Below are 71702 nucleotides of genomic sequence, written 5' to 3'. Positions count from 1 at the left end.
CATCTATAAAATGAGGCTACTGAGAACTCCTGTCTCATAGGGTTTCAGTGAGACTGAAATGCATTAACTTATGTAAAGTGCTTAGAAGAGCTCCTGGCGCATAGTAGGCACTAAAATGTTAGCTGTTATGTTATCATTATTGCTCTTATATATAAGCAATACTCTGGTTTTGAAAAGATGCTTTCATAGTATAGTTGATCCTCATTATTTGTGGATTCCGTGTTTGCACACTTGCACACTAGCTAAAATGTACTGACAGCCTCCAAATAAACACTCACAGGGCTTTCATGTCCATTTGCAGATATGCACAAAGTGGTGAAAAACTTGAGTCACTCGACATGCACGTTCCCAGCTGAGGGGAACAAGGTGACGCTCTGCCCTCTTGTTTCAGCCCATGCTGTAAACAAGTGTCCTTCTTGCAGTCTATTTAGTGCCTCATTTCTCATCTTTTTGTGCCTTGTGTTGGTGACTTTGCTGTTCAATATGTCCCCCATGTGTAGCGCTGCAATGCTGCCTGGTGTTCCTCAGGGCAAGAGATTGTGACATGCCTTTACAGAGAAAGTATGTGTGTTCGACAAGCTTCTTTCAGACATGAGGTACAGTGCTGTTGGTGTGAGTTCAATGTTAATATATCAACAATATATTTTAAATAAGGTGACTTTAAAGAGAAACACACAGAGAATAAGGCTACGTATTGATCAGTTGAAGAAAATGTGACTAAGGCTTGCAGCAACCTAACCCTGCATTTCTCGTAGGAGCAGTGGGTCATATTCACTGACTCAAGAATGTCACACTGTGCATAACAACCATCATTGTGCATATCTTATGTAATCCTCACATACTCCTTTATAGTAGGCAGGGTAGGGGAATAGGGTTGTCCACATTCTACAGGCTATTCCAGACCTTATGAGCCAAGTAGAGAATTTAAAATGTCTTGTGCTCAGCATAAGAGCCATGAGATTTTGAGCAAGGAAGATCTATGATGAACTGATTGTTTAAGGAAGAATTACCTAGCAAGAGAATGTAGTATCAAGAGGAAGAGGGAGAATTGAGCCAGAAAGGGAGGACCAGTTGTTAAACTCTCCAAGTATTGCCAATGCTAGATGAGGAGATTCGGAGCTAAGGTGCTGATGTGATAAAAGAAAAGTAGCAGACAAATGATGAAATAATGGATTTGGTAACCATATATAGGGTGTAAGTTAGGCTGTGGTTCTCAAAGTGGGGGTCCCTGGACCAGCAGGCATCAGCATAACCTGGGAACCGGGTAGAAATGCAAATTCTCAGGTGCTGCTGCACACCTGCTGAACTGGAAACTCTGGGGTGGGGCCTGGCAATCTGGGTTTCAACAAGGCCTCCAGGTGCTTCTGCTGCCCATCAAGTTTAAGAGCCAATGAATTAGAAAAATGATTCAAACACGTCACCAATGCCCAGGTAAGCGACAAGGCAGAGAGGTGGTATTTGTTTGGAAGATAAGATGCATTTTAAACTTTAAGAAAAAGTAGTTCAACGTCTGTTTCATCATAAGGATTCCAGCATTTAAGATCTTTTAGCTCTCTGCATTTAAGATCTTTTTTCCACAATATGTTTTTCCTTTAGAGAGCCCCTGGTAAGGTATTTACCATTTACCACATGTTCTGAGAATCCCTTCTTTCTTGAAATACCCTTTCAGACGTGAAAATGTACTTTATTTTTGTACACAATCTCCTCTATTTAAAATTCGGGATTTCTCTTCTTATAGGAATCATGTACGGGCACATGCAGCCTTACTGTAAATTTGGAATGTCATTGGTTTGTTCCAAAACCTTAGAATGTTTTAGAATTTAGAACAAGATGAAGAGAGAATTTATATGTTTCTCTGTAGGACTCATATTTTTCAGATGTCTAGAGGTATCCCAACTTGCCAGTAATGTGGCCTTAGATTTAGCAGAACTTGAAAATCCTAATATAGTAGGAAGTGAATTACTTCTTTTTTTTTTTAAGATTTTATTTATTTATTTTTTCCCCTCAAAGCCCCAGTAGATATTTGGTATGTCATAAGCTGCACATCCTTCTGGTTTGCTGTATGTCGGGGACACAGGCCTCAGCATGGCCAGAGGAAGCGGTGCGTCAGTGCGCTCCGGGGATCCGAACCCTGGCCACCAGCAGCAGAGCGCGTGCACTTAACTGCTAAGCCACGGGGCCGGCCCAAAAGTGAATTACTTCTCTCGTATTAACATTTACAAAATAAATGATCACAATGTTAACTTACCAATAAGCACTTTCCATATTCCAGTCTCTGAAAGTATCTTGCTTACATAATAAACAAGATAAAGTTTCAAAGATGAGCCAAATAACTTTTCAGCAAAAGCTTGACTTGAGTCTATCTTGGCTTCCTTTTTGACAGTTTTAGCCTTAATGTTACAGTATTGTTTTCTTTTTCTAGGAATCAGATAACCTTGTATTTGGTGAATATTTTAATTTTTAATGGCCACTTGTATTTTGTGATACGCACGTGTTTAAACAATCTATAATAACCCACCATTACCACCCATATATAAGATTATACAGGAATGGAAGAATTTTGGCTGACACTGTATATAATTGTTCAGCCAAGGCAGATGGCAGACTCTACCACTTACAATGATTTAGGGGTTTGAAGCAGTATTTTTAAATACAAATAATCTCAAAATTGGTAATATATAAAATATAATACTGTGTTAACTAACCAAAAGAGTTAAATTTGTTACCTTTCCTCCATTTATAAGGATGCACCCATTATATAGATTCTGTACAAAATTGCAAAGATCACTTTTTTCCTTTTCAAAGTTTATTTATTTTAATTTTTAATAGTGAGAAGCTTAGTATTGGGTAAACTGCTGCACAATTACTGGAAATGCTGAGAGTCTTTTTGAAAAGTGTAAAAGTCTAAAGACAATGAAAAGTACATTTCTCCAATGTCAAGTCCTTTGAGCCTCTGTCTAGTAGTACACTGAAGAGATGGAAGATTAAGTACCAGCACAGGACACAAGAGAACAGGCTCCCAACTTGAGTCCTTCCCACTGACCACAGTGTGCCTGGCAGACGCTTGGAGATTAAATCTGGTCTTTGTCCATGGGTGGGCCCTGAGAGGAGGATTTTGCTTAAATGACCAAAGAATAGACAACATTTTTTCTTGATAATAAGTAATACTTACCATATAAATTTCTTTATAAATCTCTGAATAAAATAAAAAAATATAACCCGTACAGAAATCAACTCTTACTGACAAGCCCCACAGCCTTCTCTAGAAAGCTCAACAGAAAATGTCACAGCTGACTGTGAATTGGTCTTCTCTGAAAGCCAGCCAGCCCTTCACTGATAGCTTTGGATGAGGAAGGCCAGATACAATTCTTTGAAGATGTTTAGCTGAATTCAGAACCAAAAATCCTACCTCCAGTTGGCTCCTCTGTGAGAATGGATGGCCGGCCTTATTTCACAGGCTGGGCAGATGAGGTTTCAGATGAGCTCTGTTCCCCAGGGATGGAAAAGCTGGATTGTGACATTGATTCAGAGCTGACATTTTGCAGATAAAGATAGGGTCATAGAGGGAAACAAATATTTCAGCAAATTGGATTTTTGTTCTCTACAGTGGGAGTAATTTAACAAGCAGATAGTCTCTCACTCCAACTTCTCTTCCCTCTTCTCGATCTGTAATATCGCTGTAAAAATTCTCTCTATAAAAATTTCAGTCTTTTTTCTTTGCAGTCTATTTATTATCATCTTTACGAATTCTTTGACTTCACCACCTTCTTGGCACCACAACGCTAGCCATTGAGATATTAGTATAGATTCGGTTTTGCAATTTCATCCTCTTATCTCTATTTCCTCTGCCATTTCTTGGCTTTAGTTCTTATTGTATTTTATGCTTGAAAACATTTGAAGCTTACAAAGTATATCAGTTCCTTATTTTCTCAACTTTTTATTATCTAAGTGCCCTCAACTATCACTTTTTTAAAAAAAGAAGTGAAATACATAACAGAACAATACACTGTAATAAACTGACCACTTGTAAAATTAAGTTCAACCTGAAATCCTTCCCCACTTAACAGAGACCATCTTTTATAATTCACCATGCTTTAGTTTGGGCAGGGTCAGTTTATCAATGATTTTTGGATGTTTTAGACCACATGAGAGAAATACAGTGTAAGGTAAAATTGTTAATCTTGCAGAAGTTGTAGAATTTCCTGATGGTTAGGGAAATCAATGGCGGAGAACCTGAATCATAGGAAAAGTAGTTAATTAATTAGCACCTGACAGAGTTTGTTAATTTGGTAAGGATGATGATAAGACATATATGTTGAAAAGATAACTTTGCATATCAGAGTATTGTCAGAGGCTACTGGGAAAATTCGTAATGTTCTCAAATACTACAAAAAATGACCATTTTTTGATAAAAGATGTCATACATGATGGTATCATATACTTCTGTCAGAAAATTTGTAATGAAGAAAATGAACACTTGAGTCATTTTAATTCTAACAATTTTTTCATGCCTATTATTAGGTTAAAAAAATTTTAAGTAGTAAAGTGGTAAGTAATGTACTTGCTTCATTTTTAATTTCTTTTAGGAAAACAACTTTTTCACATTTTTAAAAAATATTTGTATTTATTTTATGCTGAATTTATTCCTGGGCACAAAGCCTTTTTTTTAAATTAAATAACACCAATTCTTTTCAAACTCTTTCAAAAAGTTGAAGAGGAGAGACTATTTCTAAAGTCCTCCTGTGGGGTTAGCAGTATGCTGATATCAGAGCCAAAGACACTAAGAGAAAATAAAATGACAGGTGTTTGAAACTACAGAAATAGAAAACTATAATAGAATACAATAGAAGAGAAAAGTACAATTTCTATTGTAGAAAAGTACAATATCTTTGATGAATATTGATACAAAAATCCTCAATAAAATAGTAACAAACCAAATTCAGCAGCATATTAAAAGGATTATACATCATTTTTAGGTGGGATTTATTCCTGGAATGCAAGGATGTTTCAATATATGAAAATAAATCAATGTAATAAACTACATTAACAAAATGAAGGAAAAAATAAAAAGATCATCTTAATGGATGCAGAAAAAGCATTTGACAAAACTGAACATGCTTTCATGTTAAAAACCCTCAGATATAAGGAAGCTACTTCAACATAATAAAAGCCGTATATAGAAATTCACACAGAACACCATATTCATGGGTGAAAGACTGAAAACTTTTCCTCGAAGATCAGGAACACGGCAAGAAGGCCCACATTCACCACTTCTATTCAACATGGTATTAGAAGTTCTAGACAAAGCAATTAGGCAAGAAAAAGAAAGAAATAGCATCCAAATTGGAAAGGAAGAAGTAATATTATATTTGTTTACAAATATTATCTTATATGTTGAAACCCCTAAAAATTCCAGAAAAAAATTTTTAGAACTAATAAATTCTGCAGAGTAGTGGGACACAAAATCAACATGCAAAAATTAGTTGTTCTTCTATACATTAATAATAAGTAATCTGAAAAAGAAATCTAGAGACATTACATTTTTATTTACAATATCATCAAAAAGAATAAAATACTTAAGACTCAACTTATTCAAAGAGGTAAAAGTTCCAATGATGTTTTTTGCAAAAATATAAAAATATGTCCTAAAATGCATATGGACCCTCAAGGGACCCTGAATAGCCAAAACAATCTAGAAGAAGAAGAACAAAGTTAGAGAACTCATACTTCCTGATTTCAAAACTTACTACAAAGTAATCAAAACAGTGTGGTACTGGCATAAATACACACAATATACTAATGAAATAGTATAGAGAGCCCAGAAATAAACCTTTGCTTATACAGTCAAATGATTTTTGACAAGGGTGCAAAGACCATTCATTGGAGAAAGGATAAGTTTTTCAACAAATGGTGCTGGGAAAACTGGATACCCACATGCAAAAGAATGAGGTTGGATGCTTACCTTACACCATATACAAAAATTAAGTCAAAATAGATCAAAGATGTAAATGTTAGAGTTGAAGCTATAAAATCCTTAGAAGAAAACACAGGGTAAAAGCTGTGTGTCATTGAGTCCAAATGCCATTGCCAACAATGATTTCTTTAATATGACACTAAAGACATAAGCAACAAAAAAATAACAAATTGGACTTCATCAAAATGCAAAAGTTTTCTGTATCACAAGATACTATCAACAAAGTAAAAAGGCCACCCACAGAATGGTTGAGAATATTGGCAAATCACATATCGGATAAGGGCTTAATATCTAGAATATATAAAGAACTCTCACAACTCAACAATTAAAAAAACACCCAATTTAAACATGCACAAAGGACTCGAATAGACATTTCTCCAAACAAGATAAAAAATGGCCAGTACACACATGAAAAGATGCTCAACATCACTAAGAATCAGGAAAATGCAAAATAAAACCACAATGAGATACATCTTCATACCCATTAGGATAGTTACTATCACAAAATCAGAAAATAACATGTTGGCAAGAATGTTGAGAAATTGGAACCCTTGTGCTCTGATGGTGAGAATATAAAACTGTGGAAAACAGTATGGTAGTTCCTTCAAAAATTAAAAATAGAATTACCATATCATCTAGCATTTCCACTTATGGGTTCTGAAATAATAGAAAATATATTTATTGGTCTCTGCCTCTAGTTCCTGGCACAGAGCTCCTAAAACCCTTGTAATTTCCTAAATGATAAGAGCACTAGGAGCATCTCTTGTTCTAATATTTGTCTTTGACTCCATCCCTGACACAGAGCTCCTAAAACCCTTGTAATTTCCTAAGTGATAAGAACACTAGGAGAATCTTTTGTTCTATTGAGGCAACTCTGGGTGGGCTCCTGGATGGCTCCTGGATGGGGGCTGGTCACCAGACAGACCAAGCCCTGATTAGAAGCTTGGAATATTTAGCCCTACTCCTTATCCTCCAGACAGGGGAGAGGGGCTGGAAACTGAGTTAATAATTGATCATGCCTACATGAGGGAGCCTCAGTAAAAATCCCAATAGAAGGAGGTTCAGAGAGCTTCCAGGTTGCCAATGACAAGGAGTGACTGGAGAGTGGTGCACCTGGAGATGGCATAAAAGCTCTGTGCTCTTTCTCACATACCTTTCCCTATGCGCCACTTCCATCAGGCTGTTCTTGAGTTATATCCTTGTATAATAAACTGGTGATCTAGTAAATGTTTCTCTGAGTTTTGTGAGCCACTCTAGCAAATTAATCAAACCCAAGGAGGAGGTTGTGGGAAGCTCTGGTTTACAGCCAGTCAGTCAGAAGTACAGGAAACAACCTGGGCTTCTAACTAGCATATGAAGTTGAAGTGAGGTTGGGTGGGTGTGCAGTCTTATAGGACTGAGCCCTCAACCTGTGGAATCGGATGTATCTCTGTGTTGACAGCATCAAATTGAGTTGAATTATCTGACGACCAGCTGACATTCCAAGAATTGCTTGTTGGAGGTCTGGGGAACCCTCCCACATGGGAGAAAATGAATCTCAGAACACCATTTATGGGTATACACCCTAAAGAACTGAATGCAGAGGTAAAAAGACATATACATACACCCCTGTCATTAACAGTGTTATTCAAAATAGCCAGAAGCTGGAAGCAAGCCAAGTGTCCATCAACGGATGAATTGACAAAAAAAATGTGCTGGATACACACAGTGGAATACCATTCACCCTTAAAAAGGAAGGAATTCTGACACATGCTATGGCATGGATCAACCTTAAAGACTTTATGCTAAGTGAAATAAAGCCAGCCACAAAAGTAAAATAGTGTATGATTCTACTCATATAAGGTACTTAGAGTAGTCAAATTCATAGGAATAGAAAGGAAAATGGTGGTTCCCAGGGGCAAGAGGGAGAGACAACAGGGAGTTGTTGCTTAATGTGCACAGAGTTTCACTGCAAGGTAAAAATAGTTCTGTGGATGGTTGGAGGTTATAGCTACACAATAATGTGAATGTACTGAATGTCACTGAACTGTACACTTAAAAATGGTTAAAATGGTCAATTTTATGTTATGCATATTTTATGACCATTTAAAAAAATTAATTATTTCCAACAAATAAACAAACACTAGCTACATGCAATAGCATAGATAACTATCACAATCATAATGCGGCATAAAAGAAATTATATTCAAAAGGCAATATATTTTATAATTCAATTTATATAAAATCCAAAAAAGACAAGGTCTGGCTTCCAGTAATGGTGGAGTAGCTTGTTGAACTAACACTCTCACAGATAACAATGATAAAATCTGCATAAAATATTATATATATTTATAGAGAATCATTTATCTATATGTAATATACATATAATAAATGTGTATGTGTGTGTATGTATAAATCTCTTCCAAAGCAAGCAGAACTGAGACAGCGTCTTCCCTTAAGTGATGGGAATTGCACCAGGAGATATTTGCAAGCTTGAGTCTTTTGCCTCAAAGCATTCCAAAATCTGTACATGGCCCAGACAGGGGAAAAACTACAGTCTTACTTGTAATGCTACAGGACATATTTTGGGGCTGGCAGAGTAGCTGGAAAGTTAGGGGAGAAATTCTGGAAGGGAGGGACACACAAAGAGGAAAATCTCAAAATATGTATGAATGTCTCCCCCCAACACACACCAAATTGGCAGATCTTTGAACAACACACATGCACGGTAGGCCCCAGAGGGCCTTGTGTAAACAACAGTTGGAAGATGAAAGACCTGAATGAGGATTTCAGCTATGCTCACTGTAAAGGAGACAGGATTGGAGTTTCAGTCCAGCCAAGTTAACTCTCTGCTAGAAAAACAACAACACTCTTCAAAGGAATACAATAGAATCCAGAGTCTCTATAACTATCATTCATGGTTTCCAGTACACAATTTTGAAAAATCATGAGATTTGAAGAAATAGGAAAATGTAATCCATATATGAGCAAAAGCAGGCAGTAGAAGCTATCCTCAAGGTGTTGCAATTAGCAAACAAGGATAAGAGAGTAACTATTATAAAGATGATCATGGTGGTAAAGAAAAATATTCTCATAATGAATGAACAGATGTTGAAACTCAGCAGAGAAATGGAAATTACAAAAAAGTACCAAATAAGAAGATGAAATAAAAAAATACTTTTGAGTTTACCGGTAGATGAGAAACAGTAGAAGAAACATGAAGATAGAGCAATAGAAATTATCTAGCCTGAAGAAAAGAATGTAAAAATTTTGAAGAAAAATGAAGAGAGCCTTACAACCTGTGAGATGATTGAGTCTCCAGCAGAGGGGAGAGACAGAAAAATTAAATGAGGCAGAAAGGTAAATCAATAAGTAATAGCATAACTTTCAAAATTTGGTGGAAAATCTAAAATTTTAGATCCAAGAAAGTCAGGAAACCCACAAAATAAAGCACAAATTAAAACCATACCTAGGCACGTGATAGTCAAGCTGCTAAAATCCAAAGATAAAGGAAAATCTTGAAAGCAGTCAAGGAACTACATATATACATGGGAAGACATTACATACAGGGAGAAATAATGTGAATGATGGATGATACATTATCAAACACAAAAGAGACAAATCAATAACAAAATGACATCCTTCAAGTGCAAAATGAAAACCCAAAAGTCAACACAGGATTCTATATTTAGCAGAACTCACTTTCATAAAGGAAGCAGAAGCCACAATAAGAGACCGCACACATATTAGATAGCTAGAATAAAAAATCAAATTGCAAATACCAAGTGCTGGTGCGGACTAGGAGCAACTAGAACTAGGAATGCAACATGATAGTTGCATTTGGAAAACAGTTTAGCAGGTTCTTATAAAGTTAAACATACATTTATTATATGACTCAGATATCCCCCTCCTAGGTATTTACTGAAACAAATTAAAAACTAATGTTTAAACAAAAACCTTTGTGTGAATCTTTATAGCCATTTTATTCATAATTGCCAAAAGCTGGAAATAAACTAAGTGTCCTTCATCAGGTGAGTCGAGAAAGAAGCTGTGGTGCATCGGGACATTAGAATAGTACTTGGCAATAAAAAGGATAAACTCTTGATTCACACAACAACATGGATGAATCTTGGAGGCATTTCTCTAAGTGAAGGAAGCCAGATGCAAAAGGCTATATGGTATATGATTCCATTTACATGACTTTCTAGAAAAGGCAGAATTACAGAGATGGAAAGTGATCAGTGGTTGCCAAGGGATGGAGTGGGGGAAGCGGTTGACTACAAAGAGACAGTATGAGAGAATTTGGGGGGTGAAAAAAACAGCTCTGTATGGTACTGTAGAGATGGATACACGACCATAAAGTTGTCAAAACCCGTAGAACTGTACACCGCAAAGAGTGAATTTTACTCTGCAAATTTTAAAAATCAATCAGGATGCTGGGGAACTCAGATGGAATGCAGCAACAAATGAATCTCACTGTATTACAAGCACCTGACATAACCACACAGAAGGGGTGGGGGTGAAAGGTCCTGACCTAAGTAACTTTGGAAGACAGTGCTTTGACGGGATACTGTAAATCTAAAGTACTGGACAAAAACACTGTACACTAGGTGATAAATGTGTTTCTCATAAGGGTATGGATTAGCAATTCTGAAACTAGTTGACACATTAGTAAATATATTGTAGATAACTGGAGTTAAGTTTCTCACTGTTGGTAAAAGAAGTTACATATAAACAAAAGGAGAATGCTAGAATAAAATCTGTGGTGCTGGATTGGAGTTGGAAGTATCAGTATAAATCCATGTCTCTTTTAATATCTCTATCCAGATAGATAGTTAGATTGATAGATAGATGGATAGATCAACAGATAGATGTGTATACCTGAGTTTATATTCATACATACATTTCCAAGCTCTGCTGAGTGGGTCTAGAAGCAGTTACACTCTAGTATCAATGAGCACACCTAGCTCCCAGATCTGCATTTATATCATTCTCCAATAAAAAGAAGCAGGTTTTCTTGGAGAAGTGGCTAATTCTAGGGCTGGAGATGGAAAATACAAGATGAACCTGGAACACCTTGTAATGCCAGAAAGTAGGAAAGTGCTTTAAAAAAAACACAGAAAATGATGAGATGTGTCAAAAGGAATCAATCTGAAAGACTTCCCAATGGCTCAAGCTGGAAAATTGTGAGCAACAAAATAAATAATGGTAGCATTGGATTATTACCCAGAGAACAAAATAAATATCCATGAGTCTATACTGATATGAAATAGATTAAATAAGAAAGGAAGAAAGAAAGAGAAAAAAAAAAAGAATGAGAGAAAGAGAGGAAGAGAGGAAGAAGGAAGGGAGAAGTAGGGGGGGAATCTTCCTCACAGAATTCCAAATAAAAACGTGGCTGGATAGCATGAAATAGAAAATTGCCACTAGAACACCACAGTAATAATTACTGTGAGCAAGACTGACTGAAGAATGCAAAAACTGTGGGTGAAACTTAAAGAAGAAACAGTACATTTGCAGAGCCTCAAAGCATCTCCCTCCAAATACTTAAATTTTTTCTCTTAATTTCTTTAAAAGACCTATGACTATTTAAAGCAAAAATTATAACATTGTATTGTGGGATTTACAACATGGGTAGATGTAAAATTTATGACAACAATAACATAATGGACAGACATAGGTAAATGGAACTGTTCTGTAGCAAGGCTTCCATATTTTACATTGATTAAACTGGTGCACTATTAAGTCTAGGTAGGCAGTGATATGTTAAAGATGCATATTGTAATCTGGACCAACCACTAAAAAATGCAAAGGTGTGTCACTTAAATGCTAATAAAGGAATTAAGAAGCAAAAAAAAGGGTTTGTACAAGAATGTTCACAGGAGATGACCTGCAAGACGAGCGCACTGTAGGGCAACCACAGAGCAGAACGCCCTCAGCCATGCCAAGGAGCAAACGCTGACACACACATGCTGGGTGAGTCTCATCAACCTCGTGTTGAGGGAGGCAAGCTGGACAGAAAACAAAACACTTGGGATGATTTCAGCCAAGATGAACCTATGATGAAAAAACCAGAGCAGTGGTTGCCTCGGGGGAAAGAAAAAATTGCCTGGGAAGGAACAGGAAGGAGTTTTCTGGGGGTGATGGAACTATTCTATTCTTAAAGGGGTGAAGGTTATATGGGCATGTTTATTTGCCAAAACTGTACAGTTGAGAGTTGTGTCTTTCAGTGTGCGTACATCTTACACCCCCCACACACAAAGGACTAAAAGAATAATAAAGTGAGGTGGGAATGAGATGGAATGTGGATGAAACAAAATTGGCTGACAGTTAGTAGTTGTTGAAGCTGGGTGACGGGCCTACTATGCTATTTTGTTTATTTTGTATATTGTTTAAATTGTTCTGTAATAAAAAACTCGTATAAGAAGACAAACTCGATATACAGTGTTTGCTGGTAAGATATCGCTTACCTTTTGGGAGGAAGGAGGGAGAAATGGATTGTTGGCGCTGGAATGAAGCTGGTGCTAGTTCTTGGTCACACAAGTGTGCTCGCTTTGTAATAATTCTTTGAGGTTTACATGGATGATTTCTGCATATATTTCTGTACTCATGTTATACATCAATAAACATTTTAAATCCTTCATATTTGCACAAAGATCCTAACTCAATATCTCAGAATAACAGCAATGTTTTGTTTTAAAGTGGAACACGTTCACTCATGACATCATCAGATGGATCTATTAATGCCCTCATCCTTGCGTGTCCCCCTGGGTCTTTCCATTTTTGCCTCAATTTGGCAAGTGGCATGGCTTTGAGTTTTTATGATGGGTATGGGCCCTTCAGGTGGGCGAGGTCCAAGGGAAAGATCTCTGCAGCGACCTTGACCACGGGAACCAGAGGGAGGATCATGGCAACCTGGAGGGATGGAGGGGATGATAGGACAGGTGGCCTTGTAAAGGCAAATTCCAGAATCCCAGGCACCCAATATTTCCATTTTAGATATAGAATTTACCCTTCAAATACTGGCCAGGAAGTTTCCAGGAGGGCTGCAAGCATCCTCAGCAATAGCCAGGCTGGTGAGCCCCACCCCTACCTGAGTGCTGGCCTCAAGGGATGTAGCCCAACCACACTGCGCATACTCTGGGGGGTGGGCAGGGCATAGAGAGTGGTCATGGTATAGAGAAGAGGCGGAATAGAGAGTGGGGTGGAGAAGCAGAGGGATGGGGACCAGGGGCGGGGGGACAAGGTAGGAGTTGGGGCCCCTAGCTGTGTATGCTGGGAGCTTTTGTCTCTTAAACGCTCCCAGCTGGGAGCTTGCAGGACCGCAGGACTACAAATCCCAGGAGGCTGTGAGCATGGGGCGGTGCCTAACCCTGGGGGGAGGAACAGGGCTGTGTGCGCTTGGCCGAGGGACACACCGCCCTTGACTCAGGACTCTGGTCCTGCACCCGCTGCACGTGGACTGAATCCCAGAGGGATGCGACGGGACTAGCGGGACCAGGGAGTTAGGAGGATGTGGCGGCTGCATGGGCAGCCGAGGGCCTGCAGCGTGCAACTGGTTTTGTCCAAAATAGAAGTCGGACTCGTGCCTCTTCCACACCGCCTTCCTCCGTTGTTTGATTCCTCCTCCCACCTGCGTGCCTGTGGGTCTTTCCACAGCCCCCTACCAAGTCCAGGGCCAGGTGCTTCTCTAAAATGCTTATGGGAACTGGTTTGACATCCCAGAAACTTTCCACTTTGCCTGCTGCCCTCTGCCTTCTCCAGCCAAAGTGCCATCCTTTCATCAGCTTTTGAGAGAGATTCCCCCTTGTGGCTGGTCTTGCAAGTACAACTTAAGAGCTTTGCTGGGTGGTAACACTGGCTCTTTCTTGCCTTTTTCACAGGTGTGGAAGTTAAGGCATCTGTGAGGTTAATCACTGGTTTCCCCAGGCTCCGCTAAGAGCAGAGGAGAACAACCCAATTCCCAGGCAAGTATCTAGTAGGCCATTTTCACCAACGCATTCCAGGGCAGTGGCCACCAAAGCAGCAACCTTAAGACGAGAATAGCTTAATCATTTTGCCCTTTAGATTGATCACCTAATCTCAGCTCAGGCCTGAGTGGCCAGTCTCTCAGGGACACGAATGGCGACTCTGATCACTCAGGAAGAGACTAGTCATCCAGCTTTGGGAGAGGGATGTTCAAGGTAGACAGCACTTGGGCAGCATTTGAAACCCGTCACCTTTAACATCTCTGCTTTGGATTCTGGCAAGGTTCCCACATAAACATGCCTAGGGATAGTCAGAGGTACCATATTCTTTAAAAATTGATTAGAGTTGTGAAAGGAACAGAGCATAAAATATCTTGCTTATTTGCAAAAGATAAAATGCAAGCAAGACCTTCCTGTTAATTTTTTTCTGCTCATTCTCTTAGCTGTACTGTATGTTTGAATGCAGAAACAAAAAACTTGAATTGCCAAATTCTCTTTTCCTGAGATTGGTAAATTAACTTAAATGTCTTATTGAAACCTGTGGAGGAATGGTTAGCAGCTTTCATGATTTATGTCGTCCCTAAAAATCTGGGCGTTGATCTACATGAAAAAAACTCCCTGTTTATATTACACATCCCAATAGGTTACATTTCCGATTCCTGAATGTGGGATATTATCAAAACAACTGAAAAACCTGGTCATGGAAACTGGACCCTGTCACTTTGTCAAGAATTTGCCTCTTTATGAATTAATGACACATGAATTCTTTAACAGTTTTGTAAAGAAAGAATGAGAGTGTGTAGTGTCTCTGAATGTGGTAAGATAGGGAAGTCTTGTTAGACCACATCCTCGGGTTCTTCTCTCGTGTTCAATAGGCCCAGGTGATAGTCCGTGTAGTCAGGTGCAGCGCCGCTCCCCCAGCCCCCAGTGTTCCATCCTACTCTGGCCTGTGTCCTCTTCAGGGGGTTCTGATGACACTGGTCCACAAGTGTTGGAAGGAGACATTGTAACATGAGAATATTCATCATCTTAAAACAAGGATTAATGGAGAGGAAAGTCTCAGGGTGTGTGTGCTCTGATGCACTGCTGTTGGGGTATGGCCGCAGTGACCACTGTGCTCCCAGCAGTCCCCACAATAGCAGTCTCAGGCGTTTGATCTCCTGGCGCAACCACAGCAGCTGTTGACAGAGCTGGGAACTCATCGTGGTTCAGTGTCTTCCATCAGATTTTGTCGCTCTGACCCTCCTCTGCTTGCCCCATTCCCACGCCTATCCGCTGTGTTGATTGCTTTGTAGTTGTTTCCTAGGAGCCACTGTGTGTAACTCTATTTCACAGTGTCTTTAGGGACCCACTCTCACTACACAAGTCACTGTACAACAGCCCCTTATCCTGGTGTAGCCCATGTTTATCCTCTCCAGTGGAGCTGTGAAGAACCCTGCTTAGTCGGAGCTCCTCTCATTCTCATGCTGCTGGGGCTGCTTACGAAGCTGGGCATCTCATCTTTGGTCATCAACATTATTCTTTTCATCGATTTTCTGAAGTCAGAGACGACTTTGTTAATAATGTGACACTGATTCTAACAGACACTTTTATGTATCTTCCCCAACAGCTCTGTGAAGTAGGCCTGTGATCCCCATTTTACAGGGGGGGGACACTGAGGCTCAGAGAGGTTGAGTAGCTTCCTTCACTTCACACAGTTTCTTGGTACATTTTGAGTCTCCACCTGGAACTCCGCCTCTCAGGTGTGTGCACTTAGCTGGTGTTCCACTTTGTGCCTCTCTGCCAGCCTCTCCAAAGGCACACGCCCCATCCTGAGTCCATTTTCTGCTTGATGGCAGTCACCCTGCACAAACCGGCCCCATGCAGGGAGTGGATTAGTCGGGCATGGTCCTCCAGCTTACCCTGGGGAGGTTCTAGGTTTCTTGGGAGAGCTGGAGCAGTGGAAGATACTGACCATCACTCACCTGGAAGGTTTGTTATGTAGAAATACTCCACTGACTTTTTGCAGGTGTCATGTCTTCTTTGTCTTCATTGCTTCTCTGGGCTTTCTCTTACAGTCCGTGCTGTGCAGTAACATACAGTACAGAGACTGGGGAACATAATGTTGTTGCCCTGCACCAAACGGTCACATTACTCATTTTTCTAATTATGAAAGAGTTACATACTGTAAAAAAAGTGAAATTACCCAGATCTGTGTAGAGCAAAGTGAAACCTCCCCCATCCATCCCTTTCCCTGCAAACTCACTCCCCTACTCAGAAGGAACTATTGTTAAGAGTTTGCAGCTTATTCTTCTGGGCATTTCCTATGAATTTATAAATACACATAAAGTTTTTTTAACATAAATGACATAACTACATCATTTTGCAATTTGTTGTTTCCCAAACCATATATCATAGATGTCTCTCCTTATCAGTGCTCGCCACTCTAACTTAGTTTTTTAGAAGTTTTAGAGGTACTCCAAAGAACAGGAATAGCATGATCTGTTTATCTCTTCTTTGATAGAGATGGGATTATGTCCAGTTTCACTATTATACATAATGCTACAGTAAGATCCTTGCATGGAGTTTATTACACTGCTATTCAACTGCTCAATTTTCCTTGTTTCCTCTTGGTCAGAGACTATGATATATTTTTAACAATTTTATGGGAATTATTATTGTTATTATTATTATTATTTTTTGTGTGTGAGGAAGATCAGCCCTGAGGTAACATCCATGCCAATCCTCCTCTTTTTGCTGAGAAAGACTGGCTCTGAGTTAACATCTGTTGCCAATCCTTCTCCTTTTTTTCCCCCGAAGCCCCAGTAAATAGTTGTACGTCATAGATGCACATCCTTCTAGTTGCTGTATGTGGGATGTGGCTTCAGCATGGCCGGAGAAGCGACGTGTTAGTGCATGCCGGATCTGAACCCGGGCCACCAGTAGCAGAACACTTAACCACTAAGCCACGGAGCCAGCCCTATGGGAATTATTTTATAGGGAATTTAATTTTATCACTGAATAAAGACATTTATGGGGAAACTGGACTTTAAGGTCATCCATCTCAGTATTCTGGAGAAAAATCATGAAACTTAGAAGGTATGAGGCTTGCTCCATCACAATCTAACAAGTCATGTTAACAATTTAAAGTTGAATGTTTGAATAGCCACTACTCTCTCTGTTCAGAGGAAGAATGACTTTTTCTTGTCTAGAAAACATCTGACTCCAGGGGCTCTCAGTTGTGCTTCAGAGAGGGTAAGATATTGGTGTTGTATCTGTTTCTCTTCAGCTGTAGGCTGCATCTTCTAAAGATCATAGAATTGAACATGGTCCAATAAATGTATATGATTTGGGTCAAAAATTCAAAGTAATGAACCCAAGATAGGAATCCATAACTTTGGTTCTTAATAAAGAATTTCCTTTGATATCCTCAAGTCTCTGTGATTACTGTGTATACATGAATGAAGTATCCCTCTGTCCATTTCTTAAGTTGTTTCCATTGACTTTATGGATTTATCCTCTAATCCAGATTCTAAGTGTGAAAGAACATCTTGGTCCTTCAAAGAAAAGAAGCCATTGAAATTTGATTTTCTTTTAGCTCGCCATCCTACAAGTTTGAGGAATAAATTATCATGTAATGGTACAATGATTCTGAAATCTAATTTTTAATTAGAGGGGTGTAAGGTATGAATGAATGGTGGTTCATCCCCATGGTCAAGGGTATTGTACACGTGGACGTGTAAACAAGATTCAGGAAGCTGCTTCAGCCCTGTGACATCCCTGAGAACCACAGTGCAGGAGGATCTAGGCACACAGCCATCTGCCTAGATCTCCTGGGTTACATGTAGATCCAGGGGTCTTGAGAGTGGTGTCAGAGCAGCTAGCTTTTATCTATTTCTCCCCTTCCTTCTCTCCAGCTTATCTCAAACAGTCCTGACTATCATATTTTAAAGACCAATTATAGTTATTTACATGAGCTGCTTGTTCATTACTGCAGAGTAATAATCAGGCATACCATTAAATATCATTTAATCTACCTAATTAAATTTGTTGTACCTTTTGATTGATTAGAACACTAAAGTTAATTCAGAGTTTGATATTCACCAAATGTGTTAATCTGCTTACAACTGCCATGTGCCTCATTCCTCTTAGAAGTGTATCTTTGGCCCATCACAAGATTTTAATGAATCAAATCATCATAAATTAAGATAATGTACTGTCTTTTGGATGATCGGGAGGCATATGGGTCCATTTTGGAAATATGCCCATCTGTCTTTGCTCCCCATGGGAAGTTTCTGGTCACTAGGTCTCCAGGTGGCTTGCACAAGCCCTAGGTCTATAAAGCTTGGTGCCTCTCCTTCTAATTGAGGTAGAAATAAAAGAGGTCAGAGAGACTTATTAAAGTTTTGGTTGTATGAAGTCTTCAATGAAGACCATCCATGCATATTGTTCTGGATAGCTCTCTGTTCCTAAGACTACTAGCTACTTTAAGGGCTTGTCTGGAACTGTCAATGGTCTGATATTTTACCTTACCTGCAAACGAATAAGTTAGCTACCATGGTCTTACAGATGCTGGCAAAAGATACGAGACCCATGGGTCAGAGACACAGGACTTAATGACACAGCAATGGCAGTGGTCAGAGTATCAACATTTGCACTGGTTCACTAAATCCCACTTCCTGCAGGATGATACACAGTGGGTCAGGAGACATGCAGAGGGTTGCAAGAACTCAGAGCTTAAGGAACTCAAATCTTCAATAAGAGGCAGGAAATCTGCTGACCTTTGGTTTGGGGAAGGGTGTTATTTTTATTATACTGGGGAGTAAGCAAGCCTGCCTTTTGCTCCAGAGGAGGCCACTATTTCTATCTTCCAAGGTTGTCAGCTCTACACACATTCTTGAAAAGATAACCTGGTTTTACTGGCTTTCAAAGGTAAGCTTGAATGAGACTTCATCATCATTCTGTTCTTCTGTTACCTTTATTGAGATTGTCCAAATATGCTTTTTTCTCTGTAAAGTTCACTAACTTTATTCATACATAAGGGTTGCTTTTGGTTTTATTTATTAAGTTAAAATTTTCTTATTAGAGCAAATGAGGAAACTATTATGGGTTGGATCTGAAGGTATGCTTTTCCAGGAAAAATGTGAAAGAAGATCGGTGCTCACAGAACTTTGCCACAAGGAGTTGATATCAACTTAAATGATTTTGATTTGAATAGTGTTTTGTACAACTTTCTTCCATCTTACTTCATCCTCTCTGCTTCCTGTAACTCTCATATGGGAATGAGGCAGTTTCAGGGATTCCCTGAACTCATTTACAATATTAAAATGGTTTTTTCTGTTGTTTTTTTTTTTTATTGAGGTAAAGTTAACATACAACATTAAATTAGTTTCAGCGGTACAACACAATAATTCAGTGTTTGTATAAATGTTGAAATGATCACCACAATAAGTCCAGTTAACATATGTCCCCATACATAGTTACAAATTTTTTTCTCTTGTGATGAGGACACGGCGTACTTCAAGGTGCAGAAGAATCAATGATGATGTCATACTTTTCCATATACAACTTGATGAATTTGGACATAAGTATACACCCTTGAGACTGTCACCACCATCAAGGCCACAAACATATCCATCACCTCCCAAAGTTTTCTCTCACCTCCTTTATTACTATTATTGTGTAGTAAGAACTCTTAGTATCTACACTATTAGCAAATGTGATGTACGCAATACAGTCTCGTTAGCTGTAAGCACTATGCCATATCCTAGATCTCCAGAACTTATTTATCTTGATTACTGAAACTCTGTATCCTTTGATCATCAGCTCCCCATTTCTCCATCCCCTTAACCCCTGGCAACCACCATTCTAACCTCTGCTTGTATAAGTTTGACTATTTAAGATTCCACATATAAATGAGTATTTGCCTTTGTCTGTCTGCCTTATTTCACTTAGCATAACGTCTTCTAGGTCCATCCATGTTGTCAAAAATGGCAGGAACTCCTTCTTTTTTCAAGGTTGACTAATATTCCATTTCTTTATCCATTCATCCGTCAGTGACATTTAGGTTACTTCCATATCTTGGCTATCGTGAATTAGCTACAATGAACATTAGAGTGCAGGTATTTCTTTGAGACCCTGAGTTCAATCCTGTGGGCATATACCAGAAGTGGGATTGCTGGATCATATGCTAGTTTTCATTTTTGGAGTAAGCTCCATACTGTTTTCCATAATGGTTTTACTAGTTTACATTCCCACAAGGGTTCCTTTTCTCCACATTCTCAAAAACATTTGCCATCTTTAGTTTTTTTGATAATCGCAGTCTTAACAGGTGTGAAGTGATAGCTCATTGTGGTTTTGATTTGCATTCCCTGATGATTAGTGATGCTGAACACCTTTTCATACACCTGTTGGCCACTTGTATGTCTTCATTAGGAAAAGTCTACTCTGGTCCTTTGCCCATTTTTTAAATTGATTTATCGTCTTGTTATTGAGCCAACACGAAAAAAGAGAACAAGATTTCCAGGCATTATGGATGCTTCCCAGTTGATACAGATGGTTTTGTATTTACAGTGGTACCAAAAGATCATGTTTCATGCTTTTTCTTCAGCTTGTTATAAGACCAGCAGTAGCTGCGGCATGGCAGATAATTGGGATCTTCTGGGTTTGGAGGTTTACAACATAAATGAGTGGTAAGGAATTTTTTATTATTCCAAGGAAATTATTGAGATCATAGTCCGTGGAATTCAGGATTGATAGGTGTAGGAGGAAATTAAGGTGAGGATCGGTGATCTGGCACTACTTCTGATCATGAGGCACAGGTATCTACTGTATGAGTGTTTGAATAAAAATATTAGAGATCAGGAATTTGTGGTGGGTGAATATGTTTTCTGAATTATTTACTTTTGAACATAACCATTTGGATTATGTGAACATCTGGGATATGGGAGTAAGTCGTTAACAGGGGGTGGTTGATAATATCACTATTGATTTAACTTCTATGAACACCAAGTGGTCAATGGATTAAGCAAATGAGTAATCAGAAAACACAGAAATGGTAGGATTTGGGATTTAGTAAAGGACTGGGGACCGACTGTCCTGAGAGAGAGTGCCAGGACTTATGAGGTTGAGAGTGACAAGGACAAGAAAAGAATAGAAACACACTCAAACAAGGAGGGGGTGTTAACAGGATGGGGGAGGAGAAATGATCTGGAGTAGCCTTGAGTTTTGACCTTGAGCTTTCTGTTCTTGATGCAAATCTGCCTGATGACATCCCGGGACACAGGTCAGATCTATTCCCAGAGGATAGAGGGAGGGTGGAAGTACAAAACAGCCAGGATAATTGTCCTAAAAAGGCAGGCTTCCTTTATCATTTGTCTCAATTTCATGATTTACTTTTGTAGGGTAAGAGGAAAAGAAGGATGATAGCCACGTCTTCACAGAGGAAGCAGCATAACTGTGGGATCCAGTCCAAACCAAAGCCTGGTTTAAACATCTCCATCCCTATAAGGATGTCCAGTGACATATTCAAGAGGCTGGGTACTAGAATTCCATCCCATCCTGGCAATGAAGGGTCTCTGGGAGGACACCTTGGACCAGCCCCACCAGGTCTGCTGGCCAGAGAGACTGCAAGGACTCCAGGCCTGCAGCAATGCAGGACAACTGGTAACTCCTTTCAAGCTTGCCAAAGGGTTGCAAAACCTAGCACCTAGTCACACAGGTGAATCCCTGCCAGGTGTGCTCGCAGGTGGTCTGCACTCCAGGTCCCATGCCCACTCCTGCCGGTCTTCAGATTTGGCAAGGATGATTCCAGGAGCTGATCTGGGCATTCCACAGCTCCACTGCCAACAATTTCTGGCGACTGAGGAAGGTATCAGGAAGGAGGAAAGGGCAGTGAAGAGCACAGGAGAGAGACTGGTGATAGCACTGATGGCGGACAGACTTGCTAGTGAGGCAGAGAAAGTGAGGGGCCAAGAAGGCCGTCTTGACAGCAGATGAAATGGAGCAGGCACCTCAGTGAGGTCTCTTGGTAGCATCCCAAATGTTTTTGTGCTTTGAGCTCTTGAAACTTTGAAATATAACAATACGTTTCTTTTATTAAACTCTGCTGCGTGAAATAGAAAATATAGACAGTGGTTTCTTTCTGAGGTGAGAGGTTGAGTTGCAGGTGAGGAGAGAAAGATCTTCCTTTTTCATGCTGTTCTCTCATTTTCCTTTACTATGTACTTTATTTATTTGTACTTTCAAGTCAGCAGCGAGTTATCAACGTCACAGGATGATTCAGTTTTTCCCCATACAGTCACAGTAAAACCTACTTAAAGTGGATTATTCTTTTTGTGTAATATTCCAATAGATTCCAAAATATTATTTCCAAAGCACTTCGATGTCTATGTTCTCAAATTAGATATTTACTTCTAGGTCTCCATTTTTGTGTTCCTTCTTGCATGCTACTTCAGAGTTGCATCTAAGGAAATACCAGATTTCCCTCAGTTTTTTAGATCCATATGTGTTGGAAATTTGATTCATGAAGATGGACATGGCAGCTGGGGGATTATGCTATTATCAAGAGACCATTTTTCGGCATCAGTAATCTGACAAGAACTCACTGCTTGTTGAGATTTAATTGACTATTTGAGGAATCAAGCTTTCACTATTGGTACTTCTCTTTCTCTTTGGAGGGGAAGTATTGCCTTCATAGTCTTTCCATTACCAAACCACTTTCCTGGGTGGCTGTGCCCTGTCAGGAAGGGCCTGGGATGCCGGGAACCAGGATTCATCCTCAGCTTCTGCCTGTCCTGAGAAGGCTTCCCTGGCAGAGTCCAGCCTGTGTGTCTGGGTGACACTTGCAGCCATCAGAAAGGAGGCGATAACTCACAAGTGCCAAGCGATTCATCTGGCTCTTGTCTTACAGGGTGTTTCCAAGGGATGAGGTTCAAAATGCCACTTGGTAACCCCTTGAAAGCTCCTGGTCACGGGGTGGGTTCTCGGTGTGAGGTCAGAGCAGTGTCTATTCACCACCAGATGGGAAGCATTTCAGTATTTTAATTGCTAAGTCTGTGTTCATGCACGACCATGGATCATCTGTTCCGTGGCATTTCCTGCTGGACCACCCCACACCCCTGTCATGCCTCATCTTTCAAAGCTCCAAACAGGGTTCACAACCCATCAGGTGGTTGTAATGTAACCACAGCGCAAGACAGGGGAAAAAAACACAACCACCCAAGGGTGACACACTTTAATGGTTCGGGCCAAATTGCCCCATTTGGACAAGTTGGCAACATCAACACTGAGTATGTAAACTGGAGGACTGTCTAAGACCATGGACCTCAGAATGACACGGCCTCAGATGTCACCTGGACAGCAAGGGACAGTGTGGGGTCACTCACTGGCCAGGATTATGGTCCTTATCCTGGTAAAGCAGAGCTCACCCGGGATCCATCAGACCAAGCCAGGGAGGAGGCTGGGGGCCTTCTAGGGAATTTCTGCCCTAAAGTGAATGGCATAAGGAAGGCAGTTGTGCTGGAAATCCTGGTTCACAGAGAGCGGTCGGTCGTGTTTATGGAATGAGGCCCAGTGGTAGACTTAAAGCTGCGTCACAGATCTTTCCCATTGGATACAAAACAGCAGGAAACAGATTTCACAGTCCTGGACATGGACCCCAGCAGGATTCAATTCTAGGTCAGTGGTGAACATGGAGGCACTAGAGGGGTCTCAGGAGGGAAAGTCCTGTCTGCCTTTAGTCCATTTGCAAATCACCTTTGCGGGCCTTGTCCTCTCCACATGCATGTTTTGATCTTTTTACATTGTTTTCCCCACTTACAGCTGATGCAATTCCAGAGATTGAACTAGAAAACTACAAGTTCCTAAAATTTGGTCAAAAGAAACCTCAACAGGAGAAGCAGAAAACATTCCTTCTTCCTCCAGAATGTAGAAAGGCACCCCCTGCCTATGGCACGACCTGGTCCTGGGTAGTGCTGTTTTAAAGACATCCACATTTCAGTGGTTGTTGCTTTGCCTGTGAAAGTACCATTAACCTTTAAATCCCAGGAGAACGGGCCGGGGACCGTGTCCGCCCCTGGAGCGGCTGAATGATACTGAAATGAACTTGTTCTCGGAGTTAGGGGGAATTGGGAGTGATGTCACTAGCCAAAAAGGGGGCTGGCCTTTCTCCCTTCTCCAACATACAATAAGTTGATGACTCAGAAGAGTTCTTTTTTTTTTTTATAATTTTATTTATTTATTTTTTTCCCCCAAAGCCCCAGTAGATAGTTGTATGTCATAGTTGCATATCCTTCTAGTTGCTGTATGTGGGACGTGGCCTCAGCATGGCCGGAGAAGCGGTGCATCGGTGTGCGCCCGGGATCCGAACCCAGGCCGGCAGCAGCGGAGCGTGCGCACTTAAACACTAAGCCACGGGGCCGGCCCAGAAGAGTTCTTGATTCAAGGAGAAATGTGAGATTCTGTGTCTCACTCACATGCCTACAGAAAGCGACAGAACCACACCACAACTCCCAAGCTGTAAAGGGAACAGGACTTTAATATAATATTCAAATATGTCATTTATTATTTACAACAAATAACCACTGTCTCTCCCCAATGGGTGAGTAGGTGCTGAGGTAGAGATGTCAGGGAGCTGGGATGGGGTCATCCCTTCTCTCTTGGGCTTCAGGGGACCCCAGGAATCAGCTTACAATGCTCCCCTTCCCATCAAATGGGAGGAGCTGACCCTGTGCATCGCAAGCATCCCAGCTGTGTCCCCGCTGCTGAGGATGGGGCTGTGATCGGCCACTGGTATGGGGTTCGGGGTTGGGGCCTGGGGGCTGAGTAGAAGAGTCGGGTTATCTTGCGTGGCCTCCCTCAGAATCATGGCCCCCCACCATGTCCCCACTGCACTGGGTGCTCCAGACCCTGTGCTCAGTGCTGTCAGCCACCAGTACCCCATTTGTCCCTGCCACGTGAGAGATCATTTAGTATTACCTATTTCACAGAGGGGGAAACGGAGTCTCAGGAAGCTGAAGAGAGTCACCCCAGTCACAGGACTGGTCAATAGTGGAGCTGGGATCCCAGTGCCAGCTATCCGACTCCCCAAGGCCACGCTTAGCCCAAAGCCTTACTGAACCCCTAGGAGTCAGTCACCCCGGCCCAGACACTCACTCACCCCTGACCTTGATGATGGCCGGTTCTTCTTGGCCTTGCGTACTCTGCAGGCCAACTAGGTCTAGCGCTCTGGCTGGCAGGACAAGGTGTAGCTACAGGACAGAGAGGCACCTGTGAGCCTACCAGGAACCACACCTCAGGGGTCCCCCCACTGCCTGCCCAGCAGCTGGAGTCTGGGTGTCCCAGAGATCACCATGTAATCAGGCCGGGGGATGAGTGGGGCACCATGGAGACAGGCTCTCTGGACTGGCCAACAGGGAGAGTCCACCCCTGCCCTCACCCAACTCCTGCCCGGCCTCACCTCTCATTCTCGTTGAGCAACTCCATGTCCTGGAACGAGGCCCCAAATGGCTCCCTCGGGCTCTAGCTTGTAATTCTTTGCAGCCTCCTGGAGCAGCAGGATCTCCCTCATGACTCGGTATTCCTGGGACCAGAGGGAAGGAGAGGATGCAGACAGGGCCTGGGTGGGGGATGCTGCAGGGGTCTTGTTGGAGGTGAGGAGTGGGGCAGGGGACCAGTCCTGGAAACCATCCTTCCCTCCAGTTCCATCCAGGATCTACCAGTTCTCAGAATGGGAATAATCAGCCCCTCCTCCAGGAAGATTTCCTTGATGCCATCCTCCCCTCAACCCACCCGCCAATTGGATGGGTCTCCCACTTCTCTGGTATCAAACTCTTCCACTCAATGTAAGATACAGCGGGTGAAGCCAAGGACTGTTCTGCCCAGAAGGTCTCTGATTTCCACCTCCTTCCTCTCCCCTGCAGGGAGTGCCACAGCTGCTCCTCAGTACTCTTCTCAAGGTTGATCCCATTCCCCTGGAAGGTAGACAGCCAGAGTACATCAGACAAAGACCCCTAGCCTGACTAGCTCCCTATGCCCACCCCTTCTCATGTTGCACTACTGCCAGATCCCCAGAGGGGGCCAGGCATGCAGAGAAAACAGGACTTGGACCTAGGCTTGCCTCTGGGCTCCAGAGGAGGAGGACATGGGGGTGTAACTGAGGGACCTGGCAGCACAACTCTCTCTGATGACAGACTTGGAGGCTGAGGCTTCAGGCAGAGGGGACTGCTCAGGCACTTATGTGCTTCCTGACTTGGGGGGGTCCGACTTCTTTCTCCCTTCATGGGCAACATGGGAGTTACAGGCTGAGTCCAGCTCAGATAAAACCTCACGCAGCTCTGCCATCAGGCAACTCTGAGCTTCCCCAGCCTGGGTAACTGGAATGGGTTTCTCTGGCAGAAACTCTGTTCACTCATCGCTAAAATAGGCCTGATGCCCCAGCTGCCAGCGGTGGCTGCAAGGCTTTCATGAGAGGAGATGTGCCAAGTGCTGAGAACTCAGAGCTCAGTTCGGGGGCTCCCGCATCCCAAGGCTCAGAATCCTGGTCCTTCCTGCCTAGACCTCAGGTGCACCCACCTCGAAATAGTCACCCATCACCAGGTGCAGCATCAGCAGGTCACTGAGCAGAGTTCCAAGATAGGGGACAACACCTTGTGACATCGGGGTGTGGGTGGGATGAACCTTTGCTCTCAAGTCGACCCCATGTAGACCCTCTCCTGAAAAGTCCCCACACTCAGCCACCTGGCCCACCCCAGGGTTCCCACGAGGAGCAGCCTAGGACCCTCAGCAGCCTCCCGTCAATTCCTACTCCCTTCACACCCCAAGAACACCACACTCCTCCTCCTCACCTCCCAGGGCCGGCTTCTGGCAAATCACAGGGTGTGCAGTCCCTTGCCCTCCCCAAAACACACTCATCCTGCACCAGCTCTTCCAGGCCCTCCTCTTGGTCACTTCTACTGGGGGATTCAGACACTGTGGCACCAAGATGAAGGGCCCTCATCTTTTGATTTCAGGCCTCCAGCTGGGAGCACAGAGCCCCTCCCCCACAGGCACACTAACCTGCCGCTGCTGCTGCTTCTCCTGCACTCTCTGGGGGTTGCTCTCTGGGGGAGCAAACGTGGAGGGCCCCTCCTGCCAGGGTCGAGGACAGTGTCAGTGAGGCCATACTCCCCTCACCCCATTTCTCTCCAGCACCACTGGCCTCCGACACTGGACATCTGACTTGAGTCAACTGGTACCAATGTCATTCCATCCTCCAAGGTCTTGTGATTCCAGAACAAGCCCAGCTCCAACTCTCACTCTGGGTGTGAGCTTGGGCTTGTGGCCTGGCCTCCTTGAGCCTGTTTCCTCATCTGGAAAGTGTGAGAACTCCGGCTACCACACAGGTTCTCATGAGGACTCAGTGTCACAAGACTGTCATCATTGTTCTGGCCCTCACCCCTCCAGGTGGAGTAGGCAGAAAGCTCCCACATTCCTTTCCTCCCTCTTACCTCAACACCACCCTGTGAGGCCTGCACCACACAATCACCATCCCTCCATTTCCCTGATGAGGAGACAGAGACCCAAACATAGGCAGTGTGTTGCTCAGGGGCCCACAGAAGAGAGGCCGCTTGCCCCTCTCAGTCAGAGGCCCTGTTCCAACATCCTTGCCTAACCCCCAGCCCCACCACTGACAAGAGTCCTGTCCCTTGAGCTCTCAAAGCTTGGTCCTGGGCTGAGTCATGGATGGAGAGGACGGGGTGTCTTGGGAGTCTGGTTGAGTGGCTCCTGCCTGCCCCAGTCCCGTGGAGTGTCTGGGCCCCAGGCTGGGCCAGAGGCCAAGCCAAAGCCTTCTCCTCCCCAAGGAACGCCTCAGGACATTCCCCTGCACTGAATCCTTTTTTTTTTTTTTGTGAGGAGATCAGCCTTGTGCTAACATCTGCCAATCCTCCTCTTTTTTTGCTGAGGAAGACTGGCCCTGGGCTAACATCCATGCCCATCTTCCTCCACTTTATATGGGACGTTGCCACATCATAGGTCGACAAGCGGTGCGTCGGTGCGCACCCGGGATCCGAACCGGCGAACCCTGAGCCGCCGCAGCGGAGTGCGCGCACTTAACCGCTTGCGCCACAGGGACGGCCCCTGAACTCTTTCTTTATCCACTCAAGAACTGGACCTCCAAGGTGCCACCTCTGATCAACAGAGAAGGGGATGACAGGACATTTTGATTCCCCGTTTACATGAAGCTCCTAAGGTCCTTTCAGCAGGATCCACTAAGAATCCATCAGTTGCCTAGACGCTTCTCATAAGCCACCGGGGGCATATGTCATTGCCAACCAGGCACTCAGGTTAGACTCCTGTGGTTGATTCAAGTGAAGTGACTGCTCTAGGGGTCCAGTGGGGAGTCCCAGAATGCACACACATCTCTCACCTGAGGATGAGCAGCCTGTTTTTCCACCTGGGCCATGGGAATCCTCTGCCACGCACATCCCTGGGGCAGGCAGGATGCAGCCCCTTGGAGATGTGGTGAAGATAGAAGGAGCAGCAGGGTCCTGGCTTCCTGAGGATAGGTTTAGGCTGAGGGCTAAACCCACCCCAACCACCCAACAGCCTGGAAGAAGCTACATCCAGCAGGATGGACATACATGGAAGCCAGAGACCTGTTGATGGCGCCAGCTCGGCAACTCCTCCTGGAACAGCCCAGCCAACACCATTGTGTCTCATGACCAGGGCCTCCCGCCCACAAATGGCACCCCACCTGCCCATGGGCAGAACAGATCCCTCTGCTTGTTAATCTGGATGAGATAGACGGGAATGTTTCAGAGAAAGTTCAAGGGAGAAACTATCAAAACCACAGCCTGCCCAGTGCCCCTCCTCCACACCCCTCCTCTCTTTCCAGACCCCCAGCCTCCACTCTACCTTGATCATCAGGTCTCTGCTCAAGGACTTGTCTTGACTATTGAGTTCCTTAAGATTTTCAGAGCTCTCTCTCAGGGGAGGGGAAAGAACGAGGGATAAATTTAGGAATAATGTGAGGGGTCTGAATGCAAATCCCTTTTCTTTGCAAACCCAAGAGATTCAAACTGCCTGAAGGAGTGTTCTCACTGGGCTCCTCTGAGCGCTAAGGTCTCATGGTACTGGGAGGGGGCTCTCCTGTTGGTCACTGGGGTCTCCACTCCCCAGTTCTACAGAACAGCTCTGTTTTGACTGCTTTGAGTTTCAACTGGGCATGGGGTTCTGTTGCTATAAACACTTGAAAATCTCCAATTTGGCTCAACTTAGTACCTGACACTTAGGGAAGCCGAGTCCTAAAGCAGAACTGGTGCATTAAGGACCCCGGAAGGTTTAGAGACCCCCTGCCGAGGCCCAGGCCCTGTCCCCAGCATTTGCTGCCTCCCAGGAGTTCCCAGCTGACTGAGGGGCCAATGGCAGACATACAAGAGATCCCCCATCCACCCTGGTCCTCCTATGGAGAGAGGCCTACCCACCGGGAAACTTCCCCCGTGTGTTCTTCAGGTGGCTTGTGAAGGTTTTCTGCAGAGCAGAGTTGACAGTGCAGGACGAGAAGAAGTTCTTCAGGATCTCGAACTCCTGGGGAAGGGAAGAGAATGAGCTGTGAGGTGGGGCACTGTAGCCCAGCTTGCTCTAGCTTCAGTACCCTTCTATTTAAATCTCCCCTCCTGGATGAGACAGATGCTCAGGGAGTCCCAGAAGGGCACATTTAGGACCCAAAGAGTAACACTCACAGGGAGCAGGATTTTAGCTCAACCCAGGGAAGGAGCCAGGTAGGAAGTGAGCATCCTCTCACTGGGACCTGGAGTTAAAGTCAGCGGGCCCCTGGCAGGAAGGTCCTAGGGACTGTGCAGGGGCTTAGACCACACACTGCAATCCTGGGAGCTGATAAATGTGGAGAGGCAGTTCCCAAGGCTTCAGAGAGGGGCTCCACTGGGCCTCCCACAGCATACCTGGGCCACCTGGATCCAGCGCTCCACCACCCTCACCCTGTCCTGGGCTGTCTTGCTCGGGTCCCCGAGGCAGGGGATGATGACGAAGCTGGCCACCCTTCTGACGTGGTCGACGGTGGCCTGGACGTTGGGTGTCTGGTGCTCATTGCCGGGCTTGTTCCTCTTGCCCCAGGTGGAGCCCAGACACGGAGAGGACACCACCTTCTGGAAGAGCTCCTGGAGAACAGGGGGAGTGTCACCGAGCCCTGCCACACCCCAGGTCTGTGCCTACAGCCCCCAAAGTCCCACACAGGAGTCACAGTTTAGAGCTGGAGCTCAGAAAGCTCAGGATGTGGCCTGAGCCTTGTGACAGTCCCTGGCTTTTCTTCTCTGTCCACTGAGGACACCCAGCACAGGATGACCCAGGACCCAATACTGGCAGGGAAGGGAGAGGGGCATTTGAACCCAGCCCGTGCTGGCTAAATCCAAGCTCCAGATGGTGGCTCAACTAGGCTCATCCCAAGGGGGCATCTTCCAATACCCTGATCCCCCCTCTGGTCCCACTCCACATTCTGATGCACATCCCCGCGTGGCAGCTACACCCACAGGCCTTGTCTGTCTCCCTTGTAGTGGAGTACACATCAGGCGTCTAATAAGTCCTGAGGCTGTTGAGACTCCTGAGCAGACGGTTGGGCCACCAGGGTCCAGGCTGTACACAGTGAGCCCTTCCCTGCACAGATGGGCCAGGGCCCACCCAGCTTTCCATCTCTTCTACCTCATGGAGTTGGCACAGTCACTCTGTGCAACAGGTCCTCTTAATGTCCACCTCCACGGTCTGCAGGTGGACAGCAAAGGCTTGGGTGTTCAGAAAGTTGCCCAGGTCTTATGATTGGTAAAGGGTGGAGCCTGGATTTGGGCCCAGATCATAGGAGTCTGGATCAGGTCTGGGGCAACGATAGCAGAGGGAAGGCCTGCCCCACCCCTCCCTGAAAGCCCAGCTGCTCACCACATCCATCATGGTCAACTGCTCCACCACCAGCTTAGGAGGGAAGGCCATGAGATTAAGCTTCTCACGCTCCTTAAGAGCCACAGGTGGAGATGGACTTCTCACTAGAAATGATGGTCCAGGTGACTCTAGCTAAGCAGCTCCTACTCCTGCTGGAGCCCATGTTGGCCCTTGCTCCACCTCCAACACTGCTGGTGGAGGGGACACTGGCTCCAGTGCTAGAGGGGGTGGTGTCAACGGAGCTGGAGCCAGCTCTACCTCCACCACTGCCCACTGCTCTTCTTCTGCCGCTGGCTGGAGCTCAGCAGCTGACGCTGGAGTGGGATAAAAACAAAGATTCACCCACATAGCTGACTTTCCATGTGACCTTCTAAACACAAGAAAGATCCCACTCCCTTCCAGGAATACCCAGCCTGCAGTCCCCCTTACCATCTGGCTCTGCCTCAGTGGCCTCCAGAAGCTCACACCGGACAAGGGTAAGAGGGTCACGGCAGCTCATCTCCTAGCCAGGCAAGGTGACATTCATGTACATCCCCTTTAGCTTCAAAAAGGGACAGCCTGAGTCTGGTCCCTCCCTAGTTCTAGTCCAACCTCATCATCTCAAGCTCCTGAGTGTGGAGACCCTCTGCTCCTGCTCTCATCTCAGAGCAGCACTGGAAAGTGTGGGTGGCCTCATGTACCTGCCCCTTGTCTAGTGAGTTTGTGGAGTTGAAACCATTGGGCAGTTACTCGACAACCTAATGAGTGGAGTTCTGCAAAGACTGCCTGGGAACTGGGCCAGAAGAAATCAGGGGCTGCCTGCACACTGCCACTGGGGCCAACCACCAAGAGAATATCTGTTCCTCAGTTCAGGCACAGAGGGGCATCTCTGCAAAGAACTCTGGTCAGGGAGGGAAGGAGATGAATCCTCTAGTGCTCGGTAACAATATGAGTAGAGGTGCTCACCTTCTCATGCTGCCAGGCATGGCCTGAAGTATGAACATGACCTAGGTGTTAGGTTTCCGACACCTAACAACCAGCACCTGCTCAGGAATGACCCGCCCCTTATGTCCTGCCTTCTCTCCTCCTCACAGACACATGCACACACACACACACACACACAAAGAGGGGCAAGGGGTGTGGGGCTGATCAGGTGGGATCACAGCTGTGCCCTGGCCTGCACTAGCCTCCCCTGGGCTGCCCCGTGTTACCTTTCACAGCCTCCTGCCAGATGCCCAGAGGCGTCAAGAATTAAGGCTGAGCCAACATCGCCAACTACCAAAAAGATTCTCTTTCTGGGATTTTTTGAGCCCAGATCCTCCAAAAGTTGGGAAACAACAACAAAACATCTTTGCCTGTTGACTGTCTCCAATCAAGTGAGGTGGATGGGGCAATGTGGGTGCCTGGTTACCAGAGTTCTAAGATCTGTTGAGGTCTATGACCCCACGTCATCTCTTGAACTGTACACAATGAGACCACATAGCCCTACCCACAGGTCCCTGGAAACCTAACTAGGGACCTAGTTTTGAGGAGACAGAGATGAATGCAGACCTCCTTTTCCTTACTATTTCTTCATCCTGGGATAGTCCCTGTGCCTCTCAGGTCCTCCCCAGTCTCTAAACCTGCACCATGGGAATCAAGCTAGAATCTACTTCCTAGGGACATCACCCGGTGTATATGAGATAATATCTATTACCCCTGTGGGCTGGTGTCACATGTACCTAAGGCACAAACTTAGAGATGGAAGAATAACAAGGAGGGGTGGGATGTAGTACAGAACACCACTCAAAACAGGCCTGGGCTCCAAGAATGTGATATTGGGACAGTCACTTCCAACTTGGCCTCATTTTCAGGTCAACACCATGAGGGGGTTGCAACTAATGGAAATTCAGATATTGCCATCTGTGGCATAAAACCATTCAATTGTTTCCTGTTTTATGGGGAATGAGACCGAAGTGCCTCATCTTGGCCTATGAGGTGGGCAGCCTCCACAGTGGTACCCAGTAAGCCCCACCCATGTTATACACTTCCCCGTGGAACCACAAAGAGGTTAGTAACTGGCTTCTGAACATAATAAGAGCCAAAGTGATGGGATGTCTTGTCTAAATTTTAACTAAAAATGTCTCTCACTTCCTCTTACTCCCTCTCTCATGTGCCATCTCTCTCTCTCTCACTCTGTCAAATCCCTGGAAGTGAGGAATCAAATACCGGTGTATTGGGGCTGCCCAATGTGGAGGCACATTGAAGAGAGAAGCAAGGGAGTGCCTGGGCCAACAGACAGAAAGGAACTCAGGCTCTCAATACAAAATGAATTCTGAAGGCTGAGAGTGAACTTGTGGGCCAGTCCTCCCCTAGTCGAGCCTCAGTTGAGGCCACAGCCCCAATCTGTTAAACTCACTGAGACAGAGGCACCCAGCTAAAACATGCCTGATTGCTGATCCACACAAATTGTGAGATTGTCAACATTTGTTGTTTTGAAATGCAAGGTTAGGGGCAATGAAGTCAGAGAGGGAAAGGTAACGAACACAGCCTACCAGGCCCTGGCCCTACCTTCCACCCTAGCTCCTGTTCTCTTCTCCCAGCCTCCCTCCAGTTGCATTGGCCACCTTTCTAACCTCCTCTGGCCAAACTCACTTCTGCCTGTGAGACTCAGGACCAGTGGTGCCATCTCCCTGACACACTGCTCCCAGACTTGTGCAAGGCTGACTCCCTCTTGTCATTCCGGTCCCAGAAAATGTCACCCTAGAGAGGTCTTTCAGACCCTCCTACCCAGTGACGCCCAGCCCTCCCTCACAGCCCCCTGATGTGTTTCTCTACAGCACTTGCTCTTTTCTTTCTCATGTCTTTGCTTTTGTCCATTTCCCCTCTAGACTGTGAGCTCCCGGCAGGCAGGGACCACTTGGTCATTTTCATCCTGCACTTCAGCCCACCAGGGCACCTGGCACAGGGTGAGTGCTCAGGACACAGCTGCTGAATGAGTATATGGGTAGATCTTGCACCCCGCCCCCTGCTTTTGACCAACTTTCATTGTGGAGATGAACACTAGTAATAGGAGGTACAAGTTGTTTCTGAGGCAGGGGGACAGCCAGAAAGACCTCTGGTTGACTCTTCGCTGCTCCAGGAGCTCAAGAATAGTTCAGTGGACACCAAGTAAATTCCAGGATTACAGCAGAATGACTTGATATATATATATATTATGTAATGGTTACCAAAATAAGTTTAGTTAACATCAATCACCAAACAGAAAAAAAGATTGTTTCCTGATGATGAGACTTTTTAGGATCTACTCTCTTAGCAAGTTTCAAATATACCACACAGCAATGTTAACTTAGTGCTGTATATCAAGTATACCTCAATACAACTGAAAAAAAATAAAAGCAAAAACTCACTGGCCACCACTGACACAAGAGGCTGCCCGCCCCCTCGTGGCCAGAACTAGCACTGCTGCCCAGGCCGGAACTCCAAACAGAAAGGAATCTTTCTTCAGGTGTCCTCAAGGCAGATGCTCTCCAGGGTCCCAGGGGTAAAGCAGCAGGACCTGTCAGCTTCGAGGGAGTGGGAGGAATCTCGGGAGCCTACCGTGCACCTCTCTTGCTTTTCCCCACCAGGTGTCCTCTTCACTCCTAAGGCATCCTAACTGCAGCCATGACAATGATTTCCCCTACTTCCAGATGAGGACCGCAAGGGTCCAACAAGGATTAGTCTTCTCCCTGGACTCTGGACTTGGTGTCCAGTGCTCTGGCATCTTCTTCCTTATCCTCAGTTCTCATCCACCCAAGCCCCCTAGCCTCGTCAGTTCTAAAGGATCTCCAGGGGCTGGAAATCATTTTCTCAGGGTTTCAGAGCACAGTAGGTCATCAACAGAGAACCTAGTCCAACAGACATGTAGTGAGTGCATGGAACACTTGGAGTCACTCGCTGGATGCACTCCACTTTATACAGGAGGACCCTCACTGAGATCTTCTCTCCTGTTCCCAATGCCTACACAAAGGGAGGATGGGCTCATCACAGTTTTGGGTGCCCACAGAGGTGGACTGCAGGACCCCAGTCCTGTGATCCCCAGGCTGGGCCAGGGATGGATCTGGAACAGGTAGACACCTAGGAACCTTAGGGATTCCTCTTCCCATCTCTGGGCCCCTGTGCACGAATCTAGGAGAACGGATGCTACTGCCCCGTGGGAGAGCTGCCTCCAACCTCTCTCCCTCCTGCCTCTTGTCACATCCCCGGTGTCAGCTCTTTCTTGACTGCACCTCAGTGTTCTCCATATGAGAAGTCAAGTGTGACGGAGTGTGCCTGTGCAGGTGTGATGATGAGGAGAGGAAAATGACCCCATATGGAAAAGGGTGCGCAGCAATCCTCTAGGATCTTAAAGCCACTCATTGCCAAAGGAAACCTGAGGGAAGAGGTGGAGCCTTGGCCAAGTAAGCTGGAGCTCTCTCTAGTCTTCAGGACTCTGACGACCTCCTGTGGTCTGGGACAGTACCTGCCTCTTTCTAGGCCAGTTTCCCAACTGCACAGTGAGGGGTAAGATGTGCAACAGCACAAGCATGTGCTCGGCCAGGACAAGTCATCAGGCCCCATAGATACATTAAGTATGTTTTAATGTGTATTGAAGTGTATTGAAGACATTAATATTGCTGTGCAATCATCACCACGATCCATCTTCAGAACACTTCTCATTTTACAAAACTGAAACTCTATACCCATTCATGAATAATCCCCCATTCCCCCTCCTCCCACCCACTGGCAAACACCATTCTACTTTCTGTCTCTCTGAATCTGGTGATTTCAGGAAGCTCTAGAAGGGAAATCACACAAGGTTGTATTTTTGTGACTAGCTTATTTCATTTAGAGTAATATCTTGAAGGTTCATCCATGGTGTGCCGTATATTAGACTTTCCTTCATTTTTCAAGGATGAATAATATACCATTGTATGTATATAGCACATTTTGCTCATCCATACATCCCTGGACAGATACCATAGCAAGGCCCACAACCAAGCCCAAAATAAAATGGGGCCCCAGCCAGATTTTTCTCAACAGTACCCTGGAGACTACTTTTTTAAGCCATATCCCATATGATATTTACTAAGGATTTAATCTTGGGCCGAGAGTTGCTTTTCAGAAACTCCATTTCTCTTCCTTAAGCAAGTTTCAACTACTTTGAACCAATGAGACAACAAGACGGCTTGCAAGACTCAAACTGCAACTGCATAAGTGACTGGAGGATGAACTGGGGGACCAAGAACTCCCCTGCCAATCATGTTAAGGACACCGTCTTTTGAACGTGGGATGTGTGACAGAACATGAAAATCTGTGCTTGCACAAAATAAGTGACTGGAGGATGAACTGGGGGACCAAGAACTCCCCTGCCAATCATGTTAAGGACACCATCTTTTGAACGTGGGATGTGTGACAGAACATGAAAATCTGTGCTTGCACAAAATGCCTAGGACTGCTCCCAAACTTACTGCACCCGCTCCTTTGCCCTTTTCAAGCCCTTTTCAACAGCCCATTGGGGAGAAAGATTTAACCTTCGTCTCTTTGCTGGCCAACCTCGTAATAAAGCTTTTTCCCCTTCTACAAGAGCGGGTATCCTGTTTGGCTAATGGGTGCATTGGGCTGTAAGCCCTTCCTTGATTACAATACTTGTGTGGCTTCCATGTTTTAGCTATTATGAATAATGATGCCATGAACATGAGTGTTGAAATATGTCTTTGAGAACATGCTTTCAACTCCTTGGTGGGGTATACACCCAGAATAGGAATTGCTGGGTCCTATATAATTATATTTTTAATTTTTTTTAGGAATTGTTATACTGATTTCTACAGCAACTATATATTCCCACCACAATACACAAGGGTTCCAACTTCTCCACATCTTGGCCAACAGTGGTTCTATTCTTTTTCTTCTTCTTTTTTTTTTCTTTTTGATAGATGCCATCCTAATGAATGTGAGGTGGTCTCTCACTGTGTATCTGATTTGCATTTCCCTAATGATTACTGATGATGAGCATCTTTTCATATGCTTATTGGTTATTTGCATATCTTCTTTGAGCAAATGTCTACTCATATACTTTGTTCAAATTTGATTTGAGTTGTTTGTTTTTTGTTGTTGAATTTAGGAGTTCTCTAACTATTCTGGATATTAAGCCTTTGTCAGATACATGGTTTGCAAATATGGTCGCCCATCCTATGGGTTGTGCTTTTACTCTGTTGATAATGGCTTTTGAGGCACAAAACTTTTTAATATCCATGAAGTCCAGCATATGTATTTTCCTATTTTATTGGCTGCTCTTGGGTGTCAGAACCATGAAATCATTACCAAATCCTATCTTGTCAAGTTTTGCCTTATGTTTTCTTCTAAGGGTATTATAGCATTAGCTCTTACACTTAGGTATTTGATTCACTGGGAATCAAGTTATGTATACAGTGTTAGGTAAATGTCCAAGTTGATTCCTTTGCATGTAGATATCCACTATTTCCAGCACAACTTGTTGAAAAGACTTTTCCCCATTTAATAATCTTGGCACCCTTGTCAAACATCATTTGATCACATGGGTGAGGGTTAATTTCTGGGCTCTCAATTCTGTTTCCATTGCTCAATATGGCTGTCTTTATGCCATGACAATGCTGTTTTGATACTGTAGATTTATAGTAAGTTTTCAATCAGGAAGAATCAGTCCTCCAACTTAGTATCTCCTTTCAAGATTATTTTTGGTATCTGGGCTTATTTGAGATTCCATAAGAATCTTAGGATGGGTTTTTTTCTATTTCAGCACAAAATGCCCTTGGGATTTTGATAAGGACTGCACTGCATTTGTTGATCTCTTTGGATAATGTTGACACCGTCACAATAAGGAGTGTTCCAATCCACGGTGATCGGATGTCTTTCATTTCTAATAGTGCCGGATGGCTGTTCAGGTGGGGGGGGGGCCCTCCTCGAGGTAGTCGTGAAGAAACCCACAGTTCCTCCTCACTGTGCCTTCACCATTTCCTTAGAACCCATCAACAGTCAACAGAGGTCAAAATGCATGTAAAATGCACGCAGGAAGTTTTCAAAGATTGGATGTGCATGGAGCACACATTTCTTCCACTCCTCTCCATTAGCAAGAACCACGGACTGAAGCAGCAGACCCTAACACATGGAGACTGCAGACTCACCCAGCAGACCCCAACAAACGGGGACTGTGGACTAACTAAGGGCCAGGGACTCGGGTTCCTGGCAGAACCATCTGGCAGCTCAAGCTGAACCACTAAGCCTTTGCCTGGCACTGCTGACTAACCAAGTGCTAAGACTGATGCTCTCTTAGAGCATCCTGTCAGTCTAGACTGACCCACTGACCCTGGACTGGAAAGCCAGGTAGATCAGGAGGTCAAGGCAAACAGAGTGGATCTCAGATCCAAGAGAAACTTACCCACAGCCCTCAGAAACAGTGAAAAAGATGGAGAACTCAAAGGTTTTGCTGGTACCAATGACTGTTTCTCATCCTCGAAGCCATCAGGCGTCTCCTTTGGATCCCACTGCTGCCACCAAACTGGTACAAAACAAAATAAAATTCAGTAAATTTTAAACATCTTATTGGCTTTATTCAACAGTTCATGAATCAGGCAGCATCCAGTCTAGCAGAGAGAAAGGACCTCCAAGGAGTTCTACAAAATGAAGGAATTTATAGGCAGAAGGGAGCAAGAACAAGGAAGTTACACTAGATAAAAAAGCGGGTTGGTTACTGCAAGGTTACTTTCCTTTAGAGGATGGCAGGGTTCTATCAGGAAGATGACCTACCTGCTGCGCATGAGGTGATTCCTGATTGACTGGTTTAAGATTCTATTCCTGGGCCAAAAGTCTAATTAAGTCTCGACTTGTTTATGTGAGGCATAGCCTAAGCGGCTCCATTTGGGTCTGGTGTCTTGTTTTAAACACATGACTTCTGCTGGTCCCTGCTTTCCCCAGTTACCCCCCGGCTGTCCCTTCACTGACCATTGTTGGTCACACACCCACTGCACCTGCCTCCAGTCCTTCCCCTTCAACACCGTAATCTCACACACAGCTCCTCCCGACACTATCATGACGTCTCCCACCACACGTCGCCTATACTTTCCACACTGCCATCAAGATGCTTCACAAACACCACCACCATTTATGTCCAATGGGCTGAGAGGCCTGCCCGTGCACTGGGAATCAGGAGCCGCAGGGTCTGTCACTTGGCCTCCAATCACCTATTGTACCCCAGCTGAAGGGCTTACCCTGCGGAGACACTCAGTTTTACCCAACTCAATCGCACAACATCTTTGCCCCAGGCTTCCTTCAAAATGCTCCACCCACTTTCTGCCCCAACTGCTCCTTGAGGAGTCATTTTGGGGTAGCCTTCGAGACCACCTTGGTGATTTTGTGCTCAGGCCCAAACAGATCTTGGCCGACAAACACTTTAACCATACCCCCTGAAATCATATAGCATAGGTAACTAGTGAATGGGTGCAAATTACTGGTTTTACTTCCAAAGGCCGTAATGAATATTTCACACCAGGAACATCCACTTTTGGGTTTTACTGTAGGCTGATATCACAAGGCTCTCACACAGTGAGGCTCTCTCTTCCCCAGCCCTCTGAGCAGATTTCTCCAAGCTATATTCTGCAATACATCATTGTTTCTATCTCAGCCTGCTTCCCTCAGGTTGCAGGTCCCCTGAGGTTCCTGCCCTGACTGGCTACCACCAACCCATAGAGACACTGTCAGTCCTATAGGACTGGGTGTTCAGTTCTACTAGGACTGACTGACTGGACTGGACACAGGTGCGGTGGCCCTACCCACGCAAAATCAGGTAACTGAGGCAACCAAGAAGTATCAAAAACCTTAACCCAACATCGACAACAACTCCATAAGACCCTATCCTAGCCCTTGTGGAACAGTCTCATGAGTCTCTTGCCTAAATGGTTTTAGAGAATGGCCTGGCCCTAGATTGTCTATACCAACCAACGAAGGAAGGGTTTTTGCCTTTCTTAGAACCACTTGCTGAATGTACATCAACACACAAGTTCAAACCTACCTCCACCAGATGGCCCAAGAGGTTAAAATATTGCGTAATGTTACCTAAATCTTTTAAAAGATACCCAAGGCCCCCGAGATCACTGACCTATTTTCATGGCTGGTCTTTCCAAGTTGGCGACAATGGAAACAGACTGGATTTTAGACTGTTGCTTGTACAATTTTAGGATCTGTTACTATAGCCATCATCGGATATTTACTCTCTTGGCTACAATGTGCCCTATCCCTAATAACTCTATTAATTACCCTTATTAACTATCCCAACCAACTTTAAATTAACTAAATTAAAATTAATCAATACCCTGATTAATTTAAAAAATTCAAAATTTTTATGGAGAATCTACTTAACACAGAATACACTGTTGTAAGCATTTAAAGTATACAGTTCAGTGCCATTTAGTACAATGATTATGTCGTGTGGTTATCACCACTAACTAATTCCAGAACATTTTCAACACCCCCAAACAAACCCATACTCATTCACACTATTTTCTCCTAACCCAAGCCCATGAAAACAACTCATCTGTTTTCTCTCCCTATTGATTTGCCTATTCTGGACAGTTCATTCAAATGGCATCATGCTATCTGTGGCCTTTGTGGACGACTTCAGTGAGCACACATGTTTCAAGGTTCATCCATGGCCGAGCATGTAGCAGTAGCTTATTCCTTTTTATGGCTCCATAATGTCCTATATTATGAATAGGGCACATTTGGTTTATGCAGTCATAACTGGATAGAAATTTGGGTTTGTTCCACTTTTGGACCACTGTGAATAATGTTGCTTTGAATATCCATGGAAAAGTTTTTCTTTGAACATATGTTTCCAATGGTCTTTTGGACATACCAACCTTGTGACTCTCCTGGTCCATGGTAATTCTAGGTTTAAGATTTTTAAAAATGGCAAACTGTTTTCTGCAGTGGATGCATCAAATTACTTTCCCACCAGTAATGTATGTGGGTTTCCCATTCTCCATATCTTTACTAACACTTGTTACTTTCCATTATGTGGAGTATAGCCTTCATTTTGAGTGTGAAATAGTATCACACTATGCTTTGAATTTGCATTTTCTTAATGATTTATGATACTGAGCATCTATCTAGTGCTTATTGGCCATCTGTGTTTCACCTGGAGACATGTCCATTGCAGCTAGTTACCCATTTTCATTGGGTAACCAATGAAAATGGTTTCATTTCAAATTTCTTTGAATGAAGTTTCATTTCAAACTTCTTTGTTTTTTATAATTGAGTTCTAAGAGATCTACCCCAGGTAGATTCCATGGCTCCAGGCTCCCCGGGGGCTACTAGGAACTCAGGCCCGTGGCTTAGCACACCACCTGCCAGTTCCAGCAGCCATAGACAGCTCTCATGGAACCAGGCTTCTGACAGGCTTCTGCAGAACCAAGCCCCCAGCCCACCCAGGTGCTTGCTGACTCAGGCGGCCCCAGGCAGCTCCCATGGCACCAGGCACTGGCAGGTTCCCATGAACCCAGTCTTCCATCTTGACCCAGCGCCTGCTGGCTCCTGCAATCTCAGGTAGCTCCTGTGGCCCCAGGCTACCAGGAATCCAGACTTCTGGCCCACACCAGCACAAACTGTCTCTCATGGCACAGGCTTCTGGCAGGCTCCCGTGAGCCAAGACTCTCAGATCATCCCAGCTCTGGCCAACTCTCATGGCCCTGGATGACTCCTGTGGTCACAGGCTCTCAATGAGGACCTGCCAAACCAGGGTCCAGTGGGGTTACTCGTGAACTCAGGGTCCCAGCTGTGCCCAGGGCCAGACACAATACCGTGGACCCAAGCTTTCCACTCACCCCAGTACCAGGCTGCTCAAGGACTCCAGCAACAAGCCTGCCCCTGGACACCACCAGATGGCCTACCCAGGACCCCTAGATGGGCTGAATGTGAAGGCTTTGGTTTACTAAAGCCAGTCTGTAATAAGTGGAAGAAATGCCTACTTCCTCAAATTTGCAGACACCAATGGAAGGTCACAAGGATCATGAATAATCAAAGATCCATGACACCACCAAAGAAAAAGAATAAAACTCCAATGACCGACAAAGAAATGGAGATATAGGAACTATGTGACAAAGACTTCAGAACAATGCTCTTTGAGAAATTCATAAAACTCTAAGGAAACAAAGATAGACTACTAAATAAAATAAGGAAATAGTGCATGAACAAGTGAGAAGTTCAACATAGAAACAGAAATCGTTAAGGAAAAATAAACAGAAATCCTAGAGTTGAAGAACACAATGACTGAACTGAAGAATTCAATAGAGACCTTCTAAATCAGATTCAACCATGTACAAGAAATAATTAGTGCACTAGAAGATGTGTCATCTGAAATCATCGAGTCAAAGGAGCAAAAAGAAAAAAAAGGAACAGATAAGATTGGGGAAAGGCAGTGTGAATTATGGGATACCTTGAAAAGAAATAGATAAGCATTATTAAAATACCAGAGGAGAAGACAGGGAGAAAGGAAAAGAAAGTTGACTTAAAAAAGTAGCAGCTGACACCTTCCCAAATCTGGGGAGAGATGTAGACATCCAAGGTCCTGAAGCCGATCAGTCACCCTAAAATTTCAAACTAAAACATTCTTCTCCAAGACACATTGTAACAAAACTATCTAAACTCAAAAAAAGGATCAAACAACATGATCAAGTTCAACATGATGCAAATCAATGAATGTGATGCACCACATTGATAGAATGAAAGATAAAAATCCTAAAATAATCTCTCAAATCAGAAAAAGCAGTTTGACAAATTCAACGCCCCTTCATGATAAAAACTCTCAAGAAAGGGTTACAGAAGGAACATACCTAAACATAATAAAAGGTTTACATGACAAACCCACAGCTAACATCATATTGAACAGTGAAAGGTTGAAAGCTTTCTTGCTAAGACAAAGAACAAGACAAGGGAGCCCAGTCTCAACACCACTCTTCAACATACTGCTGCAAGTCTTAACCAGAGACATTTGGCCAGAGAAAGAAATATAAAGCATCTAAATTGGAAATGAAGAAACAAAGTGGTCTCTGTTTGCAGATATGATTTTATGTAGAGAAATACTTAAAGACTCCTCCCCAAACTGTTAGGACTAATAAACAAATTCACTCAAGCTGCAGGAGACAAAATCAACATATAGAAATCTCTTGCCTTTCTCTACACTAACAATGAACTATTTAAAAATGATATAAAGGGCCGGCCCCGTGGCTTAGCGGTAAAGTGTGCGAGCTCCACTGCTGGCGGCCGGGGTTCGGATCCTGGGCGCGCACTGACGCACCACGTCTCCGGCCATGCTGAGGCCGAGTCCCACATACAGCAACTAGAAGGACGTGGAGCTATGACATACAACTATCTACTGGGGCTTTGGGGGAACAAATAAATAAATAAAAATTATTAAAAAAAATGATATAAAGAAAAAAATCCTATTTACAATGCCATCAAAAATAGTAAAATACTCATGAATAAATTTAACCAAGAAGGTGAAAGATCTAGAAACTAACAACTATAAGACACAGAGGAAAGAAATCAAAGACACAAAGAAATGAAAAGATATCTTATGCTCATGGATCAGAAGAATTAGTATTGTTAAAATGTTCATGCTATTCAATGCCATCTCAAGATTCTCTGCAATTCCTATTAAAATTCCCATGGCATTTTTCAGAGAAATAGAACAGATAATCCTAATATTCATGTGGATCCACAAAAGACCTCCAATAACCAAAGGAACCCCGAGAAAGAAAAAGCTGAAGGCATCACAATTTCTGATTTCAAATTTTATTACAAATCTATAGTAATAAAAACAGTATGATACAGGTATAAAATGAGACACCTAGACCAATAGAACAGAATCAAGGACCCAGAAATAAAACCACACACATACAGTTTGCTAACAGTTGACAAGTCAGCTAAGAAGACTCCATGGGGAATGGATAGTTTCTACAACAAATGCTGTTGGGAAAACTGGATAACCACATGCAGAAAACTGAAATTGGACCCCTATTTTACACCACTCTAAAAATGATCCCAAATTGAATTAAAGACTTAAAGGTAAGACACCAAATATAAAACAACTAGAAGAAAATATAGAGAAAAAAGCCCCATGAAACTGGTCTTGACATCGAGTTTTTTGGATATAATATCAAAAGTGCAAGCAACAAATGCAAAACTTAACAAGTGGGATGACATCAATCTAAAAAGCTTCTGCATAGCAAATGAAAAAATCGGCAAACTAAAGGGGTTAATATCCACAGTATATAAGAAACTCTTACAACTCAACAGCAAAGAAACCAACAAAACAATATGAAAATGGTCAAGGGACCTGAATAGATACTTTTCCAAAGAAGACATAAAAATGGTCAACAGGTACATGAAAAGATGCTCGTAATCACTCATCATCAGTGAAATGAAATCAAAACTACAATGAGATATCACCTCACACCTGCTAGAATGGTTATTCTCAAAGAGACAACAGACAACAAGTGTTGGCGAGGCTGTATAGAAGAGAGAACCCTGTGCACTGATGGTATGAATGTAAATTGCTACAGTCACTATGGAAAAAATATGGAATTTTCTCAAAAAAATAAAAATAGAAATATATATAAATGAGCAATTCCACTTCTGCTTGTATATCCAAAGGAAATGAAGTCACTATTCTGAAGAGATATCTGCACCCCCATGTTCATTTCAACATTATTCACAAACAGAGAACATGGACACAATCCAGGTGTCCCTCAATGGATAAATAGATAAAGAAAATGTGAGATATATGTATACATGTAATATATAATGGGATATTATTCAGCCATGCAGGAGAATGAAATCCTGCATTTTGAGATACCATGGATGGACCTTGAGGCATTGCGCTAAGTGATATAAGTCAGACGGAGAAAGACAAATACTATATATTCTCACTCATATGTGAAATCGAAAAAAGCCCAACTCAAAGGAATAGAGACAAGAATGGGTTTCCCAGGGTCCCGGGGTTAGGGGAAATGGGGAGATGTGAGTCAAATTGCACAAATTTCTAGCTGTAAAATGAACAAGTTTTGGGGATCTAATGTACAGCATGGTGATCATAATTAACAATACTATATTATAGACTTGAAATTTGTTAAGAGAGTAGATCTTGAAAGTGATCACTAGAAAAAACAAGTTAATTATGTGAGGGAATGGAGGTGTTAACTCAGGGTATTGTGGTAATCCTTTCACAAATCACCATCTTGAACACCTAAAACTTACATATGTTATATGTCACTAATATTTAAAGAAATCTAAAAAAAAAATCTCTCAACAAAGTAAAACCCAGGACCAGATGACTGCACTGGTGAATTCTACCAAAACATTTAAAGAAGTATTAAAAACAAGATTTCTTACACTCTGTCAAATATTGAAAAAGAGGGAACACTTCCAAGCTCACTTTACGAGGCCAGCATTACCCTGATACCAACACTAGACAAGGACACTAAAAGAAAATAAAATTACAGACCATTATCCCTGATGAACATAGATGCAAAAATCCTCAACAAAATACTAGCCAATTAAAAATGAATTCAATAGCATATTAAAAGAGTTATACACTACCACCAAGTGAAATTTATTCCTGGTATACAAAAATCGATCAATGTAATAAGCCACATCCAGAAAATGAAGGGGAAAAAAATGACCAACTCAATTGATGCAGAAAACCAATTGGCAAAATTCAACGCCCTTTCATGATAAAACACTCAACAAACTAGGAATAGAAGGAAAGTGCCTCAACATAACATAAGCCATATATGAAAAACACACAGCAAACATATTACTGAATGATGGAAGACTGAAAGCTTTTCCTCTAAGATCAGGAACAAGGCAAGGATGCTCACTTGCACCACTTCTATTCAACACAGTATTGAAAGTTCAAGCCAGAACCATGAGGCAATAAAAATAAATAAATAAATAAAAGGCATCTAAATTGGAAAGAAATAAGTAAAATGGTCTCTGTTTGAAGATGATATCATGTCGTATGTAGAAAAATCCAAAAGACTCCACAAAAAAGCCGTTTGATCTAACAAATGAATTCACAAAAGTAGCAGGATACAAAGTCAACACACAAAAATCGGCAGCATTTCTATACACGAACCATGAGCTCTCTGGAAAGGAAATTACAAAAACAATTCATTTATAATAGTATCAGAAAGAATAACATGCTTAGGAATTAACTTAACCAAGGAGGTGAAAGGCTTACACCATAAAAACTACAAAACATTTCAGAAAGAAATTAAAGAAGACGTTCATAAATGGACACACATCCCATGTTCATGGATTGGAAGGCTTACTATTGTTAAAGTGTCAGTATTACCCAAAGCAATCTACAGATTCAATGTATTCCCTATCCAAATCCTAATGATATTTTTTGCAGAAATAGAAAAACCCGTCCTAAAATTCACATGGAATCTCAAGGGACTCAGAACAGCCAACAACAATCTTGCAAAAGAAGAACAAAACTGGAGGACTCACACTTCCTGATTTCAAAACTTATTACAAAGCTACAGTAATCAATAGTATGGTATTGTCATAAAGACAAACATAGAGATCAATGGCATAGAATAGCAAGCCCAGAAACAAACCCTCACATATATGGTCAAGTGATTTTTGACAAGGGTGCCAAGACCATGGAATGGAGAAAGGTTTCTTTTCAACAAATGGTGCTGGGAAAACTGGATATCCCCATGCAAAATCTTGAAGCTGGACCCCATCCAACACTAGATACAAAAATTAACTCAAAATGGATCAAGGACATAAATGTAAGACCTCAAACAAGAAAATTCTTAGAAGAAAACATGAGATTAAATCTTCATGACACCAGACTTGGCAATGATTTCTTGGATATGACACCAAAGGCACAGGTAACAAAAGAAAAACAATGGAAAAATTGAACTCCATGAAAATTTTATAAGTTGGTACATCAAGAGGCACCCACAGAGTGGGACAAAATATTCGCAAATCATATTTCTGACAAGAGACTGGTATCCAGAATATACAGAGAAGTCCTAAATTAAACAACTAAAAACAAGCCAATTCAAAAATGGGCATGGATTTGAAGACTCCGTTGCGAAAGAAGACTTAGAAATGGCATATAAGCACATGAAAAGATGCTCAACACCACTAATCATTAGGGAAATGCACATCAAAACCACAATGAGACACCACCTCACACCCACTAAGTTGAGTGCTATCGAAAAGACAAAACAGCAAGTGTTGGCCAAGATGCGGCAAAATGGGAACACTTGTACACTGTTGATAGGAATGTAAAATGGTGCAGCTGCTATGGAAAACAGTGTGGATGTTCCTCCAAAAAATTGAACATAGAATTATCATGTGATCCAGCAATTCCACTTCTGCATATACACCCAAAAGACTTGAAAGCAGAGCCTTGAAGAGATATTTGTACACCCATGTTCATAGCAGTATTATTTACAATAGCTAAAACGTGGAAGCAACCCAAGTGTTTATTGACACATGAGTGGATACACAAAATGTAGTATATCCATACAATGGAATATTATTCAGTCTTAAAAAGGAAGCAAATTCTCCAATATGCTATACATGGATTAACCTTGGAGACATTATGCTAACTGAAATAAGCCAGTCACAAAAAGACAAATACTGTATGAACTGAGAGTAGTCAAATCATAGAGAGAGTAAGTAGAATGGTGGCTGCCAAGGGCTGGGGGAGGGGAGAAGGGAGGGTTATTGTTTAATAGGTATAGAGTTTCAGATTTACAAGAGTTATGTGGATGAATAGTGGTGGTGACTGTACAACTGTGGAAATGTATTTAACGCCATTGAAGTATACACTTAAAAATGGTTAAGATGAAACACTTTTTGTTATATATATTTTGACTCAATATACAAAAAGGAAAAAAAAAGAAATGAGCTATCAAGTCACAAAAAGACATAGTGGACACTTAAATACATACTGCTAAGTGAAAGAAGCCAACCGGAAAAGGCTATATACACTGTTCCATAGTTTTCATATATTCCAATTACACGACATTCCAGAAAAGGCAAAACTAGAGAAACAGTATAAAGATCAGTGTTGCCAGGAGTTGGGGGGCAAGGGACGAAGAGGTAAAGCACAGGGATTTTAGGGCAATCCAACTCTTCCGTAGGATACTGTCATGGTGGATACATGAGATTATGCATTTGTCAAAATCCAAGTACATGACAGCAAGACAATGAACTTTAATGTAAACTACGGACTTGGTTATGAACGCTCTATGAGCATCAGCTCCTCACTTGTAAGGAATGGACTGCACTAACACAGGTGGTCAAGCAAGATGTTAACCGTAGGGGAAACTGTGGGGGAGGAGGGAGAAATGCTCTGCACTCTCTGCTGAATTTCTCTGTCCATCTAAAACTTTCCTAAAAAACAATCTATTAATTAAAAAATAATCAATGGAAGGTAGGGAGTGGGTAGAAATATAGACGAAACAGGAATATCAGAATATTAATAAATGTTGAAGCTGGGTAATAGAAACATGGGGGGCTATCACACTTTTCTGTTTAATTTGTGTATGTTCAAGGTTTTCCACAATAAAACATTTTTAAAGCTCCAGATTAAATCTAGATTATATGTACAAGGAATCAAAGAATGTGAAGAAAACAGATATTTTTGAAGCAAGTACACTGAGGGAACGTGCAATCACACTGGATAGAGAGTGAACGTCCTGGTTCTACCAGGAAAGTTCAGAGCTCAGTGAGCAAGGCAAGTGACAGCACAGTCAGGGAAGTGACAGATAATGATCACAGAAAAATGTTTGCCCTCACTAATCACAGAAATGCCAACCATGGGCCCTGACAGAACTGCCCCAGGATTTATAATGTCATGACACCCAGAATTAGAGCGGGCTCAGGGACAGAGCACCACGTCCTGTGAGAATACCAACCAGCATCGGCTTTCTGGAGGGCAAATATCCCTAACCCTGGAACCTGCAGGCCACTGGCTCGGCTGCTCTGTTGTATGGAATCTGTCCAAAAACAAAGGGATTGGGTACAGATGATGGACTGAATAAACACATGTAGAGCCCCTTTGACATAGAATCCCTTAAAAATGACCCAAAGATTCCTTCATTGATGAACAAATTCATAATAGCCTTGGGAACCATCAAGAGAGCCGACATTTTGATGAAAACATCAAAGAGAGTCAACAGTTGGTGATCGGAGATCCCAGTGGGGAGCTCCATGTGAGCCATGAAGACCAAGCCACAGTGTCCTCTCTCCCTCTCCCTCCTCCCCCTGCCGTTCACCTAACACCTTCTGCATCGCCCCTCCACTCCCAACCACTGCCCACCTCACGCTCCAGGAATACAGGAGCAGAGGCACAGGGCGCCCTTTCCACGACCACATCTGTCCTCTTGCTCTCTGCCCGTCACCAGGCAGCGGAGCTCTCTTGACATTAGTACAGCCATGTTTGGCCGCTCCATTGACCTACAGCCACCAGCACAAAAAGAAATATAAAAGCTGCTTTCTGCATGGTGGGAACTGGCCCTTCTCCCATGGAGATGGTTGCAATGTGTAAAAAATTCAAGGCCCCTCAAGCGCCGCAGCCTGGGGCAGACTGGCCATCTGAGCTGGGCTGGGAGGATAAGCAGGGTAAACAATGCACGTACACAACTACTGGGCTGGGACAATAGCCAGAGGGTGGGGCTCAGTGCTAGTACGCCACTGATAACCATTTGTGCATGGGAACATTGAATGCTCTCTCTGTAAACTCTGTAACTGCTTATATAAACTGCTGGAGACTGAGACACGGTGAGAGTTCCACCTGTGGAAGAGACGCCTTGCCCAGGACTGTGATTCCCGCCCAGCAGTGTCAATTGACAGGACTCTCCCAGCAGTGGGGCATGGATGTTGTGAGTAATTGATTTATTGTGAAGTAATTGATCTGATGTGTTCTCTTTTCAGTCAACCTGGTGTTTCTCTTTCTGGTTGATTTGTGTCATTTCACTTCAGTCGATCTGGTGTTTCCTTATCCGATAGATCTGATGTTTTTCCCTCTTATTATATGACCTATTCAAATGTGCTGCTATCTCAGCCGATGGGGATGTTTTCCCTTTCCAGTCGAGCTGGTGTTTTTTCCCTCTTATTATTTGACCTATTCAGATCTGTTTGCGGACTATCACCTTTACCATCCTCTCTATAATAAAATATACCTTCAGTCCATTTGTTTGGAGTGGAAAGTTTCTTTTACCTCTCCAATCGAATCCCCAAACCTCTCATAACAGGAGCCCAGCCCGGCACCTCTTCAGGGCCCAGCAGACTCCTCCTCCCTATCTGGTCCTACCTGCAGCACAGACACCTTGTAGCTAATCTCCGCCTTACAAACAAAACTCTCCCTTGGACCCATGCTCCCTTTTGGTTATTGTCCACTTTCCCAACTCCCCTTCATGGCTAAACCTCTTAAATAAAGTGCCTCATACCTACTGCCCTCCCATGGCTTCCCTTCCCCCACTCTAGACCCAGCTTTATTCTCACCCTCTCAAGGAGACTGAGGTCACCAGTGATCCCATGTGGCCGAGTCCAGCCATCTTTTCTCCATTCTGATCAGAGCTGTATCCCATCCAGCTGAGCACCCTTCCTTTCTGCAATACCCTTTCCCCTCATGGTTCCTGCAACTTCATGCTCCACCATTTCAGGCCCCTTTCCTGGACCCTCTTCAGCTACACCTCTGCAAACACTGCCTGCTCCTAGGCTGGGCCCAGGGCCCTTCCACAGCTACAGTGTCTCCAGGAAACCTCATTCAATTCCACGTTTTTAAATATCTCTGACCTCATCCCGACTCTGCTGACACACCAATGCAACTTTAAGAGGTTAGGTGCTAGCTCCCCAGCATCAGTACCTAAGGACTATCTCAGACTCGATTCGTCTCAAAATTTCACTGTCATATGAGTTCCAAAATAGCATCAAATCTTTCCAAAAGGAGGAAAAATTTGGATACAATAAACAGTTATGAACAAAGTAACCAATAAAACGTATACTTACATCCAATCCTGGTTGCTTGATGGGGAAAATAAGAACACAGAACTAAGATCAGATATTCTCAAGCCGGGGACCGGAAGGTGATGAGTTGGGAGTGTAAAACACAGGAACTGATCAACTCTAAGCATTTACAGAAAGAGAGGCAGAAATGGTTGTTCCTAAAAGCTGAAAGACACCCACTAAAGGAATAGAAAAATCATGAGAAAACCTAATAAATTAAAAATTAAATTAAATGGTAGACTCACATTCCAATTTATCAATAATCACAATTGTAAATAGATCAAATTGCTCTATAAAAACATGAAGGTTCTCAAGTTGAGTTAAAATATTGTTATAAAATAAAGGGATATAATATGGTTGAAAATAAGGAGATAAAGAAATAAGACTTTAAATGGGACAAAAAGGGGTTCTCTGTGTTGATAACTGTCAGGGACACTTATGCACCTAACAATATGGTCTTGAAACATAAAGCAAAACTGGACAAACAAGAAGACACAGGCACCCCAAGGGAGGTGCCTTCCCTTTCCACAGGGAAACCTACCTTACCTCTCTTAAAAAGCCACAGGTCAAGTGATACAGTAAGTTAGGAAACAGATCTGCTGACAAACACAAAAAAGCTAGATCTAGCCTCAGCCCCAGGGACAACGTAAGCATCTAGTGGAGAGCGAACATTCTCCTCAAACCACGATGAAACAGTCACCACAATGGACTGTGTGCTAAGCCACAATGAAATCTCTAAAGAGTCCAAAAAGCAGAAATCTATAAGTGACTATATTACTGGAACTTAAAGCAATAAAAGTAAAAAATAATCACAAAATATTGGCTCCCCTCCCCCAACATAGCCACTTGAAAATCTGTCCACACCCTTCTAAATCTCTCAGGTTAAAGAGGGAATCCAGACAGACAGGAGAAACTCTTTAGAAATGAACAGCAATGAGAGCAGCATGAGGCAAATCCATGACGTGGGGACAAGGGGACGGAAGAAGGGACACAGCCTCCACTGCAGGTATCAGGGAATATCACCTGTACAGCAAGCTGAGCACTTCCCTCCAAGAGCCAGAACAACACCACAATAAAACCAATGACAGCAGAATGAAGGGAGAATTCACCAGACAGGAACAACAACATAGACCTGAGCAATGGAGTCAAGGGCTGGCTGTCTGGAAAGACCTGTAACAGTGAGAAACCTTGGGCAGTCTGACCAAGAAGAACAGACAAAGGCACCAAGAGGAACAGACAAAGGCACCAAATTGTACCATCAGGTACGAGAAACTACAGAAACAGCTTTAACGTGATAGGAGAACATAGTGGATAACTCTGACCAGGACATCAGTGGTCCTCAACTGGAGCCGTCCTTCCCATAGGATGCATCTGGAAACATGCGGGATGGGTTTTGTTTCTTGTTTTGGGTTGTCCTACTGGTTGTTGCCCCAGGGGTCCCGGAGATCCTGAATAGCCTGTCACATAGACCCGTTTCCCTCTTGAAGTGTTACTGACATCTGGGAAGACAAGCACTGATCCAGATTAAATGAGCAATGTGGTAGGAAAATGTTTTCCATGGATGTATAACAGGGAAAAGATGGTACCCTCAATATGTAAGGAATATCGAGAAACCAATGTTTACAACTACTAAACTGTAAGAGAGCAGGAAAATCAGAAACATAGCAAAGAAACACACCAAAAATATATCCAACCTATTTGTACAGGTGGAGAAATATGTAGGTAAAGCACAGGAAACAGTGGAGGAGATTACACACCAAATTTTACTACCGACAAGGAATAAAAGTTGGGAGGTAGGTGAGAAATAGGAGTTTTTACCACTTCTTAGCTTATGTATTTCTCTAGTGTTTTAATTTTTACAAAAGAGAATGTATTCTACTCAAAAAGATGTTTCAAATTTTAAAGAAATTATTAAAATGTTCAAAATGACTTCAGTTCAAGGATATTCATTAAAACATGTATGGAAAGCACCTCCCCATAATGTTAAGAGTCTCCTATAACTTTTCCAATAGTTTACTATGTCGATTTTATTTCACATTTAGATCCTAACTCATTGGAATTTACATTTGTGTGAGGGATGCAACAGAAGCTGATTTTCTCCTGTTCAAGTGGAAAACCAACTATCCAGGCACCATTCATTGAGTAGGTCTGGCTTTCCCAGCTGACCTGCAATGCCTCCTTCCCCACCTGCTAAACCCTGACAACTACCGGTGCCTCTTGAGCACCCTAGAGCGAGCGGGGTGAGCTCTGCAGCCTGGGCTCCCTGTGTGCAAGGGGCGGCTACCAGCAGAGCCTTCTCCCAAGACAGCAGCAGGCATGCTGCACACAGAGGTGCTCAGGGGCCGTCTGCTGTGGAGCAGGAAACTCCTCATGAGGAGCAGGCAGTGGGGGAGCCCTGAGCCCCAGGACTGACCTCGGCTGGGGGCAGCAGGCTGCTCAGTTAGGGAGCCCCTCCCTTCAGCTCGTCCAGCTCCTCCTGCAGCGTGTGCACCTGGCTGTCGGCAGCTGCCCCTCTTCAGCTCGCTGTCCTTCTCCACCTGCTCCTGCAGGCGGCACCCGTGCTCCTGTTCCCCCGGGACCAGAAGCAGTAGGAGTGCAGCGAGTCCAGGAGTTCTTAGGCCCCAGCGCTGACAGGATGACCCCGCTGAGGGACCTGGGGCCGGTGTTGCTGTGTTCATCCTGCACATCTTCCACGGCTGGCTCCGGGGTGACATCTGTTGGAGGGTGAAGGGGCTCTGGGAGAGTTTCTGAGGCATCATTGTGAATGATGAACGTGGGGGCTCTGGGCCAAGCTCTCATCAGGCCCAAGGCTGGCCCCACTGTAGGTGGGCTCCACATCTCTCTTCAGCCTCTTTCGGTCAACAGCCTCTCGAGGGACAGATGGCCTCTCTTGAGTGTGTGCTGAGGAGAAACTGTAAGAAGGATGCCAGCCAATAAATCTGCATGCCTCAGATCCTGAGGGATAAAGTCACCCACGGAAATGCCACTCTTATCCAGCAGGCCCTGGCTGGGAAGAGGCGGTCTCATCGCCAGCATCTACAGCAGACCTGTTTGCATCTCCCTGGCTGCCTCACGCTGTGGAGACCACACTGTCTCCTGGAGTTCCTTCCAGAGACTCTTTGCCCGCTCCTGACTGGTGGCTTCCTGGGTGGCATTGGGTTCGGGTTTGCCCTGCAGAAGGGCTCGCTTCAATTTGCGGGACCCTTCCTGGGCCCTCAGGTTTTCCCTCGAGGATGAGGATGAACCTGAAGCTCCTTTCCCATCTGCTTCACTGGCATGTTCCTCTTGTCCCTGGCGGCTATCTTGGTCTCATTTCTTCTGGGGCGGCAGTGGCCTTCAGCTCCTCCTTCTCAGTCAGGTGGAAGATGGAGGGCAAGGCCGTGGGCTTTAACATGTAGTACTGACCCTCCAGCCTGTTCAAGAGTTTTTTTTGGTGAAATGTTCACTACAGATGAAAGAATACTTAATAGGGTCCAGTCATCCCTGTGAACAACTTTTAGCAACTGGACAAGACGTTTTGAGTCCTTTATGTGGAGCCTGCAAGGATACATGAAAAAGTAATTAAAAAGAAAGAATTAAATGTCTCCCCCTAAAATAATCAATTATAAAAGCAAAACAAGTGTTTTTGGGAACACCCACACTTAGGAATTTTGCCCATTTAAAACTTTAGTAAAGTTTTAAGGAACACCTCTGCTTGCAAGTTATTACTGTAATAGAAAGATGAAAGACCCACTGTCTACCTTAAGGAGCTGACCATCTGTAGGGCAGAGAAGGAAGGAAGGTGAAGACCTTCTCCCAGGTTGTGGTAAGTGCCCTGTAGGAACAAAGATGCTCGGGCAGAGAGCACAGGATGGCACCAAGACAACACGAAAGGCTTCAGGAAGCCTCAGAAATAGTTCCTAGAAGCTCATGGCTGTCCAACCCTCCTGCTGTCCCTGGGATGCAGGACTTTGGGTGCTAAAATGGGGAGGATTGGTCCCCCTATTTCAAAGCCAGGCCAGGTGTCGGCCAGCAGAGCCTCCCAGGCACTCAGCAGGGCGCCTGGCCCCAGCTCTACTCAAGCAGCCGAGGATGCAGGACTGCCGCCAAGAGGAGGTCAGCCCCAAGAGCTGTGGTTCTGTGTTCCTCCTGTCCTTCCACTACCAGGAGGAAAACTGCTTCCTGTACCAAGCAACCAGCCCCTGAAATGTACTGACCAAGACACTTCATAATCTTTTCTCCTCATTAAGGTAAAATCTCTATTTAGAGAAAACTATGCACATGGGGAGGAAGGGGGTCTCTCTCGAGGCTTTCTTCTCCTCCTGAGTTCATCTAACCCTCATGAGGCCGAGTGGATACTAGGTCCTCAGGGAGTTCCAAGCAACCTGACCTTCTAACATTTCTCAATGCTTTGTGACAAGTTACAAAAGGACCCCCACTTCCTTTGCCCCCATACCACGTTAAACAATGACACATGCCAAGAGCAACCTTCTCTGTAGTGTTTTGCATCATTCTCAAAAACAGTAACAAAACTTTTGGGACACAGACTCTGAAGGAAACTGTCAAGAAAGCATGTTCTCTGACTTCTGAAACAAGCTCACATTACTAGTTCTTTGGATGGATTGTAACAACTTCCGACTTAAAACAAACCACTGTTAACTTGAATAAGACTAAAGACAACAAGTGGCATTCAGGTCTTTAAATATTCAATAACAACCTGCAACATGAAACAAAAGGATCTGCCAGGAGGTTTTCAAAGTAGAATGTCTTCAGTGCACTGTTCTGGGACCTCCATTGCAGAGTCTGCAGGAAAGGACTCACTCAACTGGCTGAATTCCAGAAGCCCTCATGAAGGGAGCCAGGCCAAAGGGAAGGCAAACCCCTCATCTTGCTGTGGGATCCCAAGGAAGAAGTGAAGAGAGGAGCCCCTTCCCTGAGTCCCCAGGGTAAGCCTCCCAGTGAGGAGTGGGTTGCAACCTCCTCCACCCAGGATGCTGTCACATGCAGAATCTGCAGAGTCAGACGCCTCTCCAGGACTCACCTCCAGTGCAGAGCCACCTTTCCCTGCACTGCCAGGACCCTTCTAGCAACAGAGCATCTGAGAGGCGTGTCAATTTGGAGGTAGAAGCTGCATTTGCTCAGCCACATTCCTGATCTCAGAGATCAAGGCAGGCTCCCTGCCATCAAAAGAGCAGAAAAGTCATGGCAAATGCAAGAAGATAGTGACCTAAGAAAGAGTGTTTCCAGAATACCCTGTTTCTTGACATTGTTGGCCCCAGCCTGAATCAGTGGAGAGCAGAGTGGCCAGGGGGTGGGGGTGACAGTGTGGTGGAGGCCATAAGGTGGGTGCCAGTGGCCATGGGATGGCCGCAGTGGCCCGAGGTGCCCAGAGCAGAGACAGTGGCACAGACCAAGGCCACATAGCGCTCGGCGCTCACTCACCTTCTGGACCGGCCCCGAGGCCCCAAGCACAGAGTGCTGCCTGCCTTGGGCTGGAACACCAGGGGTCTGACTGGGCGGCAGCAGCTGGTTACCTGTGGAATGAGATGGCTGTTTCTCCTCGTTGCCCAGTGGTGGGAGCAGTTCGTGGCAGTGCAGTGATCACCATCCCGGGCCTCAGGCTGTCATGCTGCCAGGCTCCGGCCCCCTCTTCTCCGCCCCACAGTGGGACTGCCACAAGAGTAGGGCTCAAAGCGACACTGTGCAGCAAGTGGGAGCTGGTCCCCACGCCCCGCAGGATGGCAAGATGGCGGCGCGTGCCCATCTGTCCTCCGTAAAGCAAGATGGCCACATCTGTGGGCCTAGGCAAACTGCTGCCTGATGCACCCACCCTGGGGTAGCGCTGCCAAAACGCGTCTGTTCCGCTGCCCTGATGGGTCGCTGCTGCGGTGTTCATAGCAAATGACCCAGACCGAGGGGGGAGGGAGAATGTGGCCGGCCCTCCGAGAGGGGCCCCGCCGGACGCCAAGATGGCGACCGATGCACTTCCGCCCACACTTCTGGCCCTGCCCACGTTGCTCACCTGGATTGGCCCCAGTGGTTGAGCATCACATTCTGCTCATTCTCCTGGGCAGCGGGGAGAGGGACGCGGGTAGGGGCACCTGCACCGGTCAGCATGGAAGACTGTGCTCGCCTGGACTCTTAGCCGCTGGGACTGGCTGGCATGGTTTGGGGCGGGGCCGTCGGGGGGAGCAGCTCCTCAGGTGGAGTGGGTGGGGGCAGCTCCCATAGTGAGACCGGTGCGTCTGACAACCAGGTCCCTGCGGGTCTGGACGCTCTTTCCATCCGCCCTCGGTGCTCTGGCGCTGGCCTGACAAGCCCATGGCTGCTGGGGCAGGAGGGGCAGCAGGGAGTCAGGGAGGGGAGGGGCGTGCTGGGCGGGGCTGGGGCAATGGTTCTTGGGAGGCTTTTTCCTTCCCCACCAGGATTAAGAAGTCCCTTCTCTGGAACTGGCTTCGGATCCAACCACACAATCCCTGTCTGTGTGCAGAACTCTTGCCCTGGTCTCACGCCTGGCAAAGATTTCTTGCTTTGACCAAACTTTAGTCAGGCTCCTGAACCTTCTTGTAGGCCTGTCTGTACACTTCCTTGTAAAATCCAGTTTTAGCAAGAACCTTGCTAATTCAGTTTAACCAGAACACCCACCCGTATGTCTGATCACCATCGAGATCTGCTCAGGCTCCTCCTCCTCCTCCACCATCCCTCAGGTGGTGTCTGATCACTCTGGCCTCTCTTTGGTAAGAATCCTGTTAGGTCAGGTTAGCCAGAAACCCCAACACTTGTTTTTTCTCTTAGTAATTTTCCATCCTGTGACCCCCACCATGCTGCCTGGCCATGAATTCCCACTTGCCCATGCTGCATTCAGAGTAGAGTCCAATCTCATTTCTCCCCCGCTGTGAATCCCATCACGGTGGTCCCTACGTATCACAGTGGTTCTGAATAAAATATGCCTTACCATCTTTGACAGGTGTCATTAAATAATTTTTCTTTAAAACCTCCAACCACAACAAAAACCCAGACCAGGCTCCTTTCCTTGCTCCCTCAAGCCATTTCAGAGCTACTTCAGATTCTGGCCCTGCTCTCCTCAGAGACCTCTATTATGCGAGTCATAAGACTTTTCCTAACTTTGGTGCGTGTGTGGAGGGGGGCACACACCAACATCAGTCTCTCCATGGGAACCCCAGCACTTGCCAGTGAGCAGTCATATTTTGAAAGGAATCTCTTTCTCTGAGTGGTAGGTCTCAACAGTGGACTCAAAATATTCAGTGAACCATGTTGTAAACAGATGTGCTGTCACATCCTTGTTGTTCAATTTGAGCATTGACTTTAACTTCAAGTCAGCAGATGCATTATGTCTAACAAGAGAGTGAGCCTGTACAAAGGCCCTAGGATGTGGATCGGAGGGAGAGGGGAGAGAACAGGATCAGTTAGAGGACCAGAGGTCAGAATGTGAGACAGGATTTGGAGAAGGAGCCAGAGCAGTCAGTAACAGCACAGCAGCCAGGTCAATGCCCCGCACACCATATCTGGGAGTCAGGACCATCTCCTAATTGCAGTCAGTGGCAGAGCCCCATTTCTGGTTGGATCTCTTGGGGGACAAGAAGGCAGTGTCTTACCACATCTGTCTGTCCACGTCTACCAGACCCTGGCCAGGGAGTGTGAAGAGCTGATGCAGAAGTACCTGCACCTGCTGCAGATCATGGAGACGAGAAGACAGTAGCCAAGCAGCTACGGCAGCAGATCGAGGATGGGGAGATCAATATCGAATGGCTGAAGGCAGAGGTGACTGCTGGCTAGGGGTGCAGAGGAGGCTGGCCAGGGGGCCCAGGGCACAGGCCAAACACCTCACACTCTGGGCTCCTGCAAGATCGGGGGGGCACATGATGGGCAGGGGGACCAGCTTCCAGCCACAGCTATGCCAGCCTAGAAACTTAAATTTAGTGATGCTGGCAGAGTGGGAAGGGCCTTAGCCAGATCTGAGTTCAGATCCTACCTCTGCCACTTGACGGTTGCAACCTAGAGTACATCCCCCCATCATCTGTGCCTCAATTCCTTCATCTATAAAGCAGCCTTTTTATACTTGCCTGATAAAGTTGTGAGGATTGAGTGAGGTTATTTATGGGCGAGTTTTTAATTACTCTGCTGATGACCACATTGACTAAGCATTCCCACATTATCAGCTGAAGTGTCCGGGGACACAGAGTTACTGGTGAGTCATCACAGTGTGGGCTGCTGGCTAAGTTCTAAGCAGTCGTTCCCGCTGCCTGTCATAAGAGCTCCTACAGGGGCTTGCCGGGCATCAGTCTGGAGGCCACGCTGTTCCTAGGTTAAGGCTTCTAGAACTTCACTACTCAAAATGTGGTCCATGAAGCAAGAGCATGTTAGAAATGCAGAATCTCAGGCCCTGCACAGACCTCCAGAATCAGAATCTGCACTTTCACAACATCCCAGTCGATTGCCATTTACATTAAAGCTTGGGAGGCGCTGGCTCTCTGTCCCTTAGATGCCCCTCACCAGCTGTCTACCCCAGCGCCGAATGATGTGATTGCCTCTCCCCCCCTCATCTCACCAGTGCGTATCAGATGCTCAGAGCAATTTGGCCACATCACATAAGGACCGTGGACTCTGAGCTGAGGATGGGAAAATGGAAACAGATTCTAACCAGGGTTGGCTGCATGATTTGTAGGGCCTGATGCAAGGGAAAAATGCAAGGCCCTGGGTGGAGTCGGGGAAGTCGACCTCCCCTTCTCACAGCCCACCAACCCACCCATGGCAGACAGGCAACCCCCCAATATCAACCTTCAACCTCCTCTAAACTCTGTGCCATGATACACTTGGTACCTAGATGAGGGGTGGGCAAGATGCCCCTGCTGAGTCACCCACCTAGTGCCCAGGCATTGTCTCCTTGCCTTGCCCTGAGACAGGATCGGGTGTTCACTGCACCCGCCATTTCTGCACCTACCCCAAGGCCCCTGCAGAAGGTGGAGGGTGACTCACTGTGGAATGTGAGTCTTCCTGGCTGACTCCACCCATTTGCTCCCAGACAGAGGATAGAGGAGGTCATGGGTTCTGGGGGTGCCGGCATGTGAGGAGCAAGCAGCTGAGACACCATCCCAGGGAGGCAACAGTAGGCAGGAACACATGAGGGCTGAGGCTCCAAGCCCCTGGGGTGTGCTCCATTGTTCCATCAGATGTTTCTCATGAAAACAAATTCAAAGAGAAATAATAACTTCAAGGTTGCAACTGCAGAACTTGAAGCCCCAAGCATGGGGCCTTCTGAGCACAGGACTCCATCACACGCCCTTGAAGCCAGCTCTGCCTAGAATGTTCAACGCTCTGAAGTTGCTAATTCCACCTTATGGTGCCGCTGTCAAGCTCTGAACTAATGATCACATCAGCTTGAAACTTGAGCTTGAACAAAAGTTTCAGATTCCACACACCTCCTCTACACTGCAGCAGGCACTGTCAGAGATGCTTTCTTAGTCAGTCCCCATAACCATCCTCATAGGTTGGAACGAGGAAGCAGGCTCAGAGAACTCAAGGCACCTGACCAAGCTCACACAGCTGGGAGGTGGCAGAGCCAGGACTAGAACCCAGGTCTGTGTGTCTGCTTGCCAGTCTTGCCACTCTACTTGTGGGTCCTGGGATCGGGGCTTGTCCCATGTCTAAACCATCTAGTTCATTCTGAGATCTATCCTAGCCCTACACATAGCCCTGAAACCAAGCTGAGTCCTTGCTAAGGACGAAGGAATAGGTCTAAGGACCAGTACCAGGTTACTGGCTTCATGATCAAGGGGGTCATTCACTCACTCACTCATTCTCTAACTGCCTAAAATCTGCTGACCACTGCCTCATCCTCTTCCCCAGGCTCCTCTTACCCCATCACTCGGGGCTCCAGCCAGTGTCCCCGGTCATGAGCTGTGCACACCTTGGCCTTTGCATATGCTGGGGCTTCTGTTTGGAGTGCCCCTTCCACCCCCACGCTTCCCTGCCTGGTGGAATCCTACCAAGCTCAAATGCCTCCTCCTGGGGACTCTCATCCCAGAATGTGCTCCATGACCCCTGCTGCCACAGCTTTCCCACCCTCAGCATGCCATGGCAGAGCCGGCTCCTCAGGTGTCTGTCCCTCACCTGGTCTGGTGGGACTTCCTTGAAGGCAGGGGTGTCCTTTATCACTCTGTCCCTTCTGCCTCGCACATAGTAGGTACTCTGTAAGGACTTGATGAATGAATGGACATCAGGTTCTGTGGGAGGCAGCAAAGAGATGGAAGCTTCTAGCCTTAAGGTCTGATTGTGGTAGAGTGTGATGGGCACCATAATATAGTTTGCAGTGTGAACCCAGGTAGAAAACGAGTCATTTTATGGCCAAAGAAGGTATGGGTTCATATCGCATATGGCCTTGAAAGTTTTCGGGGGTTGGTAGGCCAGAGAAGGGGTGGGTGCAAAGGGCAGGGCCCTCTCTGGTGCTGGAGAGCACAAAACTGGTCAGTTTTGGTGAAAGTGTGTGTGTGTGTGTTTGTGTCAGCGTGGCAGCAGAGGCCTTTGTGGTGAGAATTAGGAGCAACGTTTCCAACTGAGTATATTACTCTCCAGGGAAAACGATATTTTAAAGTAAGGCTTTTTTTGTGTGTGTGTGAGGAAGATAAGCCCTGAGCTAACATTCATGCCAATCTTCCTCTTTTTGCTGAGGAAGACCGGCTGTGAGCTAACATATATTGCCAGTCCTCCTTTTTCTCCCTAAAGCCCCAGTACATAAGTGTATATCACAGTTGCACATCCATCTAGTTGTCGTATGTGGGACGCCGCCTCATCATGGCTGGACGAACGGTGCGTCAGTGCGCACCCGGGATCCGAACCCGGGCCACCAGTAGCGCAGCGGGTGCACTTAACCACTAAGCCATGTAGCCGGCCCCTAAGTAAGACTTTGCAAGATCAGCTTGGTAAACCTTTCTGGCTGTAGTCTTTCTCTCTCTCTCTCTCTCTCTCACTCCCTCACTCACTCACTCTCACTCTCTCTCTCTCTCTCTCTCACACACAAACACACACACACACACACACGCACACCCTGCAGAGCAGAGGGCACTTGTATGTTCTGGAGGGGCTCCAGGAAGTTGAAACAGAGCCCATTTCCCAAGAAGTAGGCCATCAGGTAGGCAGGAGGTGCTGAGGAGCCAAGTAAGTGATGAATGATGCCCGTGACAAAGACAGAGGGTCATAGAATGTCAGAGCTGGGAGGGATCTGAGAACTGAGAGGTCCACAGAAGAGGAAAGGACTTATCCAAGGTCACTCCAAGGTCACTTCCAGCGCTGGAATCCAGGCTTAACTTTGGGTCTCCTGGCTGTAGATCCGTGGCCTGTGCCTGCCACACACGTTATTCCTTCCTTGCTGGGGAGACGGGCCATATAAAATGTGCATATTCAGGAAACACTGTGTCACCTGATAGCCAGAAAACTTCCTCAAGCCCCATCCCACGTATTCCTGAGGATTCTCAGGGTCTTCCATTTTCCTGGCCACATCTGGCTTCCAATTCTGCTCTCCTGGCTTCTTGTATCACTTCTCACAGTGCCAGTCTCCACTCAGTCTTGACTGCTCCTTGCCCCCTTGTGGTCGCTCCATGTGTCCGTCAGGTGGAGCTAGATTCTGCTGCAATTACAAACAGCCCCCAAGTCTCAGAGGCTTAAAACAACAAAGATTGCTTTCTCTCTCACACTGTGTGTCCATTGTGTGTTCTGCTCCACAAAATTCTCACTCAGAGTCAGGGACACAGGCTGACGGGGCTCCCACCATCAGGAAATTCACCAGTCCCAGGGCAGGGGAAGGAATGTGGCAAATGATGCCTGACAACTCTGCTCACGTTTTATTGGACACAGCGAGTCACATGACCGCACCCGACTTCAGGGCCCTGGGCAGTACAGTCCTGCCCTGACCCAGGAGGAGAACCAGAGTATCCAGGAAAGCCCTAATGACACCCAGCTGGCTCCTCCTTCACTCCCCAAGCCCTCAACATGGGCCAAGTATGGACCAGACTTTCTGAAAGGCTTAGATGCACTCGAGGGGGTTTCCAGTACTGAAACAGAAAACAGCTGAAAGCTGAATAGAAGACATCCTTGCCCTCCTGTCGCTCAGCCTTTCCTGCTACAGGGATTTCTTGCTGACCTCCTCTCCTCACGCTGGCCTCTCTCCACACTCTCCCAACTGTCATTTTGGTGGTGGTGGGGGTGTTCATAATCCCTTTATCTGCCAAGACCCTCGCCTTACATCCAGTGATGTGCTGGAGCTGGCTCACACCAACTTGCAAGTCGGTTGTGAAATTTTCAAGAATCTTGCAAGCTTGTTATTCACTCTTTAGTAGCTTAAAATGGGCCAAGGTAGGAATGTTTACAGCATGGAAATTGGCCAGTGCTACCAGTCAGAGTTTTTCTTTCAGAGAGCTGGTCATTAATCCTTTACCAATATACCCTTGTCTACACCTTTTTTCAGGATCAGCTAAATACTTTGCTGGGCCCAGTGCAAATTGAAAATGCAGGGCTCTTAAGAATTTCAAGGCAACAACAGCAGAGCCTTAAACCAGGCATTAGACCCTTCTTAGCAGGCTGTGCACAGGTCAGACATCGAGGACACTGGCCCTGTCTCTACTCCCTCTATACCCTCTACACTCAGAGCCCCCACCAGCAGCCAACTCTCCCTAGAGGTAACGGGAGATCACACCCAAACAAAAGCAAAGTTATTAAGCAAAACTGTCCAGCTCTGCTCAGTCTCTTCTCTCCCATCTAAAGAGTCCTCTTGGGCTTCATCTTTTGTAACCAAAAAGCTACAAGGACCATCTAAAACAAAGGGAACATCCTCTTCTGAGAAGAATCCTTCCCTCCTCTAGAATCCTCAGTTTGGCACCATTTCATTGTTTTAATAGTTATTTTTCTCCCATTTATGATTGGAAGTAAGTTGGGACGGCTCAGGCAGCCCAAAGGGAAGGGTAGGAATTTAGAGGTGGTCATGGTATTTTCCTGGCTTGGGAGCACTCAGAATCCTGGAAGGCTGACTCTGCAAGAAACTGCACAGATCTTCAGTTCAGGGTTTGTGGTAAAACTGTAGCCTTGGGATCATGTTTACAAACCAACTTTGACATGGAGAGGGCCACCTTGACCCTCCCCAGGCAGCCTCTCTGCAGGGCCCACTCCATGCCTTGAGTCCTGTTTCCCATGTTCCTCCTGCCATCCCCACCCCTGCTGCCCTGAACTCAACACCCTGTTGTACTCTGCATCTTTGTTCACATCATCCCTTCTGCTCCAATTCCTTCTATACTCTAGCACACATGTTGAGTTTCTTTTTTTTTTTTTTGTGAGGAAGGTCAGCCCTGAGCTAACATCCATGCCAATCTTCCACTTTTTGCTGAGAAAGACTGGCCATGGGATAATATCTGTGCCCATTTTCCTCCACTTTTATATGGGACACAACCACAGCATGGCATGACAAGCGGTGCATCAGTTTGGATCCCGGGCCACCAGCAGCGGAGCTCATGCACTTAACTACCACAGCACGGGGCCAGCCCAATTGGGCTCCTGTTTTGTCCTTCAAAACCTCTGAGTAGCACTTGTGGATTCCATGGTGAGACCCTCCCACTGCATTAGGGGCCCACCTCTGTTCTGGCCTCACCTTGTTGGAGTATAAGTTACCTCTGTGGGTTTCTGACCCTTTTCTTAGGCTGGAAACTCCTCCAGTGAAGGGATCTGACTTATCCCCCTCTGGCTGTCTCACCCATGCCCAGCATGGTGCCACCACACGAACTCCATCAGGACATGCTGACAGGATTGGCACAAAGGGAGACAGAGATGGGCATCTCTTAGGCTTGGAAGAGGCCAGAGGGAATGGAGAAGGAAGGAGAGAGAACTGAGTTGTGTGGCAGCTGTTTGAAAAACAGGAAGTACAGAGATCTTTAGCAAAACCTTGACTGCTAACAAAAGAGAGAAAACCATGGACTAATTCCTCCATCAATGACTGCACCGACTAAATGCATTCTGGATTAAAGACACTGTCTCCAGAGAGGGGACTGTGGTGGGGCAGGAGCGAACGAGCAGTGCCGCCGAGGGATGCGGCAAATGAGGGTTTGCCTCTGATGGGCCAAGAAGGCCAGACTGTGGGATGGCAAGTGGGCAGGGCTCAGCTGAGACGCCCGACATTGAGCCAGGTTGGGTAGCCAGAGCTGGACTCTAGCCAGCGAGTTGGGATAATAAGCCGAATTCCCAACTCTCCGTGGTCATCATTGACAAAGGTCAACTGAGCAGGCCTTGGACGTCAGCCAAGCCAACCTGGATCCAAAGCAAATGCATCCTCAGAAGGAACCTTCAGGATAAGAGAAAGGCTGTCTCTGTGATCTCAGAGGGGCTGGGGTTCCTGCGGTCATCCTGACATTGGCTCCTAGCAGGGGTGGGCCGTGGCCCAAGGCTTCTGCAAGGTCTCCAAGCTCACAGCTCTCCAGAGCATTGCCCACCCAGCACAATCCTTAAATCAGACTCCCAGACTGCCAGTGTTGCCTGTGCAGGCAGCAGAGCATCTGACCTGACTGCATCTGGTTTTTGCTCTGGTCCCAGGGGAGTAGATGTCCTGTAGATGCCTCTGAGAAGAGCGCCATCAGTTTTACGTACAGACTACATTTACCCACACACCCACACCCACACGCATACCCCACAATCCTAAAGAGAAAAGGCTACCACGTGCAAATCCCAGAACTGGCAAAGAGAGCAGACTGGCATGGGGGTGATGAAATCAGGGCAGTGAGGGTGCTGGTTGGGCATCCACGTGTCTCTGAGCTCTCCATGAGCCTGTGTGTGAGTCCCTTAGTTCTTTAGAGTTCAGATCCAAGAACAGCCATTATTTCATGTGCCTAGGTTCTCAGAGAATGGAAAAAATAGAAAAGCTTGCATTGACACTGAATATTTCTCCATTAGATATTTTCAGCCGCTCTTCAAGCACAGGCTGGTGTAGTTTTAGCAACCCGGAAGTGGAGAGTAGCTAACTGTCCCATTTTGCTTTCAAAGTGCTCCATTCCGTCAATTGTCAGAGCCCATTCATCCTGTGCTTCAGCAAGTGGCCTTGAGGGGACAAAGCCACATGCCCTGGAAAGGGAGGGGAGCTGGCTCTGTGGCATGTTTGTGATTTCCTGAGCTACTATCTTTGGACGTGTGCCACACAGCTCAAGTGTGTCTCTGTGCCCACTAAGCACGTTCCACCCCTGCTCTTGTTGTACTGAGAGAGTGAGACCCCAAGGTGGGGGTTTGCCCTCAGGGCACAAACTGCTGGGAGAGGAGACAGCCCCGTGGCAGCTCACAGAAGAGGAAAGCACCAGGGGACTCCAACACCCAAAGTGCTGGGTCATCATAGAGGGAGGGAGCAGAGAGCACACGTGGAGAATGGGACTAGGGAGGGGCATCTGATGTGGCAGAGAAAGACAGAGACCACTGCAGGGATATGAGGACAGGCTCCTACGCTGGGGCTGCCCTGACTCCCGGGGGCTTCACGCTTTCTCTCTGGGTCTGTTTTCCTGTCTACAAATGGGGTGCACGACAGAGTCCCTTTGGCTTCCCCTCTGTCGTTCAGCTCAAACACCAGACACATTGGGGTGGTTCCCAGGTCTCCAGGGTGGTAGGAGCTGAGGGTGATGAACAAGAACAGAGGAGGAACAGTTGGGAGGGGAGGGGGCTGCAGGAAGTCTCTCTGGTATCCTTACAGCTCATCCTGAGGGAGGAGACTCGGGCTGTGTTCTGGAGCTGGCTGGCTGGGGAGCATGGGCGGGGAAGAGGGTGCTGGGAGGGGAGCCACGGCAAATGTGGCTGCCAGGGGTGCTCAGAGGCCCATTACCCAACCTGGTGCTAAGCTGCCAGTGAGAAGGCATGATACCCAGGGATCTTTAGGTGGTGACAGGGCATGTGCTTGGGAGAATCTGGGTGTTTTTGCTTTTCTAAGTTGTCCCCACAAAAGGGGGTGGTCGAGAGGTAGTCTTTACTGAGCAACTTCTCTGTACCAGGCCCTCAAATTGTCCCATTACTTACAGGAGTGACATCATTTCACCTTCATATTTTACAGGAAAGACCTGAGGTTCAGAGATATTAGGCATCTTGCTGGAGGTCACACAGCTGAGAAGCAGGATAAGGTGGATTTGAGCCTGATCTGTGTGGGTCTCAAGCCCTAGCTCTTTTCACATCATCAGTGGCATTTCCTCTGAATTCTCCAGAGCCCTGAGTTCCTCTAAGATCCCTTGGGGTCACCGCAGCAGGTGGACACTGAGGGTGCCAGGAAGGCTGGCAGCGAGAGCAGCTCCCGTCCTCTGCCAGCTTCTGGGGCGTGTGATCCATGTTTAGAAAAGTCTATGTTTGGTTTAGTGCTCTGCTGTCACCATCTTGAAATTTTGTCATTTTTTAAGAAGGGGTCCTGCATATTTTCTCTGCAGTGGGCCACAAGTTACATAGTCCATCCCGCTGATGGTGTTTTCACATAAGGTGTCACTTGAGAAAGGCTGCTCGAGTCCCACCGGTGGTGGCAGCCCCTGCCCTCTCCCTAGTCCCCTCAGCTCTGCTGGACTTGTGGGCGAGGTCTTGGAGGGGCAGGAACTCCGTGGCCGGAGCTTACCCTGTGGTTCCTCTGTCAGTGACGCCATCGTGTGTTTGCACCAGATCTTGACCAAGGCCTGAAGACCTGCATCTCCAGCTGGCCCTCTGGGATCTGGGTGAGGAGGCAGCCCTGGTAGAGGTCCCCAGCCCCACCTGCACCAAAATCCACCTGAGAAGTCCCTCTCCAGGGCCCACTCCTCCAGGCTGGCAGCTCTTCCATCCTCCCGGGGTGTAAAACACACCTTAAAACACACAGAATCCCTCAGAGGGAGCAGAAGAGGAAAGACAAGTTGGCAAAAGCTGTTTTTCTAGGAGGAAGTGATATATTTTTAGTTCCTTATCTTCTTTTCCCTTTTAAAAATTATGTATATGAACCCATTTGAGAAAATTTGACAATCTAGAGAATCAGAAAATGTTCAAAGCTATACCAACCATAGTTCTCCTTCCCAAAGATAACCACTGTAAACACTTTGTTGTGTTTTCTTCAAATTTTTTTCTATGCACAGACCTTGGGATGTTCCCCCCGCTTTATTTACATAATATCACATATATGAATGTTGAATTTGAATCTTGATGTGTTTGTTTTTTTACTTAACATTATAGCACAAGTGTTTTCTCATGCTGAAAGTATGCTTTTTGATGGCTGTATGATCCTCCAGTACCTGTGAGCATGCCATCATCCATGCAGCCATCTCCCATCATTGGTTCTTAAAGTTGTTGCAAATTTTTGTTACTAGAAACACTCATCTCTGCAACTGAAATGTTCCTATGAGAGAGCGTCTCCTTGGGACAGGTTTCCAAAAGTAGAATGACTGAAACAAAAGGTAGAAGCACGGTCAAGGCTCCCACTCCTTCCACCCTGCGTCACTGCTCTCTGAGCTGACTGCAACGCCCTGACGGCCCCGAGGGCTGCACAGTAGGACCACCTGCATCGCGCCTCTCCCACACTGAGTGTGACATTTTCTTGTTCACTTCCCTAAGTCAGAGAGCCCCGCTTTTCCCCCAAGGTCACAATGGGAAGAGGCCCTAGAAAGACGAGGTCTGCACTTCCTGTAGTTGTGTGGGTGATGGTGCCGTCCCATGGGTAGTGGAATGCCCTGTGTAAGCTCCCACTTAGAGTTTATTGCAAAGGAGGCATGTTTTTCTTTAATGGAGTTTATAAGCAGAGGTTTCAGTGGACCCATCCCTGCCAATCAAGTACTGAAGGGCAGGTTTGGGGAGATTGGCTGGGCTTTCGGGAGCTGGAAGGCAGGGTATTGTGTTTCCAAGAGGTTGGGACAGAGCAGGCCAGCAGCAGACCCAAGTTGCTGAGCCTGGGGAGGTGTGGAAGGACAGGGACAAATGGATAAAGGGACAGACAGCTGAAGGGACGTGACTCGGGAGGGCATGTCTTGTGGAGGGAAGCCCTGGAATGGAGGACTCAGGAGACCTGGTTCCAGGCCAGCTACTGACTCACCTTATGACCTCGGATGAGTCACTTCTGTCACTGGTGGGGCACACTGGGAGGGAGGCCTCTTGGGGGAGCCAGGGCTGAGGGGGATGTGGAGCTGCAATTCAGTGACCACGGAGGCCTCAGCTGAACCCCCAAAACTCCGGAGCTGGGTAGCCCTTCAGACCCTTCAGGCGGCGAGGCACACCACAGCACCCACAACAGCCCTCTCCGACCTTCCAATACACAGGTGTCAGACAAGATGGGGCCCCATCTCTATAAAGATCTGTGACTCTGATGGTGTCCTGATGCCTGGGGCCAACTATCTGGCCCTGGATAGGGCAGTGGTGCCAGAATCATCCTCAAAGTCAAGGGTGTCTCTGGGTGGGAGCTCTGAACTATGTCTCAACCTCTGTGGGTGGGGTTGGGTGACCAAGGGCTTGTGGAGCCACTCCTCGTGCAGACCCATTAGACATCCTGCTGCCCATGGTCAATTTCTATCAGGAGTTGGTCTCCAGCTACCAGTACAGCCTGCAGATCCTGGCCCACTGCAAGCAGAACAGTGACTTTGACAAGCTGCTGAAGCACTATGAGGCCAAACTGACTGCAAGGAGAGAGTTCTGGAGATCTTCCTCACTGACCCCATGTTCCAGCTGACACCTAGCCCTGTCCTTGAGGGCACATGCCTTGGGAGCCTTCTGGGGGTCCATGGCAGTGAGGGCCCCAGCTGGGAATAAGCCACAGCTGGGGGCACCATGGAGCCATGGCCGGGAGAGCCCAGACCCTAACAGGCCCCAGCTTTGAGCTGCCTGGAGAATGGGGTTAGGGCCAGCCCTTGACCCAGCAGACCGCAGGGTTGTCCAGCTCCGCAGAGCATGCAGTGTGGGAAGGTGAGCGGGAGCTCCTGGTACTGAGCCCACCTCCAGGCCCTTTCTCCTGCTGGCTTAGAGCATCAAGATCTGGGCTCTTGCCCCAAACAAGACCCTGGAAGATCCTCCACATTAGAGTTGAGATCAGAAGTGCTGTGGGTGTCCGTCCTCATCCCTGCTCATGAGAGTGCTGGTTGCTGAGAGAACCATTCTCCGTCCACTTGGTCACTCTCTCTCCCTCTCTACATTGCTGTTTTCTCTCTGACTTACTTCATCACTGTCTCTCTCCTTGCCTCTGTCCCTGTCCCCCTGCCTCTCCCTGCCGCAGATTCCCAGGCACATTCTGACACTGCATGAGCTCCTGGCCCACTTTTCACGAGCACATAGAGCCAACAGACTGGACGATGCCAGGGCTAAACTGGGGGAGCTCTCTGGGTGAGCCCGGCTCCGGGGTGCCCCCATCAGTGGAAAGGCCAGGGCTAAGGATGCTCCCCAGCAGGAGTTTCCTGAGCCCCAGATGCTAAAATATCATGTTCAGGTTAGGATCCCAAGCGGTGGTGGTTGGGGCACCCCCAGCTTGCCCCACCTGGAAGCAGGGTCTCCGGAGCAATCTGAGGAGTTCACAGCTCAAGCTCAGGGGGCAGTTGGTGGGATGGTGTGGGTGGTGTGCTGTCCCTGGCACAGATGGGGTTTGAGGAAGGGCCCTGGGCACTCACGTGGGCCCATCTGCCAGAACAGGGATCCGCCCAGGGACTCGCAGACACTCTGCCAACTTCCCCTGTTCTCCAGTGTCAGTGTCTCACAACCTGTGGTATAGGAGCCCCAGAGGGAGTCCTGGCTGATGGGCCTTCATGTGCCCAAGGGTGCAGTCACAGCAGGCAGTGTCATGGATGGACAAACGCCTGACTTTTCCAGTGTCAGAGGCCCCAGCCCTCTGGTCAAGGCCCCTCCGCTGCCCCTCATTCAGTCTCCAAAGCCCAGGGGGATCCTTCCTCTGCCGGGGCAGAAGCAGAGAGACCAGGGAGGAGGCGCCTACAACAGCCCAGGCAGCAGTTGACGGTGGCCTGCACCAGGTGGTGGCAGTGGAGGTGAGGAGGAGGTTCAGATTCGGGGTGTGTTTTGAAGATGGAACCAACAGGAGTTTCTGATGCATTAGATGTGGGGAGAGAGAAGATGGGAGGCAAGAGTGATTCGACAGTTTTTGGCTGAGCAAGCAGAAGGTTGGAGTTGCTGCTAACCAAGATGGAAAAACTGGCAGGATGGGCAGGTGTGGAGGGGAAATCTTTCTTGCTTCACTGGATCTTGACTGGGGGCATGTTGAGCTTGAGATGGACAACAGTGGTGGAGGGGACAAGATGGAGGAGGGCGTTTGAGTCTGAAGTGTAAGGGAGTGAGCCATTCAGGAGCCATCAGCTCGAGATGGTATTTAAAGTCACAAGACTGGTGAGATCACCAAGGGAGTAGGTTTAGGCAGGAACGAGGTGCGTACCAAGAGCTGAGCCCTGGGGTCTGCACCTTATGGAGGCTAAGAGATGATGAGCAGCCTTGTACTCAACGATGGGCTGCCAGAATCTGCAAAGGAGGGTCGGTCTGCAGCATGTAGGATCCAGTACCCAGCCCTGCCAACCACTCAGTGCCCTAAATGGCTTCCCGAGCCCAGCAAAAGGCAGCCAGTAGGGCCACGTCTCCCAGCTGGGCAGAGGGAGGACCAGGCTGGACTAGGGCAGGGCACAGGCCGCGGAGTGGGGGTTCATTCAGGGAGCAGATGTAATCAGAGTGTGTTTGTAGACTAACAAAAACCATTGTGGGGTGGAGACCCCAGTCCTCTCATGACCCAAGGAGCCAAATCCTGCACACTTCCCCAAGGAGAAGACTTGGGACTCCAACGAGGCTCCTCATCCCTGTGGCATGCCCTGTACCGGTGCGGGCCATAGCAAGGAAGGCAC

At 45.8% G+C, this 71702-nt stretch overlaps 1 protein-coding gene and 1 long non-coding RNA gene across 7 annotated transcripts; both read right to left on the bottom strand.

Annotated features, from left to right (window-relative positions):
* Positions 1-11541: 11541 nt before the first annotated feature.
* On the bottom strand, positions 11542-30906 carry LOC131415033 (ral guanine nucleotide dissociation stimulator-like). 6 transcript variants are annotated; one of them, XR_009222306.1, is made up of 8 exons: positions 30826-30906; positions 29841-30056; positions 29364-29466; positions 28307-28431; positions 26956-27027; positions 25690-25871; positions 25058-25148; positions 11542-12010 (listed from the first exon to the last, which is right to left on the bottom strand). XR_009222306.1 is itself a non-coding variant. In XM_058556487.1 (7 exons), exons 1-7 carry the CDS (start codon positions 30874-30876, stop codon positions 25118-25120), a joined length of 780 nt encoding a protein of 259 aa, XP_058412470.1. In that variant the 5' UTR covers positions 30877-30906; the 3' UTR covers positions 24878-25117. The 6 variants fall into 6 exon arrangements, 3 of the variants coding, with proteins under 3 accessions (XP_058412470.1, XP_058412469.1, XP_058412471.1); XR_009222305.1 differs by lacking the exon at positions 11542-12010 and adding an exon at positions 24379-24415; XR_009222304.1 differs by lacking the exon at positions 11542-12010 and adding an exon at positions 24417-24719.
* Positions 30907-30955: 49 nt separating this feature from the next.
* LOC131415039 (uncharacterized) lies at positions 30956-53494 on the bottom strand. The gene is made up of 3 exons (XR_009222313.1): positions 53288-53494; positions 38222-38341; positions 30956-31139 (listed from the first exon to the last, which is right to left on the bottom strand). It is a non-coding gene; the product is annotated as an uncharacterized LOC131415039 (long non-coding RNA).
* Between the last annotated feature and the right edge of the window lie 18208 nt (positions 53495-71702).

The sequence above is a fragment of the Diceros bicornis genome, chromosome 15 (assembly GCF_020826845.1).
Source record: "Diceros bicornis minor isolate mBicDic1 chromosome 15, mDicBic1.mat.cur, whole genome shotgun sequence".
Lineage (NCBI taxonomy): Eukaryota > Metazoa > Chordata > Mammalia > Perissodactyla > Rhinocerotidae > Diceros > Diceros bicornis.
Note: the sequence above shows the minus strand (reverse complement) of the source record. Positions and strands in the feature narration are given on the sequence as shown.

Coding starts and splice junctions, on each gene's coding strand:
- LOC131415033 (XM_058556486.1), bottom strand. CDS start 30,876: ATGGCCTTCCCTCCTAAGCTGGTGGTGGAGCAGTTGACCATGATGGAT. Junction 28,432..29,363: donor CACACGGGGGAAGTTTCCCG/GTGGGTAGGCCT, acceptor ATCCTCAGGAAG/CCAGGACCCTGCTGCTCCTT. Junction 27,028..28,306: donor AACAGGCTGCTCATCCTCAG/GTGAGAGATGTG, acceptor CGACCCTGGCAG/GAGGGGCCCTCCACGTTTGC.